Source organism: Phragmites australis, chromosome 13 (genome assembly GCF_958298935.1).
Source record: "Phragmites australis chromosome 13, lpPhrAust1.1, whole genome shotgun sequence".
Lineage (NCBI taxonomy): Eukaryota > Viridiplantae > Streptophyta > Magnoliopsida > Poales > Poaceae > Phragmites > Phragmites australis.
In genome coordinates, this window is record NC_084933.1 from 31464136 (window position 1) to 31525083 (window position 60948).

Here is a 60948-nt window from a genome sequence, read left to right on the forward strand (position 1 = left end):
TGTGAACACCGAACACTCCGGTGTACCTTCAAATCTATCACTGGACCTTCCGGTGAGTTATCTTAAGTCATCCGAGCCTTTAAAGCCTCTCTGTGTAAAAATTCTCTGGTGCAATAATCCGGTGTGCACAAACCAAGCACCAGACCATCCGGTAGGTTGATATTCAGTTGTCTTCTCTTCCATTCTTCTCTGCAAAAAATACTTCGATGTTACCCAGTGCTCATCACCGGACTATCTAGTGAGGTCCTCAGCTTTCCTCCCTTTGTCAGAAATACTACAATGAATTCATATCATTCACTGGACTATCCTTGCTCTTGCCTCCTCATCTTCGCCTTCATGTATGAGTATGGTGCCTGCTTGTTTGTGAGAGCAAGGTTTTTGGTGTCGGAAGAGGAAGATGCTTCCATCCTCATGTTCATGGTCATCTCATATATGGTGATCTTACCGAGCACTTGACTTAGAGTCATCTTCTTCATGTCGTTGTTATCGTAGATGATGGAGACTATCAACTTGTACTTTGGAAGAAGAGCTTAAAGTATTCTTCTCAACACTTGATCATTATCAATTGACGTCAAACCTAGCATGTTGATCTCATTGATAAGAATATTCAAATGTGAGTATATATCATTAGCATTTTTATGAGCAAATTATTTGATTTTATTAAGCTTAGTAACAAGCACATAATATTTCTCATTGAGCACATACTTTGTGCATTCATATATTTCAATGAGACTATTCTAAATATTATGTGAATTGGTGAGAGAATAAATACGATTAAATGTATCAACATTTAAAGATAATAAAATGATACTCTTCGCCAATGCATCTAATTACCTCTCTTTCTTGGTGATGCGAAGTCTCATCTCTTCCTCGATGACTCTCCAAATATCTAAACCTTTAGCTTTTAAATAATAAGTAATAAGAATTTTTCATCGGAGGAAATTAGTGTCATCGAAATGTAGAGTGCTATGGATATTCATCCCAACCTCGGACGTCACAACTCTAGGATGTTAAGCCAATCAAGAACATGAGGCTCTGATACCAATTGTGAGGAATAGTGACGTCCTAAGAGGGGGTGAATTAGGACACTTCGAAATCTAAATCAAATTGGCTCCAAAAACTTCACAATATAAATATATCTTAATTTCTATATAAATATACTCTAAATTTATCTAATGTGTCTACTCTACCGCTCAAGAGGATCGCAACCTACTCTAGCAAGGTAAATTGCAAGTATATAAATGCAAAAATGTAAATAAAGTAGAGAGACAAACTCGGTATAAGAGATTTTTATCTTATGGTATCGATAGCATGAATGCTACCCCTAGTTCACATTGGAGCTCCACCAAGGATATGCTCATGATCGACACCCGGTCACGACTCTTGAGCCGCCAAGGCAAGGCCTTAAACCGGATGAGCCACCAAGCCACCAAGATAAGATCTCATCAGTAGCCTCTCTTCCGATCACTTTCCGTCGTGATCACTTCGCAGCTTGAGCCACCAAGGCAAGAGTCTCCGCGTCCTCATACACGTGTCTTACCGCCGCTTCACACCAAGTCGGAGGGTCAACAAGCTTGAGCCATCAAGGCTATGATCACTCCTTGACCCTTCTTCAAGCTGCAACACCTAGCTACAACTCTCTCTAGACCTATAAGCACTAAACACTATCTAATCTTGTGCTTAATCGCCTTGTATGATCACTTTAAGCACTTTGGTGTCTTTAGTGTCTTCTCAGATGTATATGGACTTCTCTAGACTCCAATAACATGTCACACCTTCAAATGACTAAGAGGGATATTTATAGCTTTAAATCCACCAACTAGCCGTTTTCTCAACAACTCAGAAAAACTGTTAACACCAGATAATCTAATAAGAATAGAAGTACTAACACAGAATCATCTGGTGAGTACAACCTCAGAAAACTAGCTGTTAAAACTCCACTCAATGCCTCTATGAACACCGGACCCTCCGGTATACATTTAAATCTATCACCGGACCTTCCGGTGAGTTATCTTGAGACATCCGAACCTTTACAGTCTCTCTATGTAAAATATTCCGGTGCAATAATTCGGTATGCACAAACCAACCACTGGACCATCCGGTGGGTTGATATTCAGTCTTCTGCACTTGTGTTCTTCTCTGCAGAAAATACTCCGGTGTTACTCAGTGCAGATGACCGGACTATCCGGTGAGATCCTCAGCCTTCTCCGCGTTTGTCAGAAATACTCTGGTGAGTGAAAACTACTCTGCATCGGACCGTCCGGTAGAGCAAATCTTTATATGACTTTTTCAGTTCAATCAAATTTTATTCTGACTACGATGACTTCTTAATGTACTGTATTGTATCTATAAGACCTACTAACATATATTTTTATAAAAATATTAATCTTAATAACTATACTATCATTAATCACTAAAATTATAATCATAAACTAATAAAACTATTTTCGTCACACTAACCAAATATTGCTCGCTCAAGCCCCAGCAGGCCAGCATCGATCAGATCATCAGAAGAGTGCAGTGGCCCTTATCCGCACCACTCCCCTTGAAACTAAAAGCAAGAGATCCCCAAGTTGATCACTTTCCTCACAAACAGCATTTCGGTTTCCACACGAGACGTGACATCAACTCGGCAAATGTATACTGCTGTTGCTTGTATCAGATAGAAACATAAGCCTGTTGCTGGTTGATGTCAAATTCACACCGCTTTTCGCAGTAGCCGATGTCCTTTGTGAACTGAAACACCAATGGCAGCTAACAGTAGCATTTCATTATGATTCAGGTGGAATCTAATGTGCTTCCTAGTCATAGAGCAGGCTGAGCACTGAACAGCAACACTGATAATGTCGCGGGTGCAGTGGCTAATAGGATTCCACACTACACCTGTCCTGCGTTTTTGGTGTGATTCTCGGAGGAATCACGTGGTGATCTATGAAACAAATTTTATAGGATCGGATTTTACGAAAATCTTTTTCTGTGATAACATATGTCTCCTCTCTCTTTTTTAATTCAGTCATTAGATAAAAAATATACGGTTAGATCGTAGTCTTACGAAGATCTTTTATAGAAAATTACTATAGAATTTGCTACCGTAATCTATAGCAATGGCAAGGATCCAACAACAGGCAAATAAGACAGTCCCAAGAATTAATGCTGTTTTAAGAAACATTGATCTGCACCTCAGCTTAGAGCAGCAGCACATCATGCTGATTTCATGATACCGAATCTACCACATTGCCAACACAAAGATCAAACATGAGTCTCCTGAATGAATGCTGATTCATGATAAACGAAGGAGAAGGGAGTGGAAGACGCATTTGTGCAACAAACAATCTTCACAAGAAGCACTGTACACAAGCATGCGCGTCTTGGATCCAGGCATGGTACGTTTTCACCATACGCATGCAGGCAGCAGCGTCCAACAGAGAGGCCTGGGAGGGTCCGGGCTAGGGAAAGCGAACAACCACCATGGCAGGTCCCGTTTTCCGGCGTCACGGGTGCGCGAGAAAACCCAGAAAAAATCATGGAGACGAGGAATAGATGGAAGAAGGACATACAAAATTTTAGGCTTTGATGTGGTCTGTACAGGGAGAAACCATGGGGTGATCGGTAAATGCAACAACGACCACCCTCGTCACACAAGATAATCCCAATTCGCCTGTGAGACAGATGCGCAAAAATCGAACAAAAAATCATGGAAAAGGGGAATGGAGAGCGGCGCAATCGTGATAAATTTCAGAGTCTGGTGTGATCTATACAGGGAGAAATGAAGAAGACAAACTTCGGCATGGGGTGGTCGGCAGGATATCCCCATTTGCCGCCGCAAAAATCGAGCAAAAAGTCATGGAGAGAGGGGATAGATAGCCGCATCATCGTACCATATTTCAGAGTCTAATTTTCTCCCTAGGGGAGGACTAAAAAAGAGAATTTGGGCTTGAGAACTTGGGCGTGCAGACTGCAGATTCATAACACGCAGAGCTACACTGTGCGAAACATATGTATGGCGCCTCTTCGTGTAATGTGAAGGGGAAGTTTGGTGTGATCACTTTACTAGATGAAACCATTTATTTTATTTGCTTCTCGTCAGAAACAAATTAACTATCATCACCAGTTCACCACTACACCTTGTGTGCACCAATGGCATCCAATGGTAGCATTTGACGAACATCAGCTCAGTGCACATCGGTGATATCAAACGATCAATCAAACGTGAGCCATCAGAATGCTACTTCAGCCGGTTGCGTTTTGCAACAAAGTAAAGAGCAGACAGATGGGTTCCCAATCTGTCATGTGATTCAATGTCTTTGGGAGGCAGTAAACGGCATGCACCATGGAAATTATGAGTAGAAATGACTAGCCATGAATGGAAGTGCCACATTTCGATCGAGTTCGATCTGGTACTCTCAGGAATTCTTTCCCGTATGGCATATGTTGAGAAGTTCAGCACAGGACGACATATAGTTGAAGAGAAATTAAGGAGCGTGTGAGGCACCTCTGTACAACGATCTTCACAAGAAGCACAACATTATGCAGGAGCGTCTTGATTCATCAAATGCCGTTTTCGCCCAAGCATGCATGCATCCTAGCAACCACCGTCAAACTGAGGCCGGGGAGGTCGGCAAACTGAACAACGACCACGACAGGTCCTCGGATGCGCACACATCCCAGAAAAAATCATAAAGACGCGTAATGGATCATAGAAGCACCCTACAAAATTTCAGGCTCCAAAAAATATGGTGACACAAAAAATCGTGAAAACCTAGATCCACGATATATATTGAACAACTCCACCAGTTTTGATGATAGCAGCAGGACATAAATGTTGGATGAATATGATTTGATCTGTAGAGTGAAAAATGAAAAGGAGAAACTTTCGCCTTGGGTGGTCGGTAAATGAAATAACTACCAGATAATCCATAATTGCCGTTGCCACGGACGCCTAAAATTCGAGGTAAAAAACTCATGAACAAGGAGGATGGATGTACTCATCATCACACAATTTTCAAAACTCTAATGCGCGCAAATAAGGTCAGCTATGCGATAACAACATTCTGGTTCGTGTCATAACCAACAAACGAAATAACAATATTTCTCTCATGGATTTAAACAGGACAAATACCAAGTAAAATTTGCTAGGTTTCCTTGAGGCTTAAAAAATGTGCTCAGCTCCTACAGCAAGTCACAACAAATATGTGGACCTAAGCATTTTTCTTTGATGATTCCTTGTGCGGTTTCTTCTGAGGCTTAAGCTTGTTCGATTTAGAAGACATATCTTTGTCTTTCCTTCTTTGCTTTTCCTTCTTCACCTTGTACATTGTAATTGCCTGGTTATTGACAGCAGCTGTTAGCTCAAACAATCAAACAAGGAGCACTGCCAATTATGTTTGGCAAAACATAATTTGGTGTAAGACATTGAATCCCAGAGCTTGCCTTGCCGACATCAATCTGTTCCTCTGAGCTTTTGGCAAGTAGAGAGTTTAGGATTCTGTCATTTTGCTGTTTCTCCAGGTTGCCCATTCCTTTCCCTTCAACAACAGGAAGGAACTGCAGAAACGACACAATTCAGCTAGTGCACAATATCAGCCTACAAAGGAAGGGACACAAGGAAAGCAAAAGTGTTCAGAATTTCAGATATAAAAACCTTTCTATGTTTGCCAGGGTGCTTTGGAGGTTTCTCGCCAGGCAACTTTTCATCGAACTTCCCACCACTTGCTGTTGCTGATGATGCCATGCCCGCAACATCCTCAAGATCCTCTGTTCTAGACTTTTTTGGAAGATCAGCTTTAGTTCCTGTGATCGGCAAAGCTGTTGCAGCAAGCTGTATATGACTGCATACGAAAGAAATTGGAGAGCTGTTAGATGAGAAGCTTGACCTGATAATGTATGGTATTGAATAATTCTACAAGGTTCCTTACTGGTACAAGAAGGAATTCATAGGCTAGGTAGATAAAAACCATTAGTTACTAGTAAATGATCACAACCTTGGCAAAGCACCAACTTTTGCAGCTCTCTTTAAGTTCTCTAGTCTGTTCTTTTCTTGCTTTTCGACCCGCTGCTTCTTCTCATCCCTTCTTTGAGCAAAAGGATCAACACCAGGCTCTGTAACAAATGAATTGTCGATTAAGGGGTATCAGGTTGTCAAACCAAAGTATTTACCTTCTGAATAAGTAAGGTTGATAACAAAGATTTGTCAGATCCAGTCAGTCTTGAACAACAAAAGTAACTACTTATCCAAGATGAATGGGGGTAAAAACATTGCATATAAAAAATGGAGGACTAAGTAAGCGTACGTAAGCAGAAGCGAGTAGGTTGTTAAAAAATTACTGTGTAGAATATGATAACTGCAATAGGCTGCTGGACGGGGGGAAAGGCAATAGTCTTGTTGCACAGCAGGTTTTTTGGCAAAAGTTCAAGAAGACAAATTACTAACCATCTGTCGCTTTGGCTTCAATGATTGGAATGTCTTTGTCATCATTAACACGATCATAGCCATAAGTCCGCTTCCAGGATTGTGTTTGCTCATCCCATTCACGCTTGTTCTTCTTGCGCTTCGTAATCCCTGTAAGTAACATTCATTAATGGAACCAGAAGAGAGGAATGGACTTCCATCAAAAACTAGTTCAAAAGCCAACAATAATACATAGAAAGTGTTCACCTTTCATCTTTGCAAACTGCTCCCATTTAGTAGGCGGCTTCGGTTTTGGTAGCTGTTGAAAAGAGAAATAGGTTACAGAAGTGAAGCGCCTCAAAGATGCATTCATCAGTGCATATGTGGCAAATACATGCATACATCAACATAAGAACCTTATGTCATTCGTTCAGCTTGATTTCTACTCCCATTGATTAGTGCAATGCAGGAACCTATATAAACATGAACAAAAATAATACACCGGTAGCTAGAGTTACTTCCCATTTGGCTTAACTCTAGTTGCATGTTTGACAGAATTCCCAAAAGTTAGGCACGGAAATAAACATCAGTATGAGCAAATGCATCGAAACGCTTCCTGTAGTCACATCCCAATCTAATTTTTTAGCCACAGCAAGTAAGGAGTACAGGTAGAACACCCACGTATCACTGTCATTCGCACGCACAAAGCTAAGCCTACAGTTTTATACGATTGTAGGGCAGATCAACAGCAAAGGATGCTCCCGAGATCGCGAGGATGCAGAGAGTATATGAGGGGGAGGTTCTCTTATCACATGCTTCTCGCGGGGGAGGCGGGTGGTGGGCGGCGGGACGCGGACGATAGGGCCGTCACGGTCCTCGCTGGGCGGAAGCGCGAAGAGGACATCGGCCACAGCCTGCGCCAGCTCTGTCGCCTTCCGCAGGCACTCCTCCCTCAGCTCCTCCCTGCATCCATCTCCAAATTTGTCAGTAAACAGCACAGCGCAAGAGGGACCAGGTATGACTACTGCTCGTTCGTGCGAAAGGGGGACGAGCCTGGAGGAGGGCGCGGCGGCGATGTGATGCGACGGGTCGTACGCCATGACGTTTCCGAGGTCCACCTCGTAGTTAGAGGTGGCGGCGGCCATGGCTGCGCCGGTGGGTGCGTGGAGGCTCGCGGGTGGGGAAAGACGCGGTGCGGCAGCGGCGCGGCGCGGCGAGGTACTAGGGATGCTATGCTTACTTGGGGGGCGCCCGGCCCATTTAAGACTCCTGCTTCTCGCGGTCCTGAGCAGCCCACTTCGTGCTATTCCTAGACTTCTGAGCGGCCCATTTATGTAGTGTTCGGTTAGTGGGATGGATAGGACGGAGTGGATCATGAGCTGTTTGGATAAAGAGTAATAAAATAAAATAATTTTGAATTAGTAATTATTTTTTAAAGATTTTGAACGAAATCGTTAAAAAATAGTGAAACGCAGCCGTCTCACTTTGAACATGATATTGATGGTGGATCTGAGGTATTAAAATGAACTTTGTTTAATTCCATCCACTAAACAAATATCTATATATGAATGTAATAATCCAATTCTCAAATATACAAATAGAATCATCTTATTTTATCTCGCTCTCTAACCAAACACTACTTTAGTTTAAGAAGATTGCGCTACTTTTAGCAGAGCCAATATCAAAATCCGTGCTATCCTAGGTCATCCCCACCGATTTTTTTGGAAATTCGGAGTGGTGGATAGGCATGTCAGGTTGATTCATCAGTAAGTTCACTAGTATGCTCATGGAGCCCAGCAATTAGATGTGTAGTTTTGGCCATGCTAGATCTGCATTCAATTGATAGCTGTCCTTCTATGTATTACTCGTCTGAGAAAGTATTACAAGCGGTATGTAGTTACACCCAGATGACAGATGAGGTCACGATGAAAACACCTGTTATTAAGGACAACAAAAAGGACATCACTTATATGAAACAAAAATGTTGCTTTAGATGTTTCACAGGAGGTCATGCTACTGCATATTGCACTCCCGCTTTGTTTTGTGATGTATGTGAGAGTGTTGCTCATATAGGATGGCAATAGGTCAGATTGAGAGTAGATCGAGCAAAAACCCACTCACCACAAAACCCGGATTCCTAACCAAAACCTCGGACAACAGGTGGAATTCTGCACCCGCACTTGCCGGTTTCAGGCGCCCATTAGATCTAACGATGACTTCATGCGAGATCCATTGTCTGCTTCCAAAGCTCACATACGATGACTTATCCTCAAAATGGTTAACCTTTGATCCCGACGCAGCCTTCTAAAGCGCTATTACAACCTTCCCTCTTTTGCGTCATCCCCTCAATCATCATCTGAGCATGAATACTCTTCTTCACTATTAGATCGGGACTCAGACTCCAACTCGCCCTTGGCATCATTAGCATCATCACCATCATTGGCCCTGGCTAGAGACTTCTATGCATGCTCAATATGGCGTGGGATCATGTGCTCCTATCATTTCTCTTCAACGAGGTCGGACTTGATCCTCTTACGCTTGAGGCATGCCTTGACAGCCTGCTCGGAGTCACGGTCAATGTAGGTTATAATATCCTGAGTTAAGCATACTAATTAATAACAAATTTCGCTCTAGATTAAAAAAAATTGTGATTACTTAAACCAATTAAAATCAAGGGATTATACTTATAGGTTTATACACATATCTAAATGTGTTAAACTGTCTAGGTATTCCAGAATGCACTAGAGTTATTTCTAAAACAGTCCCCACATTAAATTAGTTCATATGCATTGGTTAATGGTTTTTATGGTTCTGTGTGTGGAGATTTGAAATTGGATGTCTCTCAATTCAAATCTATTCTTAGTTCCTATTCAGCTCAAATCCAAATTGCATTCAAATCTTTGGTTCAAATCATCTTCCAAGTCTCAAGATCCAAATCTAAATCACAATTCAAATCTTCCTATTTGAATTTATGCCAAGACCAAATTCAAATAAAAACTATCTTTTGAATCCATCCCAAGACCATTTCTCTTTTCCTTTTCTTTTTCCCTTTTCTTTCTCCACGGACCAGTTTTTTCTCTCCTTTCGCCCTTGTGCCGCCCACAGTAGCCGGCCCGACCTCTTTTCCCTTTTCTCCCGCTCGCGCAGGCTACCGCAACCTCACGCAGCCCAACTCCTACATCTCCGGCCTGCTCGCCCGCCCGCGCACGAGCTCGGCCGTCCGCGTGTCGCTCATCAGCCAGTCGCCCGCTCGCACCTCCGTCACCCTCTCCTCTAGCACTACGTCACTCACCACCGCGACTGCAGCCTCTCTCTCCCTCACCAGGAAATATCATCGTGACACCCTTCGCCCTCTCACTCTCTCTTCTCTCTTCTCTCTCTCTCTCTCTCTCTCTCTCTCTCTCTCTCTCTCTCTCTGCCCATACTCGCGCTGCCCATGCCGTTGCCGTCGTGCGACTTTTGCACCTACGCACGTGCGTTGATGGAGAAGTGCGCCCATGCCGTGGGGAAATATCGTCGGCCGCTGTCCTGTTCCTCAAGGCCAGCATGACGCACCCGCCGCCTTATTGCCACCATAGCCATTGCTTGCCACTACAGCTCGTCGCCACCGATCTTTCCACACTACAGCTTGCCGGACATTTCGGCATAACTCGGAGGTTCCGGACTCAGCCTGAAACTTCTGAGTTAATTAAAAAATAGCTAACTGAGAACCCTCGTCTAGAGTACAACCCAGAGGTTTCAGAACCCAGATGTTCCGACTTCAACTTGGATTCTCCGGCCTCTTGTTAGTTTTCTGACGTTTTTTAGATCACAGAGTTTGTTATTCTTTCGCATATTTTGCACTCTTAACATGTTGTTATGCATACATTGTCGGAGATGGGGAGGCGTGCCATGGTCGGAGAGGTGTGGGCATGTGGTCTCATGGAGCGGTGATGATGAGACAACACAATGGCTAAGGCAGTTATGGAGTTTGGGGAATGGATTGGGATGTGGGTGGGGGTGGCCGAATGCGGCTAGGGTGAGGGAGTAAAGGGTGGACATACTGGTGGAGGTGTGGAGCTAAGGTTTTAGTTGGGATGATTCGCAAGTGCACGGATTTTAAGACCTTAGCTGAATCTTAGTGTCCGATAGGCACTCACGGGTCAAATCTGAAATCCATCCCTAACCTGTGCCTTTTTGGCCCTCAACCCGGAAGACTCTTGAGAGGAAGTTTAAGTTTTCATAAATAGTGATTTTCTTGTATTATATTAGTGTGTAGCAAAGCCTTATACATGAATCGCCCATTTTATTGCAACGACCAAGTAAATCGATCTTGTTGTTGATTAAATTGGACTGATGCCGCTTTATCTTGTTGTGCTCATTAAGATCACTTTTGTGGGGGTGGGTGGTCAATAAAGAAGCTTTGCCGGAGACGAAGGTGGCAGCTAGTTGCATGCTGACATGCTGTGCCTAACTGCGTTGAACGCGTCGCAGTCGCCTCCACTCCATGTCATTGTGCAGTTTAGCTAGAAAGAAAACCCCACGAAACAGTACACTGTCGCTAAATCCTTGCTACGATCTGAAAAGGGGACGAAAGAAGGATCAAAGAGATCATGGCAGCGCGCCGGAGAACTGCATGCTCTATTCCGCAGCATCACCTGATACCGATCACTAGCTTATTCCAAACCTAGTAGGAGGGTATACCAATCTCACGGATTGATGCAAAGAGAAAAATGGATCGCTTCCATACACAAAGCAGGCTGAAAATTGCTCCTAACCCCCTGAACACAATCAAAATCCAGACGAGATGCTATTGCTTCTGAATTCTGATTGTCATTTTGTTTGAAAATGAATTAAGGTGTCTCAGTTAGGGGAACCTTCTCGGCATCTAACCGCACAAAAAAGGGAGCAGCACTCAACTGGTAATAGAGATAAGAGTACAGAGCCATTCACCATATGTGCCACGGTGTGTTACGAGATGAAACAGGCCTTCTTACGTGTCCTTGTATCCGGCCAAAATGGGCACTGAGCACAGAGAATGCCCTGTACCCGATGCCTGTGACCGTGAGCGCTCCCGGTTCCGGCTCATCTGACACCATCATCACTCCACGCGGTCAGGGCCGCGTCGTCGCCGGCGCCGGACACGCGTCCAGCCGTGCGCCCGTGACCCGGAGTAATCCATCTCCATCATGGCCTCTTTTTTTTTTCTTATTTTAAACCTCAACAATAGGTACAACTATATTTGAATGTACGTTCAAACACACACTCTAAACACTCGTTAGATCTATAGTTTATACTAATATACATCTACTGAAATGAATCACACATATCATCCTTTTATTGTGATTCGCAACCGCTGGAAACTGTCCGAAAATATATTTTGAGAGCAAGCACCGATTCACACCACGAAATGGAGCCTTCCGATGTGGAGGACTTATCAACCGAGCGCCCGTTATGCTTTATGAGTAAATAAATTATATAGAATCCGGATCTTTAAAAGATTCTATTTTAAGCGTGATATAGGTCTCTTTTCTTTATATACATGCTGCTCTTAATTGTTAGATTGCTGCTCTTAATAGTTAGATTAGAGACGTATGATACGATATAGATAAAGATCTATCAAATTTGTTTTGTGAAATTTGTTTTCGCACTTTGGGTCCAACCCAAGCAAGGCATCCCCATATGCGGTCGGCCCCACTCCCCTCCCAATTAAAACCAGAAGCTAGCAAACCCCTCGTCACCCAGCGAACACCACACTTCGACTCTAGCTCGCTGTCGAGCTACGACCACCATGGCTCCGCTGCTCCCCCTCCTCCTCCTCATCGCCCCTCTCCTCTCCACCGCCGCGCCGACCACCACGACGCTCCCCCTGTACCGCCACCTCCCGCTCGTCCCAGAGACCGCGCACCACCACCCGCTCTCCCGCCTGGCCGCCGCCTCGCTCGCCCGCGCGTCGCACCTCAGGCGCCCCCACCACGGGGGATCAGCTGGACGAGCAGGCTCCGTCCGCACCGCGACTGCGCTCTACCCGCACTCCTACGGCGGTTACGCCTTCACCGCCTCCTTCGGCACGCCTCCGCAGCCGCTCCCCGTCCTCCTTGACACCGGCAGCCACCTCACCTGGGTCCCCTGCACCTCCAACTACCAGTGCCGCAACTGCTCCTCCGCCACCGTCCCCACCTTCCACCCCAAGAACTCCTCCTCCTCCCGCCTCGTCGGCTGCCGCAACCCATCCTGCCTCTGGGTCCACTCCGCCGCGCACCTCTCCAAGTGCCGCGCCCCCTGCACCGGCGCCAACTGCACCACCAACGTCTGTCCGCCCTACGCCGTCGTCTACGGGTCGGGCTCCACCGCTGGGCTGCTCATCGCCGACACGCTGCGCGCGCCGGGCCGTGCCGTGAAAAACTTCGTCGTGGGCTGCAGCCTCGTGTCCGTGCACCAGCCGCCGTCCGGCCTCGCGGGGTTCGGGCGTGGCGCGCCGTCTGTGCCCGCGCAGCTGGGGCTCAACAAGTTCTCTTACTGCCTTCTGTCTCGCCGCTTCGACGACAACGCCGCCGTGAGCGGCCAGCTGGTTCTTGGCGACGCCGTGGGAAAAGGTGACGGGATGCAGTACGTCCCCTTGGTTAGGAGCGCGGCCGGTGACAAGCAGCCGTACGCCGTGTACTACTACCTGGCCCTGACCGGTGTCACGGTGGGCGGCAAGAGCGTGCAGCTGCCGGATAGGGCGTTCGCCGCGGGCGTCGGCGGAGGAGGAGGCGCCATCGTCGACTCCGGCACAACGTTCACGTACCTGGACCCGACGGTGTTCCAGCCGGTGGCGGCCGCAGTGATCGCGGCGGTGGGAGGGAGGTACAGCCGGTCCAAGGAGATGGAGGACGGCCTCGGCCTGCGCCCCTGCTTCGCGCTGCCGCAGGGAGCGAAGTCGATGGAGCTGCCGGAGCTATCGCTCCACTTCAAGGGCGGCGCCGAGATGCGCCTCCCGCTCGAGAACTACTTCGTGGTCGCCGGACGCGCTCCTAGCGCAGCCGCCACTCCAGCTGCTGCCGAGGCCATTTGCCTTGCCGTGGTCACCGATATCGCAAGCGAAGGCGCCGGAGCCCTTGACGGCGGTCCGGCCATCATTCTTGGGAGCTTCCAGCAGCAGAACTACTACGTCGAGTACGATCTAGAGAAGGAGAGGCTGGGGTTCCGGCGGCAGCCATGCGCGGCGTCCTCGTGAGCTCGTAATGGCGGGAGCTTCCTGCTTATTAGTTGCTCCCCACTCACGAATTAATTACTCCACGTACTAATCACAAAGCTGTTTGGTTGTGAGTGCTCGGATTTGCGGATTGTACTAATAAATTGTCGTGTGCGCTTGCTTATTACTCATGTCATTTGAAATGGATGCGTCGGTTGCTCCGCAAAAGACGGTTACGGTAAAAGAGTGAAGAAAAGACGAGCGAAAAGACGGTGCTTTCTTTTTCTTTCGGAATTGCTTTGGGAAAAGGGAAGCATGCGACGGCTTAGAATTGTAGCTGATTCGTGTGTAGTTTTTTTTCAAAATAAATAAATAAATCACGCGCATGTGATCTCGGCTTGTGATCTGGGTCATGGGATTTTGGGCTGATCAGTGGAATGTTTTATGGGACTCTTGTGGCGTAGCTTCATTTCTCTGGCTGTGCTACTTTGACTGAACCTAACAGCTTGTCTTCGCGAGATAGATTCCCATCGTGAAAGGGTTTTCGTTCCTTTTATCGTTTTAACGGTTTTTTTTCATGATTCATTTCACGACGGGATTCTCAAAGCCATTCGCTTCAGGACGGGATTCTTTCTCCGTTCCCTTCACGATTTCCCTCGAAGGGAAGCTGTTGGAGATGAGAGGAAATAAAGAGAATGTGAATAGGGAAGGGAACGAAATAAAAAGAATATGGTTGGAGGTAGTCTTACGCGGGTTTGGTTATTCGAATTTTTACTAGCTTGGTTCAGTGAATACCTCTAATTGAAGAGAAAAAAATATGTCTAGAGTATGTATTTATTATTTTAATCTAACTCAATTGATATAAATATACAGTGTTATTCTAGACTAAGAATGAAGCTTGATTCGTATATAGATATACTTATTTATTAGTGTCATAAATTTATTTTTATATAAATAATCAATTATTATCTTAATTCCCGTATCTATTTATATAATCTCAAATTTAATCAAACAAATAAAAATTTAACACAGCATATTCAAGAAATATAATAAACTAAATACCTTTCTCTTCATCATCGAATATAACTTTACTTTATTTACTTTACCATTATGCGATCCTACGTTCCTCAGGAAAGAACAAAAACATCATTAAAACTCCTACCTAATTTCACTGGTGCACTCTGTAGCGATGTAAAGAAGAAGCATGTGCCATTCCTCGATGTGTCGGCAGAGGAGAGGACTGGGCTGATCGAGTGCAATTCATTACCGGCTCTTGAGTCTGCACGTCTTTAAAGACAAAGTGACGGACGTGTCAGGATTAGATTGGAACTGGATAGGTTATTCCTAAACCAATATGCATAATAATTTACTTTGTTCTTTGGATTCGTAATTTGTCTGGTAAAATACTCTACTGCAAGAAGGTGACTGTAAAAAAGAAGAGAAATACTGCATGCTTGTGTACGAGAAAAAGTCCGGTTGCCTCCCTATTGTCTTGTTGCTGTTTTCGTCCCCTCGTTTGCTCCAACTGGACCAACACATTCTACTGTCATGGGCTCGCCTTTTTGTTTCTACCTCGTTTGTTCTAGCTAGTTTTGTATCCGGACACGAGACGCAGCGGGCCTAAATGATGGGCCTAATCGCACAAGAGGACTAGGGCTCCGCAATCTGAAAAGGAAGATTTTTTTTATTTTTTAACACAACTATTTATTAAAAATATATTCTAAATGAAAAGATTTACTAGAACAGATGTCTACTACACTTTAAAGGGTTGTAATTTTTTCAGAGAGTGATAAGCATGTTTACCGCCCTCTCATGGGACAGTGACCCTAAAGGTGGGGCCTAACCGCCCTATAAGTACTGTCGTTATCTCAGTGGGCGGTTAGCCCACCCTTCCCACCCCCTCTTGAAAAACTAATTTATTTATTTCTGGTTAGTATCTATAAAAGACTAAAATTCAGCTAAAAATGACTATTTTAATCTAGAAAAAAAGAAAGAGGCGTGGGAGAGGAGATCGTGGGAGGTAGCGTAGTGAAGTAATACTATTTTTATCTACGGATGTTTTGGATCTCATTTTTAGTTAATTTTTTCTAGACTTTTGTTTTTATTAATGATTAAAATATCACTAGATCTAGAGTTTAACGACATAACAATATTTACATTAAAATAAGTTTTTCTATCTTTTGTAGTATATTGTAAAGATCTATTTCAACATGATATGATAGCTATCAGATATATAGTTGTATTTAGAGTACTGTAGTTTCGATTATCTAGATTTTATAAAATAGTGATGTAGGTAATAATTATAGATAATTAAAGAAATTCTTAAGTATACGGGGTTTTAATTAGTTTAAATTGGTTAGTTTGCTTAGGAGCAATATTGATTGTAGTGAACTAAATATGTTGTTAGATGATTATTGGTTCCAGTAATTTTCTTAGAGTTTCGATAATCAGAAGTACATGGTTCTGGAATTAACATTGGATATATTTTTGGATTTTTCCAAGTCTGTTTGCTAAGCTATATTTTCAGATATATTATGATGAAGGTCAGATTGATTATTTTCAAATATATTTTCGGATGTTTTCAGGAGGATGAGCCTAGGTTAGACCCTACGTTTGACATCGTGAGTGACTTCTTCGGGGGCACAACACCGGACAATGGCAATGTCACGTGGTCCCAGTTGGCCAGTACTTCACTACCGACGCAGCAGACCCAGGATGAGGTTGTCACGTCCCAGATTCGTAATCGCATGACTAAGTCTAATTATGCGTCATTAGCGTCATGATCAGTTTTGAGGTAATTTATTTTGGAATGCCAGTGCAATTCCTTTAAAGTCAATCGGGTGAGAGAAATAATTTCGGGAGAGAAAAGAATAAAATTCGCAATTAAAATAGACCATTTTCTCTAACATGTGGGCCCCACATGTAACCCCACCACCCATCTCTCCCTCTCTATGGGCAGTAGTCCAACCACTCCCTCATCTCCCTCACTCTCCCCATGCTCTCACTCACTCCTGTGCTCCTCAACCGGCCAAGGCAAGGAGCTCTCCCTCTCACTCCCCTCTCAAGCTCCCTCTCCACTTCTCCCCCAAAATCCCACCTCAAGAGAAGGAATTGAGGTATGCATGCGGTACTCACGTGATCACGAGCTTATGAGCTATCCGTCCATCTAATCCATTTTCGTTTTCCTGAATGATTCAAGTCGATTTTGATATCTTTTGGTGTTTTTTGTTGAAGCACGAGGAGCACCGGCATTCTTTCTTTTTTTGAGCTTTTCCTATTTCAACCAATGGTCCCTAAGCTCGGCAAAATATGTTGGGTGAGTCTCCTAGACTCCCATAATATAGATACACGTTTTGGCTGGATGAATTCTGAGTTGGAAGCTTCGGTTGCAAAGTTCTTGAGCTTTAGGCTAAAATAAAGATTTTGGTGAGTTTGGAGTTAGGAATCGTGTTGCTAGGTTGATGAGTGAGTTGTAAACTCTATAAACTCTCGTAAACATGTTTTTCTTTGGTTTGGAGAAGCTCGCAAATCAAATCGGCCAAGATTTCCCTTTAAAGCAGCCTCTCTAGATAACCTGGATGATCCGAATTGACCCAGATACTCCAGATAAATCTGAAGAAATCCCATTGAATTGTCTTCGGGGACTATAGTGATTTATAGTGCAATTCGAGTCTAGAAACTTTTGTATAGTGTATATCCATATTTTGGTGGAATAGATTTAGCATGCGAGTTGAATCGGTCGGGAAAATAAATAAATAAATAAATATATATATATATATATAGGCAATTCGCAATTTCTGAAATGAGTCAGGTCGTAAGTTTACTGCCTATGGTAAAACTTGTGCGAACGTTAGAGCAAAACGTGATGCTTGAGACTCGGTTTCTAAGCACATTGTAATATTCAACCTCTTCTTCCGTCGATGAAAAACCAGATGCCGCCGGCCATTGCTGTGGTAAATACAATACATGATCATATCATCATGTCAAAAAGGGCCCGTTGTAATTCAAGGTCATCTAATCTATCTATTCCTTTCGGTTGGCAACCACCCCAGGTCCGAATAAGCCCTCCCATACCTCCATCATCAGATCTCCGTGTGGCCCATGGCGTTCTTGTCGTTGTATCCTAGTGGCGCACCAGGGGACAGACGGCATATTTTTCGCTGTCCACCATTGTCGTCGTCATGAACTGGGGCGACATTGTTGCCGCGATTGTGAACAGGCTCCTTGATATTTTCCGCAAACCACAAAGTTATATCTGGTCACCTGCACCAGAAAGTTGCTTGCCAAATCACTTTCAGTTGAAACCGATCGAATGGCAGCTTGGGTGGAGTATTTCTTTCCTCGGTTGCAGCCTTGCAGTTGAAGCAAGTCGAATTCAGAACGTGCTGACCTGGCCTGAATGCTTCAGTCAACGGAAGCGACAATTGTTTTATGTCCGTTTGGTTCCATGACAGAGAGGCAGATCACGAGAAACCAAAAGAAGCGCTGTCACCTGCTCATCGCCACTCTTGGATCTCATCGATTAACTGCAGCTTCGTCAAGGTCTGGGGCAATAATTCACATGATAAGGCAGACTGGGCTCTTAAAAGTTTGGTCTTTTTTTCGAGTAAAAAGGTTGCCAGCTTTTCGTGTGTAATCTACTCACTTGACCTGTGAATTTTCAGCACATCACGTTGCACCCGTGCCGAACAAAGCTCATCCAACAACACCTTTAAGGTCTCATATGACTAGACTACATTCGGTACGTTTGCAATTTGAATTGCAATAAGGAACAATCATCCTGATTCCGGCATCACAGGTTGCAGTAATGGCTAAAGCCGAACATAGTCTGAATATATCTCAACAGCAATAGGAAGATGATCATATATAACAAATCCAAAGGGCAGGTAATATGTGCACGCCTACCGGGATATATATAAAATCTAAAGCACCGCGATGTACAGCAACAACAAATCGAAATCGGAAGAAAAGAAAGAATCCATCTATAGCAGGTTAATGACAGGCTAATGGCACTAGCACCAACGCAACGAACCAATCCTCAGCGCACCAAGTGAAATCAGATCAGAACCAGACTTTGCAGTCGGTGGGCTGGAATGTGGCGCCGGTGTTGCTGCCTGGCGCCGGGATGGAGAGCGGGCAGGTGACCTTGGCCTTGGGTCCGGGGACCTTGAAGGTCCAGACCTTGACCCTGAGCTTGGCGTTGAGCTTGACGTCGACGTTGAACTTGCCGTCGGACTGCTCCTTCCTGAAGTTGGCCGCGGTGACGTCGCCCTGGAGCGGCTCCTGGCCGTGGAACTCGGGGGTGAGCTTGGTGGACGCCTCGGTGCCCTGGTAGAAGGAGTCGAGCTGCGTGTATCCGAATCGCTGGTCCTGGAAGAGCGCGAGGGACTCGACGCTGTCGTAGTAGAGCCCGACGCGCTTGTTGGGGTTGCGGACGGTCATGGCGACGGTGAGGTTGTAGGCGAGCGCGGAGTTGGGGGCGAGCGAGAACTGCGCGAGCGAGGCGGAGTCGACGGTGGCGGCGATCATGTGGGGGCGGAAGACGAAGTAGAGGATGAGGACGAGGACGCCGACGGTGACGAGGAGCGAGATGAGGATGCTGCAGAGGCAGCTGAAGAGGCCGCACGCCAGGCACTTGCACGGGCAACACAGGCACGACACGGCGCGGCTCCCGGAACCCATCTTCTTCGTCTCCTACTTGATTTCCGACGAGTGTTTGCTTCTTCTCCTTCGGGAACAGCCTACGAAATCGATGGAAGGGTGGATTGGAATTGGGTGCGGGGTGGTTGGTTATAAGTAGGGGAGGGGAGGGGAGGGGAGGAGACACGGCTGTGGGAGCGCGTGGAGGTGGAGGTGGAGGTGGAGGACGACGAGTCGACGAATACGCTTCCGTTGCCGCGTTTCCTTGTGTGTTTTATGGTGGTTTTGGGGCTGAAACGGCGGCAGGTTTGGTTGCCGAGTCGTGCGTGTTCTGCTCACTGCTCTGTTGGATGTGCAATTGGCGCGGACAGGTGGTGGGCGACGCAATATCCATCGGCCGGCCGTTGTGGCTTGGCGACTTGGCGGGCGGGCGGCGCCTCATTGCTTTGACCGTCCCAAGGACGGAAACGATGGCTTCTCCTCCCTCAAGCCCACGTCGCTGACATCACATTCACATGTACACGCGTTGTGTTCCTTTTGCGAAACTTCGTCTCAACTCTGCAGGTTCTTCAGCTGAACAAGCAATCGGAGTGAGTTTATTGCGCAAAGACGCGTGGTGACTGACCAGGTAAGGTTTGGAACAGATTTTTAAGTGGCATCCGTCACTGACAATAGAAGGTGGCACGGCATACAACATTTGGTTTCGACGGGCTGGTCCAATGTCGACCTGCATTCGTTCCATGGATGGGCGTGGGCCAAAATGTGACCATCAAATGGAACCTGCCTGCATGCCTTGCGCGGCCCTACATTACAGACGCACGGCACGTCCATGCCCTGCGCGCCACCACGGTTCAACGGTTGCAGCAGCGAGGAAGCGCAACCACGACGCGCATCACTGATGTGGTGGTACGTGCGGGTCGTTCGTTGATGTGCCGGCCGGCAGACTGCGACCTTGCTTTTGTGGGTTTCCTTCCTTATGCGAAGCCCAAAAGCAGTTTGTCCGGCCTAGATATCTACTCCCACGCAGGGCCCAAAACAAACTAGCCACAGAAACTTCTGACGATCCGTCCGGAAGCTCACGCACATGTTTGGCTCATCAACTTGCTTCAAATCCAACGAATCTTCTACCTTGTCTCCTCCTCTAACTGCACTTCCACTTGAATGAATCATAGTATCTTGTTCCATTGTGGACACGAGAGTTTATGTCACACTACACATTTATTCTCTCTCGTTCTTTTCTTCTCATTCTTCTTCTTTTTCCTTCGAAATACTGATGGACAAAGTTTTAAAAAAAACATCAGCACCACCACACGCACGAATTCACACAACGACTACTGAAAACCGAAGATATAGATATTAAAAATTGATAAAGTCATCACATATATCTTGCTGTCGATAGGCGAAAGAAAATTCCGTATTGGTTAGATACACAAGGACCACTGGTGGGTAGGAGGTAAAACCACCTCCACTAACCATCTAAGTCATGTATAGAACATGGATATCTGATCCTGTAGCCGAATGGCTTTTTTCACAACAATCGCTGATCAATCAATCACGCCCTTTCATTTCATGTGTTGGGATCCCCTAAAATTAGTATCGAATAACTTTTCTTGTCTACAAGTTAGCCCCCTTATCTTAGAATAGCAGCCAGCCGAGCCAACTCCCTTTTCCTTTCAGAAGGAAGCTCGGTTGTAAGTCGCTTTGGGAGGGCATCTCCCTTCTTCTACTGTTTAGCATCTCATCTCGTACCGAGGGATTCGGCTTTCTTCTGCCTAGATACTCCTTCCAACACTGCGCCCCAAGCCACATTTTTGTTACATCAGTATTCCCTGTGCAGATATGCTACTCTAGCTGCTAACTTCTCCTTCATGGATGCAGAGGCCGAGATATTTTTATTTGCTCGACAAAATAGAACTCACTTTATCTAAAAAAAGCTGAAAACTTCTCACAGAAACTGCTACATCGATCAGCCAATCTGACGAGCAGAGCAGCCAAATCAGTCCCAACCTTATCTCCATTATACTAGTGAGTATCATTTATCATGCACTGTTCCAGGTCTCTCTATCTCACATTATATCACACCTGCACAAAGCGGCGCGCAATTGAAAACTCTAGTGTGTTGAGTATGACGATAACCAAACCTGAAAGGCACTTTGCATGCACTACTACTTTGCAATGATCGGTGCTGCAGGCAGGGTGCAGCAAGAGCAGGGCAGCTGATAGCAACGAAAGGGACTTTTAACAGAAAGGCAGTGTCCAATACCCACTATCCGTTCTCTTCTACCTGTATACTGCTAGATAGATAGTCTATATTTGCGCGCGTCTTCTAAACGGTCGACGTGCCCATCGAGCTGCGCTATTTGGTTACTTGAAGAGTGAGTACACATATGTGCGAGAATTCCTCGCAAGATGACGAAGAGATAACATCGCGCGCGCGGCGGCGTCACCATCGATCACCATGTGCGGTGGCGTGCTCTGCTCGGGTGCCCATCCAAGCCAGCTTAGCTATTAGTCCATCCACTCTCGCTCGCTCGTGACTAACAACAACTCATCATTAAGAATATGAGTTTTCGTTACCAGTCTTGATCGTTTTCAAAGAAACACTTTGAGTGAAAGCTGAGATCCAAGAGAAAGGTCAAATATCTCAACCACATGCTAAGACTAGCGTCTCCTTCACGGGGAAATGGAAAAGCTAACCTTTTTTCTTTTTCTTTTTGAGGAATTGAAAAACTAACATGAACGAACCATGGGGAAAAGGTACAAGCAGTGAACATTAATGTATCAACCTTCTTGCCAAATGCAAATTAGTTTTCCTGGACAAAATCAAAAAATATGCTAGAGCAAGCACGAATATGAACAGTTGATGATCGATCTGGTAACGAAGTACCCCTTCGTTCAAATTTTTTTTAAGCTTAGTCTTCGAAGTTAGATTTTGATTAAAGTTTTCTCACAAAATATATCATTTATAGCTAAAAAACTATATAATATAAAATTATTTTAAATTACGAATCTAATTGTATATTTTTTACACACTAGATATTCTTATAATTAATTAAATGTTAGTTTATTTTTTCAAAAAGAAATACGTCTACTATTTTCGAAAAGTAGACCATATGTATGAGGCTTGTGAGGTTCTGCTAGGTCGCATGATCCAACCTTCACGTTTACTCCCCACCGATCGATCTTCTTTTCGTAAACATTTCCCTTCCACTCAAAGACTCCCACCAGCCCAACTCGATAAGTTTGTCACAGCCTAGCTACTCGACGAAGCTCCAATATCCATCCATTATATTTATGCATTAATTTGTTCAAAGGAACAACAGATCGATCAATTAACACGAAAAAAGAAGCAAGGAAAGAAGAACTAGACGTCGACAGAGCACGCGGCGGCCTGCTGGAAGCGGAAGTATCCGTTCCCGCCGCCGGTGTTGACGCCGTAGCTCCCCTTGCCTTCGTTGACGGTGAGCAGCGCGGGGCAGTTGACGCGGAGGTGGTAGTGGCCGGAGATCCACGTGCCGACCTTCCACCGGATCGACCCGTCGACGCGGATGTCGATGAGCACGTAGCCGGCGGTCTCGTCCTGGGCGAGCGCGACGGCGAGGACGGGCGGGAGCTGGACGCTGTCCATGGACTGCAGAAAGGGGGACCAGACGGACTGGTCCCTGTGGTCCTGGTACTCAACGGGCAGCCGCGTGGGGATGGTTATGGCTACGTCCTTGTACTGCGCGTACACGTCCACCTTGTCGTAGTAGACGCCGACGCGGTCATTGACGTTCTGGCCGGCGACGGTGGCCTGCATGGTGGTGAAGAGGTAGGTGGACGCCGGCGGCGTGACGTTGAGGCAGAGCACGGAGAGGTCCTGGAGGTAGAACTTGGGCTTGTGCGGGCGGAGCACGAGCCAGACGATGAGCACGACGAAGAGAACGAGCAGGACCAGCGCGGCGAGCGCGGCGCAGCACTTGCGGTAGAGGCGGTCGCGCTCGCACTCGCACCCCTTGTGCCCGCCGCAGTCCTTCACCGACATCTCCGCTGGTGCTCTCACTCTTTCTCAGTTCCAGCCCTGTGCCAAGTGATGGCTTGATTTGATCGAGTTGGCTGTGATAAGTTGTGCGAGAGAAAGAGCGAGGAGGAAAGGGAGGCGAGGTCGGGGCAGTATTTATGTTGGCGCGTCTATGTACTGCAGCAACGGCAACAGGGGATTGGCAGGGACTGAAGGGAGGGGATCAGCATTGGGGAGCGTGAGGACTGGCTGACTGACGGACAGGTTGAGTTGTTAGGTACTGCTGCTACCACCCAAGATCACCTGCTTCTTCCACCAACAAACAATGTGTGAATTGTGAAATACTACCATGTGTTGAGTTCTCTGTTGGATCCTGTTGATGTTACCTGCCACTGCTACATTGTTCCGTTCCTAGTGGTAACTAGGATTCGAAGATTTTTAGAATTGTAAGCACGAGAAGAAGGAGAAGTGGTTAATGATCATGGAGCCAGTGGGGGTGAGTACTACGTTCCAAAAGCAGCAATCATTGAAGGACTCCCTCAGACTTGAGATTTGGGAGCCTTTCTCCATTAAAATAAAACACAACTGAGAAAGAAAGGAAGAGGAGGAACGCTGCTCTGCCGCGACTTTCGTTTCGGGGTGGGGAGCGCATGCAGCGACGCGCCGAGCCCTCTCTTCTCTCTTTACTCTATCTCGTCGTACTTAGCATTCTCCAACCTCGCTTCTACACGTTAACAAGGGCACGAAAGCAAAGCGCAGTGATCAACAGAAACGGTGCCGTGTCAAACCAATCTGGTGACGAAGTCCGCACGCATGACGTACACATGCTGGCACCACTAATTTCTGCAAACCAAGTCGTATTCATGCCACTCGATCACTGTCATTTCAGGCTTGTAGCCTCGCGTAACAAGTCACCGGCAGGCGGCCACAAAACTGCGCAGGAGGATTACAACGGCGAGCCCTGCTCACGAATTATCACTGGCAGTAGGAGACTTCGGCGAGTGGAAAAGGTCGGTGGGGCGTCGACATCCATGGCATGCCAAAGGAAATTCAGCTAAAGCGCAAGAAACCGATACATAAACGGTCGCCATCACCTCCTTATTCCTTCCCAAGCCACCAGACTATATGTGCCGCTCCACCCCCAGCCACAAAAATGCACAAATAGTGCACACCGACTGCAATCCCAGACTCCTCGTCACCGGCCACTATCCCGTCTACTTGCCGCAGCAAGGCACATGCCTAGCTCATGATCAGGTCATTTGCATACTTGGCCTACACCTGTTGGCTACAGACGACGTGGCTAAACTAAACGTACATGGTACGACGTGAGAGCGACGAAAACTCCAATTTCAGCATATATGAAAGTTGGGAAATGAGCCTTTAAAAAAAGGTTGAGAAATGGGAGTATTAGGTGAGGTAGAAATCAAGACCATGTTTCTGATTCTATCATCCATGTGCCAACAACTAAACCAGCTAAAAAATGGAGGTGGATACAATCATCCAATGATACAAGACCGACCCAAGTAAACGATGACTGGAATGGAAGCTTCTCATCTGGCCGTCCAGTCTACACGTTGGTGTTTACTCGAGCTGGGGTCGTGTTGTGCCCAAACAACTAAGTTTGATTGGGCACTAGGAGCAGCATGGTTGCTGGCAGACGGAATCCAAAGGACAGCTCAGAGAGGGAAGCCATGTTAGGGACGTCTCCTAAGCCATGGGCTCCATAGCCCCTCAGCTCCCAGCTCACACGTAAAATCACCTAATACTACCTTATTTGATAGCGAATCGGCGGTACAAGGTTACATATATATCCACATACCAAATGAACAACCCAATGTTTTAGAACCATCAACCCAACGATGGGACACAATGTATACCTTGGAAATAGCGAGAGTACATGCCGTTGGAGGATGGAGACTCACCTAGTCACCTGCGCTCAAACTTGGGCAGCGACTCGTCAAAATATGTCTTATGGTTTGCATTTCTTTTAGCGATCAATGATGAATACTGAATAAGACTTTTGACCTTGCTGCCTTGTAGCAGCTGCTACCTTTCCCTACAGGAGTCAAACCTGCCGACCATGTCATCGTAAGAACCAATAGAATGAGATGGAGAAATGCTTTGCATCATCTAGCTACTTTCGCGATAGTTAAAAGTATTCTTTCAAACGACAGGCCAGACCATACAAGTTTCATGGACAAGCTAATCCTAACACGAACAAATTGACAAAAACACAATACTTGATAATTAGATCCTACATATCCTGGCCTTAGTCTAATACTACAATGTTCAGTGCAAGTCATACCAGCCCCAAGCCTATCATCGCTGAAGTATCCATAGCATGCAACAAAAAAGCTAACATGCTTAACTAAACAATGTTCTAATGGGATAAGCACGATATAAAGTTTTTTTTTCTCGACCACGAGGACAAACCCCCGGGCATTTTAAAATTTAAGGTAGGAGAGTACCGAACCCTGGCTGGCCAGAAAACTCGCTGAAACCAGTTTTTTAAAGAGATACCCACAAACCAATGCACCCCGGGTTCGAGCCCGGGTGGCCATCCTCTCTACTGGAGGCACTAGCGACAGTTTGCTTAAAACAGGGGGAGAGACGTCCACCCTAGCATTAATATGTAAAAGGTAAGAATCGAACCCTGGTTGGCTGGGTGACAACCATATCTACTAGCCATGATATAAAGTTACAGACAGAATGAAACAATCTTATTTATCAGTTGCCAGTTTGCCACCCATTTTATATTAGGCGATTAAAAAACTCGACCATGGGGAGAAGATGTCCCGTGGCTTTGTCTTAAGAGAGAGGAGTACCGAACTCTTTAAGGAGTTACTCACACCACCTGCGAGCACTGGGTTCAAGCCCGTGTGGGCAACGTCTTAACTGGAGGCTCTACCAACTGAGCTATTGCTCGGTTCACTTATATCTAGACGATAGCCATGCCACCACACTAAAATACACCCAATTAACTTCACAGGCCATCAAATATTCTCGTATCTGAGAGAAAGGGTTCTACCACGAGAAGATGGAAAAAGTAAATATGATAAAAGAGCAAGATATAACAGCTTATTAGGCTCTACAGCTATGCATTCAAATTTTGTAGAACAGCATGTGAAAGAAAATTAGATATGAAATGACTAAACGTATTCCATCTGTTAAGTGTAATATTGCATATAAAAGGCACTGGCCATGACAGCGATTTGACATAGTCCATTAACTGTGATATTGCAATGAAACGACTAACAACTAACAAGAAGTCATCCTTTTTCATCTAAAAGAAAGAAGTCATCGTTTTCTACCAGTCTCTGTCAGATATTAATTTTTTTAGAAGAACAAAGCATCAAACGTCACAAGACTCAAAAGTGCTACCTCTGCTGTCAAATTCTTGATCCAGTAATGAACAGCTGAATTAAAACTATATACGAGGCTCCCTACACTGGAGGATCGGAAGTTTTCTCGACCACTGGATCAAGCTTTGAATGGCTCAGATAGGTCGTTGATCAACTCAACAACACCCAGAGCGAGTCACAGTTAAACCTAAGCCACCCAACGCTCAATCAGACAAGTGCTAGAAAATGTCCCTAATTCCTAGGGTCCAACTAGTATGAGGTGTCCTATTAACTTTTCATCTTTAACTGACGGGACGCAAAAAACCGACAAACACAGCATGTGAAGAACAAATTAAAAACACAAACAGAATCCAATGATAAAAAAAATAGCCAAAAAACGTTGAATTAATCTTTTGGTATAGTAAAGCAGAAAAGCACATCAAAATCACAAAGTTACTGACAAGAGTTTGCAGGAAGATCAAAGCAAGTATACCTCAACGTGTTAAAGTGATATCTGAGATGCCAAAGCATATTTCGTACAAGAAAAGGAAGTATATCAGAAAGACCCTGCAGCAAACATCTTTACAAGTCTTCATATGGATTCTCATCCACAATGTTATCACTTACCATAAATTTTAAATTTTAATAAGTCAAATTTTCAGTCAGTGTTTGTACATTAATGGCCTTCACAGATAGTTTATGGAAAAGGGGAAGGATCATTTATCCAGAAACAGATAAAAAATCATTTCTTTTGTGGGCACATCTCAATGTATTGATAGAAAAGAAAAGCTAACAGCATGATTCTAAAAGGACGAAAAAGAAAGAACAAGAATAAAGTGGGCAGGTAGGGTACTGGTATATACTAGAATGTCGATGGGGAATTATTTTTCTTCTACACCCGGTCCTAGCTAATAAATTTCGACTAGTTAGCACCAAAGCTTAAAAAAACTCTGAAATGTTTATAAACATCTCATTACAGAAAAGGAAAAATGAAAGTATGCAGAATGGAAACTAGAGAAGAAAGATCAACATAAGTGGATTTTTTTCTTTTGAAACTGATGATTCAAGATATTATATATAATAATCATTCATGGAACTACTCCCAGTTTATGAGTCAACAACTACGCTCACATCCTCTTCCAGAATGTACTCACATTTGAGCTATGCAAAATGTGAAATATCCACAAGCTCAGTTCATCAACTTTTGTATAGACTAGTAGCGACAATTATTGATTGTACCCATACTCCTGCTATAGTACATCACTAATAAAGAGGGATATAGTAACCATTTGCATCATCAGTTATCCATACTCCATATCAATTGAAAGTGAGCAGCATATAATATACGAAGTTAGAACCCAAAAGATCTCTGCTGTACTTTGCACGGCATTAGTTTTAGGAGACCAAAAGTACAAGTCAGTCATTCCCACATATTTCATAAGGTTATTTTACTAAATACCAGATCCTGGTTTTGTGTGAACACGCTGTTTTGCCAATTCAGTCCATTACCAGGAATTTCCTTGTATGATTGAAATCAGAATTCTTACAATTCTGGATGATCTTTTAGTTTTTAGTGCAGATGACAGCAGGATGATACTCCCTCCGTTCTCTTTTATTTGTTATTCTAGACATCGACAGTCACAACTCTACTAAACATATTTGATCACTACTTTTCTAGCTATATGTTAACAAAAAATATAAGAAATACAATAATATCAAATATTGATTATGAAAAAACTATTAATACCATTTTCATGAGACAAATCTAACTACTTTTACGTGTATTAGTGGACAAGTTTTACAAGGTTGACTGCACAAATGCTAGGGCGAATCTAAAGCAGATAATGTAGCCAGCCACTGGGGTCTGGGGACAGCTTCGTAACTTTTTTTGAGTTTTTTTAAGGTTTGGGCTCAACCTCCACGCTTGGAGAACAATTTCATCAGTCCGATGCTAACATGCAGCTAGACAGAAACCTGACGTAAGGAAAACATCTGATGCGGTGATGTGTTGAACTCAATGTAAATTTTCGGAAAGGGAATTCTGTTAGCAGGTACTTCCGTACGTAATATCAACCTGAGCAATAAACTCGCACATTTTTACGAAGCTCGTAACAGAGTGAAATAGAAATTCTGGTCAGAAGATTCATAACAGTAGAAGCATCATTATCTCCTAACTATATAGTACATACATAATTTACAAAAGAGTTATTACCTCACAGTTAATTGGGATGCTTGGTGCAATCAGCCAATCAACATCCCTGTTCAATTAATAACTTCTTTGCAAATAGATTACCAAGTGCTTCCTCAAGTGCTTCTGGAGTGTACTTTATATATTTCGAAGAGCTATGGCTGTTCCCAACAAGAGGCCTAGATGATTAATAAAACAGTCAATGATGCCAGTAATTTGATTCAAAACTTAGAGAAAATTTATGTGATTTGACTTTTGCAATGAAACTGAATAATGTGTACAAGGAACCATGAAACTTCTGAAGTTATATGAAGAGGATGAACATAGTCCACAAATATTTTTCTTCAGTATACTACAAATTTTAGACAAATAATGCTTTTCCTCTTTTTTTTAAAAAAAAACTGCTGCGTCTGGCATTATCCAAGCCTAACTAGCATACCACTGGTTTGGTCTTTGGTAGACTGAGAAACTAACATATCAGCAGTGCTGATATCCTGATACACAACTTGATCGTGCACCAGACAAGTATATCCAAATTGGTAATGCTGTTTACTTGGTATAATAGAATCCATCAGTAAATACTGGCAACTCTGCTAAATAGTGATCAAGGAACTCATGCCATTCCCACACTAATGATTAACAAGGAGTAGTATCTTGAGAAATTTGATAGCATAATAACAGACAGCATCAAAAACAGCAGATAGAGGGAAATGAAAAGGTACCCGAATCGTTTCAGAAAATCTCTGTAAGCAGGTAACAGAATTTCGGCGATAGCAAGAATAAGGTTATCTCGCAACTCTCTGTCAGGAATAGCCCACTTTATCTGTGTCTGGCAAACCTCTTCAAATTGCATGTTGAAAGACCTGAATCTGATATAGTGTTGGAAAATAAACTCCATTATGAATAAACTGAAACAGCTAAACAGAGTACAAAGCACACGAAATCTCAGGAATTAAATTCTAACCTCTCCTTGATGACAGATTTGGAAGTTGTAATGCTGTTAGATCCGATAGATAGAAGACTGCCTTGATTACTCTCTCTAGTGGAACCTAATGATGAAGTTAGACCATGAGCTGAGAGAAAATCCAAAGCCTGCAGTTTTTTTCAAGCAAAGATTAAAGGGAAATAAGGTTATGCAATAAAGTCACAAGAGATGCAAACCTAAACGGTGTTGCAAAGGCTGAGATTTTAGTAACCTGACCTTTCCCCAAGAAACTCTTCTGTACTGAGTAGCATGTTGCTGCACAATCCTTCGGTGCCTTTGAATCCAATCATCACCAAATAAGTCCTTCACTTCAGAACTGAAATCAAGAAAATGATTATTCCATCCAGTTCATGAGATTCCAGCCACTTCCTTGATGTTATGTATAAACCACTATATACCTGCATATAGACCTGATAATATATTGGATGTTATTCATTAAAAATATGTGAGCCAGACAAGGATCCTTGTATTGTTTCGATTTGGCGTCAAGGTTGGTCTCCAGAGCATGTATAACATCCATGATTTGAGAGGCCAGATCAGAATTTGTTCCATCTCCAGTACCAGATTCTTCTAATATCTGCTTTAGTGATGACTGATAGCTGCATATATTGTAGTTTTTAGTTCAGATTGTTGCCAATGGTATTGGGTTGTATTGTATTGGAGGTCATATTGAATATATAATCCTGATGCAGCATACTTCACTTACTCAAAAAGAAACTTGGTATAATTAAGGACATAGCTGGTAAGAGGATGCACAGCTCCATCAGTAGTCGTGCTATTTGCTGAATCCTTCAAAATGTTTTCTTTGAAGTCGCTGAAAGTTCTTTTTGTAGTCTGTGCTAAGCATTTGGTCAAACTAAGTGCCAATTTCCGGTTTTCAGAGCATGCATGCCCCTCAAAAACCACCTCAACCTAACATAGCCAACATAAAAATAATAGTTAGTTCCTTGACATGAAAAGATACAGTCAGTTAGCATGCATGCAATATGTATTACACATAAATATTGGAATTGATGTGCAGTGCATGCAAACTGTCGGATGACAGCACTACTCTAAGTGCATTAAGTATTTAAAATTCTGCTATTGATTGACAGCACTGCGTGCAATAGATAAGAAGGGTACTTAGAGTTAGAGGCTACAAATCTGCACTAGAAAGTAGAAACTTAACCCCTGGTCGAAGTTCCAATGAAGCCTCATACATATCTAGCAGCATGAATAATTTATCTGGTGATGCTTGGGATTTAGCAACAGCCTCTCCAAAGCTGAGTATAGTTGACAGACTTTTTGCTGTTACTTCAGCAAAACAGTGATCCTTCAATGCATGATATCCTTCAAAGATTTGATCGCACAGTTCACGTTCAGCAGCAAAAAGCAACTTTACCTGTTCAACAAATAGTCAAATATGAAATATTACTGGCAAACATTTTTTACAGTACAAACATCATGTAAACAGGATTCACGTGCCTTACCCCAATTCGGTAGAATTGGATCCACTGAGCAATTTTGGCATCCAAGTTTTCAGCCTGCGTGTTCTGCATTTCTTCGGTTGTAACATATTCAACTCCCAAGTACTTAAGGTTCAGATCCAAAGTTGAGCCACGAACTTCTCTGGAGGAATGGAGGAAAATGTTGGAGCATGTCAAGCTGGAAACAGAGAAACCATCTATGACAAGTAGTTTGGAACTTCTAGAGGCTTTCACCTGTATATTTTCAGAAACTGCTGATGGCGACCAAGTTGAACTGATTTCTGAACCAACTTTGAGAGCAGAGGCACGTAACAGGGATCAATGAGTGTGGGAAGAGTGTATGCAGCATTCACATCTATCTGACCACCAGAAGAATCTTTGGATGATAGATTTTTGCTACCAGCAAAAATGTTCTCACTTGACAACCGTTGATCTAAATTTGGAAGAGAGTTGAAAAGATACTCGAGTTCCACAGGTTTGCTATAACCGATCATAGAAAATGGGGAATGAAACAATAAGCAAGGTTTTCCATGAGATTTTTATTAACATGAAAATATTATGGACCACAACAAATGGAAAACCGAACCTGCATTTGGATAAGAGCCTGTGGAACTCATTCTCCAACTCTACAGCAGCTTTACAAAGTAATTCATCAGCATGTTTGAGCACGTTGTCACTAGTTCTGTAGCTTCTTTTTGAATTAAAGAAGTACTCAACGCTTCTCAATTTATCCACCGCGTCAAGATAGGCAGTAAGACCCTTACTTGGTCCGTTCAATAGCACAAGGTCTGCCTGTAAACTTCAAGCTCAATGAAACGTTAGCATTAAAACATGGAAGACAACGATGCAACAATGCATGCATTCCAGTAGGAAGCCCGATTCTAGTCAGAGAGAATATCAGTTGTCCCATCGCAAACTTCCATAAATGACCTCCCATCCTTTTGGAAACCATCCCCCCACTGTTACACCTCCAACTACACCAAACGATCCTAGTAGGAGTTCAAAACATTTTTCGAAACAGGAGGTAAATCTGCGATTTCGTTACAGAAATCAGAAAACTAGTAAGTGCTAAAAAAAAAAAACTAAGCTACCGAATACCTAGATGAGACACGAGCTAAACAGTTTAGGTAACATCAGAGAGTATTAGAAGGACTGAAGGGCATTTAACAACTTATAACATTACATTTCTAGTACACCTGGCATTAGAACTCGAAAACGTTGGAAATTTTAAACATGAGCTGAAGCATTTCCAATGCAAGCCAGAACATTCTAACATCTCCATGTTGGTGCCACGATGAAGTCCGAATAGGATGTGCGGCTCAAAATAAAAGTAAAAATAAAAGCGAGTCGAAAGCACGGGCAAAATTGCTAAACATTACCCTAGGCGATCGCAAGCCTAAGCACACAGCATCGCAACAAGTTGCTACACAGGAATCAAAACACTAAACTGCAGGCATTAGAATCGCTCCCTGACCAAAACTCAAAAATAGTGGCAGCAATTGGAGCAGTAGGGGTAGGGGAGTGGTACAGTAAGTTCCTCGCCTCGGTGTGCCGGCTCCGTCGCTCTCGTGGGGGCGGGGGGGGGGGAGATTCGGCTAGGCCGCATTGCGAGTCCGCCGCGCCGGAGGCAGGCCGCCCGCTCGGGGCGGTGCCTCCGGTCCTCCGCCGGCGACCGCGAGGTGGGAACCGGCCGATCGGACACTGGCAAATAGGCCCAGCGCGGCGATGGCTCAAGGGCCTTGTAACAGTATGTATGGGGCTTGCTTATATAAGTAGCTGGGCCTCGTGAATGAGCGGCTGTATGGCCTTGTATCAATTTTGGTCAATCCTATGAAATTCCTCTGAACAGCACTAAAAAGAAAAAGGAAATTTGGGTTGAACTGGTAGGACCCCTTTTGACCTAGAATTTTTCATGAATTTTACAGTGTTTTTCCACTACGATCCTACGAGATTCCTCTGTTCCCGGCCTAGGCCTCAAAATATACAGGAAGATTATGCAACTGCTAGTACTGCTAACACACGGTGGTGAACGAGGCAAACGAACCTCTTGCACAAGGTCGAGCCGGCGAACCATCGGCTCGACTGCCTTGAGGCTCCTCCGGACGTTGTCGTGGACCCTGCAAGCGTCGTACGTCCTCGCCTGTACCCAACAATCCCGATAGATCGATCGATCGATCGGTCGATGGCATGCAACGCATCATCAGCTCATGCAACAAGCAAAGCCATCCGAGAGAGAGAGAGAGAAGCAAGCAACTTGTTGGTGATTGACGATCGAGACGAGCGATAGGAGAGGAACCTGAGCAGGTTGCATGGCGTCGTCAATGGCGGTCATGTGGCTGGTGATGGAAGCGAACGCCGCGACCGCGTCCCTGTGTATCGCCTCGCCCCTCTGCATCGACTCGCGCAGGAGGTTCGCCTTCTCACGTAGGACCTCCGCTGCTGCTCGCTCCATGTCTCCTTTTTCGTCTCTCGTGAGTCTTTTTTGCTTGTCAGCAGTAGAAGAAACAAGCTCTATAGAGAGAAGAACAAGAACTTATAGGCTGCAACTAGAGATAAGAAAGGAGATACGTATTTCAAATGACGAATAAAAGTTATATGCTGTTCCTCTCGCGAACGCGTTATCTCTGGTCAGGGACTGGCTAGGTTCAAATAAGATTACAATTGAGTCGCCTTCCCACCCCTGATGAAGGAGATCAACAGCAGCCGTGGACTCGATGAAGGAGATCAACAGCAGCCGTGGACTCGTTCCTCAGTCAATCCGACCGTCCAAAAAACCATTGATCTGTCCCCTAATCGCACAGTAATCTTCGCAGAAACTCGTAACGGTACATCCACTGCAAGGCCCACCCGGATGACACTTCCATGGCTCATCACGTCCCCTGATTATTTCCCATCTAAGCAAAACATGTCATAACAAAACAGCCAGGACGGCAGGACTTTCAGCACAATCAAATTGCCTACTCCGAGAAAACATGCCGAACTAAAACTCAATGATTCAATTCAATATACGCATAAACACTGCCGTTGGATGCTTGCACGCTGCTAACAACTTGAACATAGCGAAAACAAGCCTACTACCTACCAGATCAACAACAACAAAAAACATGACTGGCATATTTTTCTGTACAAATAATGCACCCAATCAAGGAATGGTGCACACGGCGGCTGTTATGACTCCCATGGACAGAGCAATGCTAACAGGGGCTCAAATTTACAGAAAACAGCGAGAGACCCCTATCAAGCGCGTTCTTGTTTCCCCTCAAACAAATTGCCAAGTAGCAGCTCGAGTTGCTCAGGTGTGTGCTTGACGTACTTTCCAGGCGCTTTGATATTCTCAATGAGGTGCCTACAGATCAGCAAGGTAGTTTATAAGCACCATGAACGTGAACTGAGACCAATACTCAAACAGGAAATTTAGAGAAAGGGTAGCTACTTCTTGGGTTCATACATTAAATTTCATTGTTTACGAGTAATAAGAAGTCAAAACATACCCAAACCGCTTTAGGAAAGATCTGTATGCAGGCAACAGAATTTCAGCAACTGCGAGTCGTAGTGACTCCCGCAACTCAGTATCTGGAACAGACCAGCCACATTGCTTTTGATAGATCTCTTCGAATAACATATTGAAAGACCTGAATCTGATAGCACCACGGGAAAGGAGAACAACAAAGAGGGGCAATGCTTCAGTAGAAGAAAGCAAGCTAAAATAGTCAGTGTATCTGACTGAGACTGACCTCTCCTTGATAGCTGATCTTGAAGCTCCACTGCTATTGCCACCATCACTTCCTACTTGACCACTACCTCCTGACGAAGTCAAACCTTGACCAGAGAGGCATTGCAACACCTGCAACATTGGATCAAATAAAAATAAGGTTATGCACATAGGAAAAGAATCTACTAGTTCCATTTTTTTAAGAACTTGACATCCCAAAATAATCCTATCCCCGTGTTTTGCTCTCTTTCTTTTTCCTTGTTGAGTAGCCTTGCTACTCACTTGTTACTTTGTTTATATTTATTAATATATACCACTGTAGGGGCTTCCCCTACTGTATTTCCCTAAAAAAACTATCCCTATACATAGGCTACTCGGGAACAAGTATTAGATACTACAGGAAAGCTTGTAATAATTAGGTCAATCTCATGTTATGCATCAAGAGTGGTAAGTTTAAGGCCACCGATGTCGCTGGAAGCCTACTTATGTACTCTGGACTTGGTAGCAACATGAATACTGGATGCTTGAATGTGTTTGGACTGGTACTCATAGTGATCTATTTATTGAGGTCAAATAAGCCTAGAAAACGAAAGGCATCAGTATGCATGAGAAATAAGCACACTGAGTTTTAATCAAAGATTCAGAGCAAGCAAACCTTTTGCCAAGCAATCCTTCTATACTGATTTGCATTTTGCTGAACGATCCTTCGATGCCTTTGAATCCAATCATCACCCAGCAAATCCTTCGCTTCCGATCTGGATGAAAGGAAAGACAGAATAAGATTGTACACACACCTATAGTAGCTTTCTTTCCTGCATTACTTCATAAGAACATACCTGCGGACAGATTTGACAATATAGTGAATATTGTTCATCAAAAATATGTGCATCAAAGCAGGATCCTTGTATTGCTTTGCCTTTGCATCCAAATTATTTTGTAAAGCTTGCATGATTTTCATGGTCACAGCTGCCAGCTCAGAACCTGTTCCATCTTCCCTTTTGAACTCCTGGAAAAGCTGTTTTAGAGTTGACTGGTAGCTGCACAGAGATTAGGAAGTGGTTGTCAATTCATTCCTTCTTTCTTTTCTTTTTTTTTTTTCTTTTTTTTTTTTTTTTTTTTTTTTTTTGAGTGGGGGGTAACAAACCGACAGCTACTTATGACTTTTGGCGTACCATTAGAAGTTTGAACATTCTGAAGGAGGCATTTAATATGTAAAACATTTATAACTTATGCCAAAAGGATCTTCTTTACAAGGATGGCACATAAGAAGTTCACCTACAACTACAGGGCTACAAATGAATGCCATCTTTTAGTTCTTGGTCATCAAAACAGTTCAATGGAAAATTAGAAATTCTGGCTCTTGGTGAATTAGAAGGTTATACAAAAGAACCAACCAAAACATGGCAAAAACAATTGCACAAGACATCTACAAAAGCTGGTGGATAATTCGAAAAAGAAGGGTGCGTGAAAATAGGGACAGTCACATACAACTATCCATTTACAAGAAATGCAATAAAATTGCATATGAATATGGTTAGGAACTTACTCGAATAAAAATTTAACGTAGTTGATCACATAGCTCGTTAAAGGATGCACTGTTCCATCAGTATGAATGTTCTTTGTTGCATCCTTTTCAACAGCTTCTTCAAAATCACTGAAAGTCTTCTGCGCCGTTTGCGCTAAGCATTTCGTCAAACTCGTAGCAGAGTCACACATTTGATAACATGATTCTCCAACAAAGATGGTGTCAATCTACAAAATCAATTCAACAATATGAATCTTTAAATTCTTAACAGACATATCTCAAATGGATTTACATTTTTTTTACATATCTAAAATAGATTCACATTTTTTTTACATATCTAAAATAGATTCACATTAACTTGACAGTCTACAAGTGTCTCCGCATTCCCTACAAGATTTGTCTAGTGAAAGTGCACTTTTGATTCCAAAGGGCACACTCAAAATTGATTTTCAGTAAAAGTTGGTCGTGGCCCAACACTTGACTAATGGAAAATATAGTACCGAACTCAAACTGTGACATACAACCACTCCTCTTACCGGAATAGATACAACAAGAAAGCCGTATTTTGGGAAAGCTATGCAGCGTCATTTAAATAAGCTGAAATGTCATCAGCCCAAGTGGACCAAGCTCTCAAGATAGGTAACATGATTTTTGACAACCAAAAGTTATGAGACAGCAGAAGGGTTTCAATGTTCAGGTCAACACAAACAGATGATGACTGTAAGTTCAGCATGCAAATTGTACCGGTATCATTGTGCACACAAAAGCAGTGGCTGGCCAAGTCACTATAGCTATGGTCAGAATCAGGGATTTACCTCTGTTTGAAGTTCACACATAATCTCGTACATGTCTAGCAGAACAAACAGTTTCTCTGGTGATCGTTTACTCATAGCAATTGCCTCTCCAAAACTGAGTAGTGTAGCCAAGCTGTTCTTTGTTATTGTAGCAAAGCACTTATCCCTCAATGATTGACTGCATTCAAAAACTTGGTCGCAGAGCTGACGCTCCCCAGCAAAAAGAAGTTTGACCTGTATCACGCAGAGGCAAATGTCACTGGAGCAGTGCCATACCATAACGGCAGATCTGAGGGGGGAAATACTTACAGCAATTCGCATGAAATGAATCCAATTCCCTATTTTAGACTCCAAAATTTCCCAAGGCATTTTCTGCACTTCATCTTTGCTCAGTTTTTCAACACCCAAGTTCTTCAAACTTGACTCTAAAGCTGAAGCACGAGCTTCGCTGCAAACACAGGAGAATATGCCTCAGCAAGTCACTCTATAAAGTAGAATTATAACTGCATAGGACACAATTAGCACACAGGCACATGCAAAAAAAGGAAAAGTTATTTTCTGCTTAAAAGGAAGCGCAGAGATTTTGGTGCAGCTCCTTGTACCTGTATATTTCTGAACATTGCTGTTGGCATCCAGCTTGAACCAACTGTTGTGCTAATTTAGCGAGTAATGGAACAAACTTTGGCTCAATAAGAGCGGGAGGACTGTATACAGCAGCCTCTGAGTTTTGCAGATTTTCAGACTGTGAACCAGCTGATGTGTTTTTTCCACCTTCGGGCTGAGATTCAGATGACGGTCGAAGCGTGCTTGGAAGACAATCGAATAGATGATCAGGCTCCATAGGTTTGCTGTACTCAGTTCAGAGGGAGCATAATGCAAGAGTTAGATGAGGTTAAGGTAAAAAAAAACAATTTAAATTGATAATAAGATGCAAACCTGCGCCGAGACAATTGATTCTGGAATTCACCCTCCATCTTTACAAGGGCCTTAGAAAGGAGGGCATTCACATGGCTGAGCACCCCATCACTACTGCGGTAACTCCTATTTGAGCTAAAGAAACGCTCAATACTTCTCAACCGATCAACTGCATCAAGAAAACCTTGCAGATTCTCATGCGGCCCCTTCTGTATTTCACGCTCTGCCTGCACGTATAACAAGTGAAGTCAGGCCTTGCTCCAAGAAAGCAATCAATCACTAAGAAATAGCCAGGGTTTTTTTCTAGAGACTTGCTCTCCAGGACTTCAAGCTCCATTAAAACGAAAATCAGATCCAATTATTATAGTTACCAAACCTAATACAATCAATCCTTAACACAAAATAAAAAAAAACCGATGAAAATCGTTACACATTTTCAAACTCATGTTCAGAGAGACAAATTACATTTTTGCAATGTCGTTATCCCCTTCACAATATGAGATTTAGTTGGTATTAATGTGCACTTCAAATAACCACACTTAAAAAACTGCCTTTCAAAAAGTTCATTTTAATGGTCCTTCTAAAGAAAAGTTTTTCGAATCTCAAAGCAGAATTAGTTAATAACTAGAGATAAATTAGGACATATAGTAATTAGTTTGGCTTCACACATGTACCCCTGGTTATGGGTAACTACTTATGCTTTAAGATTCATAATTTTTCGGTCTATTGAAAGCAAAACAATTAACTGACTGCTTCTCAAAGTTCGCTACTTGACTGATTTTCCACTAGCGCAGCATTATTAAAATCAAAACCATTTTTTCATCACCAACTATTCAAACATATGACAACAGCAAGACATCAACCTTGGGAACAGACAAAAAAAACTAAGGGGCAGCAGGAGCTCTGCCGAGTTTTTATTGAGAGAAGAGCAAATGATAGTCTTTACAACAACGGCAGCAGCCTCACCCTGACCACAGCTGGTTGGGGGCAAACAACCAGGTGCCTCTTGCGCCAGCAGCTAAGGCCGTTAAGAAAAAGGAAGCGGACAGATTATATTTAGGGATATCAAGTGAAATCAAGTGCCACTGATCTCCTTACTCATAGAAGAATAAGATCCAGCTTCAACTAAAACAGAACAATCTCCAACGCTAGTCACCCGAACAGGAGCCTCTAAAATGTATCTGGTTGATATATTTCGACCTCATCATGTGGACAAGATGGTATAAAACAAACAGGACACTCTGTGATTCCTTGCATGTGCATTGCAACTACAAGTGCCAGACCTGCATCCTTAGGAAACATAGAAGACCACCCTGAATAAGAGGGCGCGGGTTCTGAAGCAACCATGTGCTTGCACCCGGCTAAATTAAGTTACAACGCCAACTATGGGGATGCAAATAGTAGGAAAACGCGCAACAACCATGGAATTCAAGTTAGGAGCAAGCACCTCTCGAGTTCGATCGAACTGAGTGAGGATCACATCCGCGGAGCGCAGCGTCCGGTCGATGTTCTCGTGCGCCGTCCGCACGGCGTGCGTCCTCACCTGCAGCCAAACAGCGACGCCATCAGAACATCACTCCAGCAGGCACGCGCGAACCCTAAGAAGATGAGCGCGGGGTGAAGTGAGTCGAGGCGCACCTGGATGGGGCGCATGGCGGAATCGAGCGCGGAGAGGCGGCTGTCGAAGGAGCCGAGGATTGAAACAACGGCGTCCGTCACCTGCTGGTTCTTCTGCAGCGACTCCCGCAGCAGCGCGGCGCGCTGCGCCAGGCTCTCCATCTCCCCCACGCCCTAAACTCCGCCGCCGCCGCTACCTAACACTACGGCTGCTGGTCGCGTTCCTCCCCCTGGTCCAGATGCTCCAGGTAGGACGAGGTGGATCTGGGGAGGGGGAGCAGAGACAGGGTGGATGGAGGAGGAAGAGGACCCCACGGTCACGGTGGCTCCCGGAGGAAGCGAGTCGGCGAGGGAGAAGGTAGCAGCAGCTGATTGGTTATTGCGTGCGTTTGCCAAAAGAGAAGTGAGGAGAACGGAACGGAACGGAAGGGAAGCGGAGGAGGAAACTGTCGCGTGGCGTGGGTGGGACTGCGGCTGTCCTCCCGCTTGGACCGGCTGCAGTGCGAGACCGCGTGGTCTTTCTTTCAGTCTTCTGTTCATATTGGCAGAAAATATTTTTTACATGAATCAATTTTACTCCTACAGAAATTTTAAAAATATGTATGTTCCAGTAAGAGCCCAACGTTTTAGCTCAAACATTCTCACCAGATTTTGAGACCATACTGTCATATTACGCCACGTTTTACACTTGATTTTTAAAACACCAGATTTTAACTCAAACAGTCTCACCAAGCAATAGTGGTCTTAAACGACCGCATATGTGCCACATATGGCATTTAAGACACCAAAACAGATTAAATAAGACATTTAAATGAGAGTCATACAAGACCATGAGGGGGTAGAGCACACCTATAATTGATGATTTCTTCTATATGCCACTAGATCTTTTCATGCAAAATAGAAAAAATTCTCTATTTGGCATCCTTAATATTTAGCTCTTTCTATTTAGCCTCTCCGATGATTTTTTTTCCGGCTCATCCCTGACTGTCTTAATACATGAACATAACAATATTTCTAGATGGTCATGGGGTCTTAATCTCTCTTATGAAACCTTAACCAACTTTTAACTTCCGACTGTGTAACCAAGTATGCAATCTTACTATGTATCCATACCCAATTAACCAAATCTCATCTTTTGATTTGGTTAAGTGCCATCGCATTCCAGATGTTGGTAATATGCGCAGAATTCTAATTTTAGATTATATACAATGGCAAATTTCACAAACTATAACAGATGAACAAACTTCTAACCCTAGCAGCAAGCAACGGTATCAAAAATCCATCAGATTCATCAAGAACTCACAGTCGTGTTGATGAAAGGATGAAATTGACGATGTGTCGATTCGCTGCCGTGCAGATCGTAGATGGAGTAGTGCAGAGCGATCGCGCAGGTGCGCTGCCCAGAAACCTTATTGTCGTCCCTCATGCGGGCTTCACGACGGCAGAGGCTCTGAGATACCGCTCACCCTCCACCCTTGTGCAAGCCAAGGAGAAGGGCCGGCGAGATCCGGTAGCACAGCACAAAAAATAATGATCTGGATGGATGGAAAAGAAAATATGAAACAGAGAGTTATGTTCCTGAAAGCTTGGACGTCTTCAGGATTTATATGAAATTGGCTGCCCTTCTGGAACCGTTTCCTCTCATAAATTGCCCACTAATTGGCTGTCTCCATAACTGTTCAATTACTCTCAGGATTAAGACATTGATTGCAATTAAAACGGGCCGATTATGACATTGATCACAATTAAAAGGGAGAGCAGCAAAAAAAGCTTGCTATTTTGTGCTACCACGCCACGGTCATAAGTCACACGGATATTCATATTCACGCGAAAAATACACGAATACACACGCGCGTGTGAATATAGCAAAGTATATTATCTCTTTCTTATTTTCTTTATTTCAAAAAGGGGAGATAACTCTATTATTTAAGTTAGTCTACATTCCCTTGCTTTGGTAATATGAAACTAAACCTTCTTGCTTTACATTCTCATAAATAGGTTTTATATGGGCCACATTCCAACACCAGAAGCCAAAACTTTCACTCAAAACAAAAACCCAAAAACTTATCAAAGGACGGTAGCATTATTCATATTGACTAAATAGCGGCCAAGATGCTAAGTTTTCTGTGTGTGACATTACTCTTTCCCCTCTTGAGAAGAGGATTTTGGAGTCTAGTGGTTTTTACCTCGGAGGTGAAGGAAGAGGTTCACCAGCGTCGTAGCTCAGACTCTTAACTCCCTCACGAAAAAGAAGGAAGGGGTCGTCTACGCCTCTTCTTTGAGGCATCCGGCTATTGTCTTGCTTATGCGCCACTTCGATTATATGTGGTCGCCCTTATGTTGCTCTGAGTCTACAAGTTTGAGAGAAAATGAGGAGAGGGCAAGAATAGAGGGGCTTGTGATCAGTATCCATCGCACTATGCAATAAAAAAACATTTAATGGCCCTTGTCTAGTGCCAATTTAAAGTTAGATACGTACGTGGCAACCTAGGTGGTCCATTCAAAAAGCTTGTGAGACTGACAAGTGGGCCTAAAGCTGGTGAGAGGTGAAAGGGCGAGGTAAAGTGACCAGACTTGGCTTAAACCTGTTGTTTTGTGAGGGAAAAAAAAGCCTCAAGCAAGTACAAAACGACATTATAGACTAAAAAACCTGTTGTTTTACGCAATTCGCTCAAAAAATAAAAAAAGATTCTAGAGTCCTTCCCTCTCTTAGATCCGAGAGACCTTTGGAGATAATTCAACAAGCAATTAACAGCCTCAACTCCATCGTCATTATCTTCCGGAAGTTGTGCCATAGTATAAAAGAAGCTGGCTTCTTTTTTTTCTCCAGATTTTCTTAAGTAAATGGCAGAAGATGGGCTCAAACTTTATGGCACCTAAATAAACTACATAGTCCTAGTAATGCTCTTGCCGTTATTTCTGGCCAGTTGTTACCTCGGAATGACACATACATTTGTTCGCAATAGCAAACACAAACAAGATATTCGTGCCTTGATTTGTAATGTGTATTGATACCTATTTGCAAATGGAAACCGCATTTTCAGGGGTCGCTTGCGTTCCATAGAGGCAGTAGCTTTCCCTAATCTGAAAAAGGTTTTATTAAACTAAATTTGTAAGAAGTGATAAACAAGTGATATTTTTGTTTTGGAGGGCACGTGAAAGTTGGCCATGGGAGATGGATCGTTATTTTTAGCTTTGATATGGGTTGAAAGAAGCCCGGTTGCTTGGCAGCAGCAAAACAAATTAAATCAACTAGTAAAACCTTTCTATTTGTAATGTTTTATCTGAAGAGAAGGAAAAATCCAACTTGCATCCTCCCCTCTCTCTCTGTGGCGCCACGGAGTCTGATTTGTGACCAGGAAAAATAGAATATATGGGACCATTCAAGCTGAAACAGTTGGAGGAGTAGGTGGCGGAGATTCTGTTGATAATGGTGACGTGGTCTATGTCTGTGACAAGTACCCTTTCCCTTTCCTCGCTTAGTCTAATAATATGCTCCGTCCAAGCGTGGATTTGTTTGAGGCAGCGCACGGGATCTCTCGATGACGCGATCAAGGATATGCGTCGTCATCAAACCGAGGCGAGGGAGGAGGTACGTACGTGCAACGGTGGATAGTTATAGTTATCGTCACAATGGCTCATTCGAGGCAGGCACCAGGAGATCGAGCTGATTTGTGTACGTAACAGGGTATGGTCTGTACTACAACACATCATCCAGGGAAAGACGGACGGACCACCCACATAGTTTTCAGTGACCTGTCCATTTCGTCCCACTTTTCGCTGCAACCACAGGAGAGAAGAGACCATTACGCAGCGGATAAACACGCAACAAAATATCGAATGGAAGCGCGGGAGCCAATTTCACATACTAGTAAAATCTTCTGCATATACCACTTTGATATACCAGAAACAATCAATAGTCATCTCTCACTCTCTCTCTCTCCAAAAGAGAAACAAAGAAGGAAGGACTGGCCAGCCATGTTTGTTTGGAGGCCGAGCCGAACAGCTAGGCCTCGGATCGCAGACGTGTCCGGCTTCCTCTGGACTCGTTCGCACTGCACTGGCCGCATCTGATCTGACATGAGTCTCTTGAGTTCCTCTACGGGAGGACGCTGCAAGCTACTAAAAACCTCTCTCCATCTTCGTTGCACTGCACAAACCCCACACGCAACCTCGACGATCCTTATCCCCAATTCAAGTTTCGTCTCCTCTTTCTTTACAATTTGTAATAATCAGCTGCTAATAGACGGGCGTGCCGCGGAGCGCCGGCGGCGGAGAGGGAGACTTCTTGGCCGGGCGCTCGATCGGGCCGACGTGCGAGCGGAAGCCGACGGTCACCGCGTCGCGCACACACCAGTGGAAGGCCGGCTCGCGCATGGACGCGGCCGCCGCCTCGCACTCGGGGCAGGGGGATGTCGAGGGACGCGGGGACCAGAGCGGCGGGTCCTCCAGCTCCGGCGCGAGCGGGAAGTACGGATCCGGCGCCGCGGTGCTCATGAGGTACCAGTCGCGCTGGCGGTGCAGCTCCCGCAGCTGCGCCTCGTAGTCCCAGGCGCCGAACATGACCGGCGCGGGGGACGCGGCCAGGGAGGCCAGATCCGTGGGCGGGAGGCGCTTCAGGATGGTCTTCTCCGGCGGCGGCGCGGAGGCCGCGGCCTTCTTATCGCGTCGGGAGCGGCCGCCCCGGCGCTCGCGGCGGGATCGGCGGAGGGCCGCGAGGACGTAGCACCCGGAGCCCTCGCGCGCGACGGCGTCGGCGAGATCGGTGCCCTCCTCGAGGGGCACGCGGCGCGCGCGCCTCGGCCGCGCGAGCGAGGCCGAGATCTGGTGCGGTGCGACGCCGACGCGGTCGGCGACGACTGTCTGCAGCTTGCGGACGCCGAGAGAGGGCTGCACGGTGACCGTGCCCAGGTCCACGCTCTGGTCGCCGTCGACGAAGACCACCGGCAGCACGGCCGTGGGCGAGGTGGCCAGCTCCCCCATCTGTCTCGTCTTCAGTAGCCGATTCCTCTCGGACTTGTTCTCCGGGCGGACGCCACAAGCATCGAATGATCGAATCCCTCCCTACCTGGAGGGGCACTCTATTCTGCTGCGATTGGTTGGGGCTTGGGAATTTTTGAGAAGACACGATTGAAAGGGGAGGAGGGTTTTATAGAGGGCAATTAAAGGCGGTGTGGGGTGCTTCGCATCGGCATTGGAGGCCGGAGAAAGGGAACTGCCGGTCTGTGTCTTTCCTTGGCAGCCAAGGCAGGGGAGCTGCAGGGCGGGACCCCTTCCTCGCCTGCCCAGCGTGGGATCGGGACACGTCAGCGCCCGCGGGCAGGGAAAACGTGTGGCGCCGGGCGCGGCTCATTGACGGAAGCAGCAGCAGATTTTTCGTGTGACCCGTCCGCTCCCGCGTCGCGCTGGCTGGCGACACGTGGGCGCGCCAACAAGGGTCCCTGATCCGGAGTCGGCAGCAGCAGCAGCCGCCGCCGCCAACAAAATTCCTTGAAACTAATACAGTAATTGCCAATGGCCTTCCATTTCGTACGCTTAATCGCTGCAAATAAATAACCGTAGCTCCACGAGGTGTCTACAGTAGGCAGATTAAATACTCGCTTAAACAGCTCATCTCAAATTCTCAATGAAAAAAAAGAGCCTATCGCAGACCATTAATAACATTAATATGCTGCTGCCTCGCAAACGTACGGGCCTTAATGAAATTCATTACGGAAGACACATGCGTAGCCGAAGAAAGGCAGCGCTGAAAAGGATCTTCGGTGGGCTGGGCTAGCTTTCCAGACTGTTCAGCATTTTCTTTGACCGAGCCTTCTTTTTTCTCTCACATGCTGCAGCGTTGCGTTGCATGGAACTAACTCTATCAGAAACAAACCTGTCAACATTTTAGATTTCCCACGAATGCGTCGAGAAACTTTGTTAGCATGGTCCGAATGCTTCAAGGAGCTTTATTGGTTGGACGATTGATGGGTCTCTGTATGACAAGACAGTAGCCTATAAATTTTCTTCTTACAGGTAGCAGCCGCGGCTTGCTACTGGAGTGAAGTGTTGCTTGTAAATATTCCATCTGATCACATTCGGCCCACGGGCCAATGCGATCCTTCTCTTTCTCTCTCTCTCAAAGAGGAGGAGGAGAACCCACTGGTGAGACGGGCCCGCCTGTCAGCCACGGGCTGTGCAAATCCCGTCCCACTCCACTGGCCGCTCCTCCCTCCCCATCGAGGAGGATGTTCGCCGCAGGGTGCCTGCTTCTAAACCCCATCGGCATCCCCCCCGCCTCCTCCTCCGCGCTCCGGCTCTCCCGAATCACCAGGCTGCCACGCTCCACCACCTCGTGCTCCTGCTCGGCCTCAGCCTCGCCGCTCGTCGCCGTCGCCTCCATGGACGCGCCGCCGCAGGGCTACCGCACCAACGTCGGCATCTGCCTCGCCAACCCCTCCCTCACCAAGGTGCTCCTTCCCTTTCAGGGTTTGCGTTTTGGCCTCGTGGCTCACTGATTCTCCTCTCTGTCTCCAGATTTTCTCGGCTTCCAGGATCGACATCCCTAGCGCGTGGCAGATGCCTCAGGTGATTGGGTGGGCTGATCTGGTGCTGTCCAGTAGCCTGATTAGTTCTTGGCATAACCTAGGCGTACAATTCTGAAACACACTGCCCGCAAACTGATTTGTCCGCAGGGTGGTATAGATAAAGGGGAAGAACCAAGAGCAGCTGCTGTTAGGGAATTGAGGGAAGAAACTGGTGTTACATCCGCAGAGCTCGTGGCCGAGGTCAGCTGACCCTTTACCCGCACCTCTTATGTCTAACACCAATTCTCACGTTGCAATTTTGCCTAGTTTCAACTATCCTACTGAGGTGCATGTGTCTGTGTAGGCTCCTAACTGGTTAACATATGATTTCCCGCCGGACGTGAGAAAGAAGCTGAATGCTAGGTGGGGAACGGATTGGAAAGGCCAGGCTCAGAAATGGTAAGCTCGCTGAATTTCATCAGCCCAGAATGCTACGCGGTAACCACAGTTTATTTCGTCCCTTTGTCTGTTTCAAGTTTCAACCCACAAGATAACTACTTGCTACCAGACAACAAATGCGTACAAGATCCTGATAATACGTTGCTGTTTCTGAATAAGTCCAAGTGAAACTCTTCCCGGTGTCATATAGCACAGAAATTAGCAATTCACCACAGGGCTATAGAGGCTATCTAGCACCTAGTAATAGTATAAGTCTCTCTGCTTAAGATACAAATTGTTGTGTATTCTGTTTAGCTAATGTCACTTTTTTAAAAGGCGGCCCAGATTAGACCCTAGGCCCCCCATTTGGTTCCTAGTGCTTTTTAAAACGCTGGTTAATGTTTTTAGCTCAGTCCACGTGAGATATGCCACATTATGTGAAATACATTATGTGGTAGCATTATAATTACTGTGGAATATTGTGTGTACTGTAGTTGTATACATCATACTTGTTGCTACTCAGTTTCTGAGCACTCATCTGACATTCAAAAAGTCTACACTTAGCTCAATGTATTTATAAATACGTTTCAACTTGCATCTGTTAATGAATCATGTGCCTGAATGTACTTGTATCTGTTTCTGCACATTTTTCATGCACAGCGTTTTGTGGTCAGATACATGTGTCCCCAACTGTAGTGGCATTGACAAGTTATTCCGTGAGATACAGGGGCAAAAATTCAATTGAAAGCTTCTTATGGAGGAGGTGGGTAGCAGTGGCAGAGCTGGGGTGAAAATGTGTCCAGGCATTAAAGAATTAAGGATTATGTAGAGATGGGTGGCTATTCTAAGGTTGCATTAAAATTTTGAGTGATAAACAGCTCGACTAGATACAACCCACTCACACTCGTCCCAATGGTCATACTTGTGCTGAATCGAGACATTCCTGTTTCATCCCGTGGTAGGAGCCTTCCTAATGATTTCTTATCTGATATATGTCGTTTCCAATCAGGTCTGAATAATAGTTGTTTACACAATTTTGGTGTTTACTGGAAGTATGGAACCGGTAGTGGTTTACTGTTATACCGTGACACCCGTTTTCTCGTCAGCCTAGCCCATCTCCTCGCGCGCTGAAGCCCAGCTCGCTCCCCTTCCCTTCCTCTTGCTGATGTGTGGGCCCCACCTGTCATCCTCCTCCTCCTGTCGCGTGCGCAACCGTCAGCCGAAACCGTTGCCCCCACATCAGCCGCACCCCACGACCCCGAATCTGCAACCGCCGCCCTCCCTCATGCCTATAAAGCCACCCAACCCTGCCGCCCTCCCTCATGCCTATAAAGCCACCCAACCCTGCCGCCCTCTTTTTTTCCCTCAACCTCGCCGCCATCATCTCACCATCGCCAAGCTGCCATTGTTGCCGCCTGAAGCTCAACCGCTTGAAGACCGCCGCAGTCGAGCCCTCCCCGGTAGACCTGAGGTCACCCTCGACTTCGTAGGAGCACGAGAAGCCTTCTCCGCCGCTCCTCGACGTCGGTCCTCCGCTGCAAGCCATCTCCTGCCGAGCTCCAGTAAGTATTACCATCATCTCGTCGTCGCTGGACTTCCCCGTTGCACCCCGAGGCTCATTGATCGGCTCTTTGGCACTGCAGGACCCCTAGCAAGTCGCCCCGCCCCTCAAATTCCTCTTCCTATCGCCGTAGCCGAGTTCCCGTTGAGCTCCGACCTCCGTTGCCGCTTTTCTCCATCATTGACCACCGCCGAGCCATCTCCGGCCGCCGTGAAGCCCTATGTGAGAATCCCTGCCGTCATCTTTTTTTATTGCACCGTTTCTTGTCGCGTTTGGTAGGCCATAGCGCTAGATCGTGTATCGCCGGTGATGCTCCGGCCATGCTCGTAGCGGCGCCGTCGTTTTCCTGTCGCCGCCGACCGCCAAACCCTTCCCAATCGCCCTCGGTCGTTCGACCGTAGATGAACTGTCGAGATTAAAAGCCACGTACCCCTTCGCTTGGTTAGATCGTGACCGTCGGATTTGAGATCGGCGGTGTAGATTTAAATAGATGTATCCTAGTCAACCTGTGTAGCCTAGTCAGCATGCCGACGTCCTGGTGACGTCATTAATTAGGATTTTCAGTAAAAATAAATCTTTTTAATATTTGAAATTAGGTCTTATTACAATTTAACCCCTAGGCTTTTCTGTTTTCACAAAAAGAACCATATCAGTATTGTTATTTTACATGTAGCACCCTAAAGTTTTATAGATTTGCATATAGATCCCTAAACTTTTACAAATAAGTCACTGGAACTTCTCCTTTTTACCAAATAGTCCTTGCTCTTTTACAGAAAGACCCTTGTAATTAAACCTTTATAACTTTTTCGTTATAGCTCCGTTTTAGGTGATTCTTGTGCTCATGCGATTGTAGTAACGAGTACTTTCTGTTAGTAAGCTTTTTATAGTGCTTTGCTACTATTGGGTGTAATGTTCTTAGATATTTATACTTACTTGTTTCTGGTGTTCGCGAATGCAATAGGAGACGAGCAGATTGTGAACCTGCAGGACTAGACTTTTGAAGAGTTTGAGCAACCTAGTGTTGAAGGCAAGTGTCCTTGATCACATTGACCCTATTGTAGAAAAGTGTGTCTTTTACTTTTAGTTGTATGCTTTTCAATATGAATCTCATTGCTAGGGTTTACTAGATACTTCTATGATTATCCCTGTCGCTTGTGTTGTAGTTTGGGTGTAAAGGGTAGAGATGTTTAGTTATGCTGTTGAATCCGGTGGTTTAAATGTTAATATGTTAAATGGTCTATGCAACATGAACCGGTTTGGGTAATTTTTATAGCAACATGGATCATTGGAATCTAGGCAGGTTGGTTTGTTTGGTATGTCTGCTATGTGCGCATTGGGTAGCATGCGAGTACCTGCTTTAGATCCTAAGGACCGGCTTGTGAAGCTTGTAACCTGGCATAATAGCGCAACCACGAGGCTTATATGGGTACAACCTGACCAATTAATTAGATGTCTTCCTTATTTTGTACGCATCAGTTGGCTGTTGAGTGGCACAAGAGGGGACCTCTGCAGTGGATAAAATCCCTGTTAGCAGTGAAACCATAGTGGGTGCATACAGATTTGGAGGCACTTTGTAAAGGTCTTTTAGTGAGATCCTAGCTCTACACCCTAGAAGTGTGAAGCAATACGGGAATCACGACTCGTGGGTAAAGTGTGCAACATCTGCAGAGTGTAAAACTGATATATCAGCCGTGCTCACGGTCAAGAGAGGGATTGGACTTCTTCATGATTAGTAGGGGATCTGGGATGGTTGGTTTTTGGTAGTCGGGTGGTGGCAACCCGATAAGTTGGTAGCTGGGTATGGAATACCTGATGAGTTTGATAGTCGGATGAAATTCGATAAGCTGTTTCTCTTAATGTTGGTGTTATCATACATAGTAAATATGATTGTTAAGACTTTTTAAGTCCTAGTATAGGATGACATAGATGCAGTGAATCCGAGTCAAGCTTTTCTTGTCTTAAGCCCTCATGTCATGCTTTCTCATATTTGCGGAGTACTCTATGTACTCACGCTTGCTTCCTTTGAACCTCGTGTTGTTACTCAAAGGGTGAAGACTTCGAGAGTCTCCCAGACGATGGAGCTGAGTTCTAAGAGGAGGAAGACTTCAACCCGGTGACGATGTTCTAGGCTAGTGTTCCCCCGGACAACGCTTGTGGATTGATGGAAGACCCACTACCGTTGATTTATCTTAGTGTTTTCTATAAGACACATGTTTTTTTTATTGAACCTTATCATTATGTCATGACACTGTAATGATTTCACTTATGACGTTATCGCATGTATGTAAATTTGATCCTAGCATATATATAGAATGCACCTGGTTTATTCTTTTGAAACCGGGTGTGACGTATACTATTGGAAGCCAAAGCTATCTATTGCGAGCACCACTTTGTCGTTGTGTTGGACTGACTGTGTTTTTCATTTCTGTTTCTCGGAATGAGTGGCTGTAACCGTGTCTAAGTTGCTATTGTGTTATCCTCTGATACAGTGTCATGGTCTTGATAGCTTTGTAGTAGATACTAGCCCGATATCTTTGCCATTCACTAGGATCACTGGTGTAAATTTTACTGCTGATAGTAACTTGGTATGGCGTGCTTGTCTAAAGTTCTATATTGGGGCACATTGGATCTGATTTTAGATGGACTAAAATTACGCTTCGGCTGTGAATAGAGATACGTCACAAGGCTCTGCTTGTAGATCCCATTTTCACTATCTCCTCATATTTGTCATACCATCTTTGTAAGTGACCTGTGGACATGTGCAAACAAACAGGTTTTTGTTTAGATTTACTGGAAAGAATGATGAGATTAATCTTAATGGTGATGGATCTGAGAAGCCGGAGTTTGATGAATGGACATGGATGACACCTCAGCAAATTATTGAAAAGGTGGGCCATTTTCCAGCTCGATATCATTTGATCTCCGCCGCTTCTGGAGCTCTAATATCTTTTCATTTGAATAGGCAGTTGATTTCAAAAAACCTGTGTATGAGGAAGCACTGAAACACTTCGCCCCATATCTACAGTCAGATGCAACAGCTTCGTCATAGATCTGACCAATTTTCATGAATTATTTATATAGAGCTCCCGTGCTGTACCCAAACCTCAATAATTTCTCATGAAGTAATGGAGTTGTGTCAGTATTTTAGAATATATGGCATATTGTGGTCAATTATTCTCCTGTCATCGAATCCTCGTCTTTTAATTATATTAGCCTGCAATAAGCTGTGTAAACTGCTCTCATAATTATCTACTACTTTATCCGTACAGTTCCTCCCGTAATTAATTTGCTCTCATATGTTTGGCAATTCGGAATATGTATGTTGTCAATATCATTGTTCTCCACTCTCCAGACTTGTCAGTGCCATTAGGATAGTGTTCTACTACTGTATTTGCTATCGGAGACTATTCTTGAATGCAAACTGTCCTTTACAGTATATTTCTTGGAAAACGATGTGTGCCTTTGCCAACAGATATCAAGGCTTGAAGCCTGGCTTTGGCTTTGGAGACAAGAAATATGTGGTAGTTATTTCATCTACACCAACTCGAGCGGTGCCGTCTATACCACGACAACCGTTCGCAGGTTCACGGTCGTCTCACCTGCCGCTAACCCTTCCACGCCAGAGTACGTGATCAGGTTTAGATCGTTTAGTTTAGACTCTCGTGAGTTCACATCCCGAGAGTAAAGACTCTCGTGGTGTATGAAGAATGTCTGGAGCATGTGTTCTTCATGTATGGAGTTGTGCCTTTTCTCATCAACAAGTTGTTCTACAGCTAATTATCGAGAACAAAACAATATCAGATTGATGTGCGCAATTTCTTCTCCCTACCCGCACATTGGCCTCAGCGCGCGCTCTCTCTCTCTGGTTGTACATGTTAGGCTTAGATCAAGTTCCGGTCCTTAATCGACACGGGTGGGCCATTGACACCAAATTTTCCGTAACATGTTAGGCTCAGAGATAGCAATTTTGTTAGATATGGAGTAATTCACATTCGTCCTAATTCCTCGGTAGTTCTTGAACTAGCTTAAGTTCAGACTGAATTTTAAACTATGCAGTTTGTGAGAATTTTCGACCCGATTTCTCAGTTAATTCTCTTTTTCTTAAAAAATGGCAATACTCTTGCCGTACTTTTGAAAAAAAAAGTAATATCTTACATGTTCTCATTTGATTTATATCCACTGCAATGTTGAATACAGAACACATGCTTATATGCGTTTCTGGTTCACTGATTCGATGAGCAAAAGCCTCACCTCCTAGCCTCAGCCAGGTCAGCCAGGTGGATCACGGTGGTGCTATCAGACTCCATAATTATTGGTGTTGTTGTATGCTGTAATGTCAACTCAAGACTTTCCTTGCAATCAATTAATTCGGCTTCCAAAGCATATAAGCAGTGTACCAGTGGCCTACATGAGTTGACGACCACCCGATCATAGCTGTTCCGTAGCACCATACCGATCCCCGGCCCCCATCCTGTATGGCAAAAGATCCTTCAATAGCTGTTCCGTCGGTGTCCAATATTCAGTTGTGTCTGAGCGGGCGGCGCGAGATGCGGCCGATGCGTCACGGGCAGCCCGCAAGAGCATTGACGCCATTATTGCCATGGCAAAAGACGAGGATGGTTCGTCGGTGTCCAATTTCGCATTAGCAGATACTAGTAGAGAGATTAGATAGATCAAAAAGGGAGGGAGGAGGAGCAGTAAAAAACATGCAAGGAAGGGCATCGCACCTGAATGAACAACACGTACGCAGGTCGAGTCCACTTGGCCTCGCGGAAGGGCACCACCTCGCCGTCGATCACAACTGACCCGCAACCACCGCTGTCGCTCCTACTCTGCACTCTGCTTGCGCAACAAATTCCTCCGGCCGCGCGCCCTTGAGTTGGGCCGGTCTTATTGGATCTAAAAATCATGCTACCTTCAATCAGAATTGGCTCGGAAATTGTCATGGATCTAATACGGCCCACTTAGATATCTTGTCGACTTTTTTATTTTTATATTTCAAAAACTAAAATTGTAAAACTAGACGTCTATTTAAAAAAATTGCAGAAATAGGCTACTAGCAATGTGTCGTTCATCTAACTAGAGATAGGTTAAAAAAGCACTATATTCTATTGCTTTAAAATTCAAAACACTATCAAAATAGTTATAAAAAATTCTAAAAAATAGATGTTGTAGAGGATACTATGATCTAGGTCTAAAAAAATTAGACAAAATATAATATGTACAGTGAGAAATAAAAAAGAAAATTTTCATTGTACACAGTTTTTATAATGAAAATTTACTATTTTTCTTTTTTATTGTAAAAGTAATTGTTTGAGTTGATTTTTTTAAAAGATAGATTATAGCATTCTCTACAACATACTTTTTTTCAGAAATTTTTATGGCTATTTCAATAGTGTTTTGAATTTTGAGAATAATAAAACACAATATTTTTTATTTTTTAACCTATCGCATGTTGGAAGGACTACATCTTTATTTTTTAAAACATATCATCCGTAGGAAAGGTGACACCTTGCTGTCGCATTTCTAACGGGTGACAATAGCTTATTTTTTATTTTTTTCAAATGAGTACCTAATTTTGCAATTCTATAATTTTTGAAATATAAAAATAAAAAAGCTCTTATCTTGTCTATCCAATCTATCACTCAGAATCTATCACTATATGACAGCTTTCGGTCCAAACCAGTGGCATGTTCTAGTCAATTACGAGTGTGATAGATTGCCTGTATATATTGTATATACAGGTTGAACAGAGTTATATTTATTTAAAAAAATAATATTTAATTAGCTGTATTATCTGCTGCCCGCGCCCATGCCTTCAATCAATATTATTATTCGCCGTGCCCGCCGGGCACTTGCAGCTACCGTCACAACCTGGAGCGGAATGGAAGGGGCTAGCTCATCGATCCTGTGCTGTGCTGTCACATGGCGCTCATGTGTTCGCTTCACATGCAATGCCGAGCCTCATGCCTCAACTCCTGTTTCTTCTTCTTATTCTACCTGTCTCCTTTGTCCTAATCGCTCCTTTGATAAGTAATTAACTAAGGACACAAGCTGGGTGATGATATCATCGACTCAGATTCGTCTGTATGTGCTAGCTAGTGGCACAACACAACACTGCCTTGGACCAGACTCCAGAGTATTCGTCGTGAGACAAATTTATATGATATAAGAAGAAGATATGTATGTGGAAGCGTATGATCTCAATCATACTAGAGGTGTGGTGGAGTATATTGTTTTGTTCGTGGACCTTTTCCTGGTGATGCCGATGGGGGTACCTGACCACCCGTGATGCCGGCACATCCCTTCACGACCATGCCGTGGGGTGAGGTTCAGATACTTACACGTACGTACCGATAGGCTCATGCCCCTGCAACAGAATATGAGCATAAGACTGCTAGAGGAGTGAGCATACCATCATTGTCCTCTGTACATTGCTTCCCGTCCTCACTACACAGTGTGATAGCAGCTTCCTCTCCTCTCCTCTCCTCTCCATCCATGCCAAAAGTCTCTTGAATGCGTCTTTAGATTTATAGTCTAAGCAGATGGCGTCCATACCAAGTGGCATGGATGGTACAAGTACACCATTGAATCTCGTACACACAATTGCAATGTGCTGTTCATATCCGGTACAAGATGTAAAGATAGCTCAACAGAGACCGTACCCGTGGACGACTACAGTGGTTTAGTACCAGCAAGATCAACATTTTAAAAAAATTAATATTACTTTAATATAAATTGCAAAATTATTATTCACTTTCAGAAAAATAAAAAAAATAGACAGATCACTGCCTACCGACATGTTCTTTTATGCCCGATAGTCTCTCCACAACCTCTCGACAGGCCAATTGCCGATAGGAGATTGTCCGTAATTGATTTGCTGACATGGTACTATTTTTGCAATTTTTTGAAAATACATAATACTTTTGTATTTTTTATTAAATTAATAGTACTTTAAAAAACTCCAAGTAACAAGTTAATCTTATGCAAATGCAGTGACCTCCGCTCCAAACCAGCGTGCGTCGCTTTTCATCTACTCCATCGGCCAACAAGTTAATGCCAGCTGGTCCTTGCGACACATCATTAAGCAACAAATCCATTGATAGCGTGGATGAATACTCGAGAGTGACACTCATTGTTGCCAGTCACTCTCAGTCCACGAAAATCACTAGTAGAAATTAATAGAGGCAGAAGGCGAGTGAGTTACAGCTGAGCATCACTTGTACAGATTCTATTGCATATTGCAAACAAGATTCTGAAGATACTGCACCAGTAATCCTGCACTTGTAAACACCACTTGGCAGAGAGCCACGATCTGGCGCGGCAAGCCCACAGTTACCTCAACCAGTAGCAATCTTCAAGAATAATACATTTGTATGCCATGATTTCTTTCTTGAGCTTGTAGCATTGATAATTAATTATATAGGCATGATGCATCCAGTGCGGCGCTTTAGAAAGGCGCCAAAATGCAACCATGGACCGCTACTGATGGCTCCCTGAACAGTGTGAGGGCTCATGATATGGATCACTGATGTTGTCACCTTGCAGCACGAGACAACAGATCGATACCATTTGCCAAAAATTCCGGGTACAGGAAATTAAAGAAACATTACACATGTCTTGATGACTAGGAAAAGCCAGAGACTTCAGTCTCAAGATTGGAATAATAACAGAAAAGCAATCCTACCAAAAAGAAAGGAAAAAATATATCTATCTACACAAGCACAAGCAGAAGTACATGGATGGACGATGATGCACTCTTTACCTACAAGAACAATACTGTGCGAAAACAGACGGATGCCCAAGAGAGACATGTACTTATTCGTAGACAGGAAGGTGCTTCCTCCTCTTCACCGGCCGTCAGCCGAGGTGAACGACTCGGCAAACCCGGCCGGCCGAGCAGGGATGCTGCCCTTGCTGTCTTCAAGGCTCAGGATGCTTCCATCTGCGATGCTGCCCTCTGCGTCCTGCCAACTCTTCACCATCTGGAGAAGCGGCAGATGCAGGTCGATGCCCAGGTAGTCCTCAGCCTCGTCCTTTGCAGGCTTCCACTTCTCAGCCATAGGGACGAGCACGTTAACGGCATGCCCCATGTCTGGCCGCTGGGAGGGCTCCCGGGCAGTGCAGTGAACAGCAAGCTCTGCGATCACTGAGATGCTCTCCAAGGTCTCATCCGTGAGATCCAGAGCAGGATCAATTGCCGCCCTGAGCTTCTCCTGATCCTTCCGTATCTGACAGAACCAGGTTGCCAGATGACGGATTTCCTCGTCCACATGGCTGTCATCAATAGCGGTCATCCCAGTTATCAGCTCCATCAGCACTACCCCGAAGCTGAAGACATCTGATTTTGTTGAGATTTTCCCTGTCACTGTGATGATCACAACGGCAACTTAATTGTCAACCAGGAATCATAAAAACAGGCTGGCATAACCACGCAGCCAAAAGGAAGAAAAAAGAAGGGAAAATGCTAATAATATTTTCATCAAACAATGTATATATTTTAATACATCAACAGAGGTAGAAAACTCCACAATAATGAACAGAGTTACACTTATTATTGATTGCTCCATGTTCATAAAAAATAACAATCTCATGAACTAGATCAAGAACTACTATATAAACTTAATAGAAGATACCATAGTGACTGTAAATTAAAAGTCAGTTGTGAGTTGTCACAGGGGTTTTAGAAAGACTAGTTCATCAGAAGTTCCTAGATAATTATGACATCAATTAGGTCATATGGCAAGGCTTTCTGCTATTCAGCCATGGAAACAATGCAACCCGTAGAACAGGCAGACTACTCAAACCTAAAATTTGTGATATCTGATAATAATAATTAGCATTTCATGATCACAACCAAAGCATAAACAGCCAAGATTAACATGGTAACATTATAGTTGTACAAAGTAAATTTTACCTGCATACTCAGGAGCCAAGTATCCAAAAGTTCCAGCAAGTCTAGTTGCCACAGAGAAGTTGCCATCCGGCGCGTCTCTCATTAGCCCAAAATCTGACACCTTTGCCCGGAAGTCGTCGCCAAGGAGAATGTTTGCTGACTTGAGATCCCTGTGAATGAAGCGGTGATGACCCAGGTTGTGCAGATATTCCATTCCACGAGCAACATCCAGCGCTATATTGAGCCTCTTCTTCCATGACAGAGGCTCCAGCTCAAATTGCTTCCACTGGAACAGATGCTTGCTCAAAGCCCCATTCGGCATGTATTCATAGACCAGCAGCCTCTCATTCCCTTCAACTGAGTACCCCATTATTGACACCAAATTACGGTGCCGGACCTTGGTTAGAACAGCAATCTCAGCTCGGAACTCGTCCAAAGCCTTGTTGTTGACAGCCACAGCCTCCATCCTCTTCACTGCAATCATGGTGCCGTCATGCAGTTCCCCTTTGTAAACAACACCAAAGCCCCCACGTCCAAGCACATTCTCCTGGGCAAAGTTCTTGGTCGCACCACGGAGGACTCGCACGGCAATCAGGAAACTTCCTGCTTCAATCGTGTGAACATCACCAGCCAAACTGCTGCCCCCGCTATGTGTCTTGCCTTGAGATGTGCTACTGTTGGTGTCATTGGTCGCCACAACAATCTTGGCCAAGCTATTTGGATCAGAATTATCACGGGGATGGACGACAACAGACGCTGCCTGTGGCGACATCGATGCTCTTTTCTTGCAGAAGAACACGGCGGCCACCGATATCAGAGCCACCACACTCACTGCAACCGGGATTGTAGTGGCCAACAACACGACTGAGTTCTTCTTCCCATTCCCTGGACTGTCATCGTGGGCCGGTGAGCCTGGCGCACTATGCGTCGTTGGCGACCGAGGGGCATTGTATGGTGGCGGCGCTGTGGCATCGAAGTTGAGATTTCCAGTCACGTTCACCTTCACGCTCGGGCTGAAGGTGGGCAGAGGCCCAGACAAGTCATTCATGGACAAGTCTAGCTTCTGGAGCGACTCGAGCTTCGTCAGGCTATCCGGCACCCGGCCGGTAAGATGGTTCCCGCCGAGCCTGACGTCTGAGAGCGTGGTCACATTACCGAGACTCTTGCTGATTGTGCCATTGAGGCCATACCCCGGCAAATTGAGCACCGTGACTTTCCCTTGGACGCAGGTAACGCCCAGCCAACTCGCGCAGGGGTCATTCCCAGACCAAGAATCGACCAGCCTCGTGGGGTACTGCACCTCAGCGAGGAATTGGAGCAACGCCATCACCTCCGGCGCGCACGTGTCCCCGGGTTTGGCCGCGCAGAACTCGTTCGCGGAGAAGGTGAAGTTGTTGACCGCCTTGAGCGCCGGGACGGGGCCCAAGAGATTGTTGTTGTCGAGCACCACCTTGCGGAGCTGGGGCAGGGTGGAGAGGCTCGGCGGCACGAGGCCGACGAGCTGGTTGTTGTTGAGCAGGAGGCTGTACAGGTCCTTGCAGGCGCCAATGCCGTCAGGGATGGGGCCGGAGAACTCGTTGCCGTGCAGCCAGAGCTCCTGGAGGTTGTTCATGGTGGCGATGACATCGAGCGTACCGGAGAGCTTCCTTTCCCCGAGCTGGTTGTTGAGCCACAGCCTCTGGATGCCGGAGCCGTTGAAGGTGGCGGGGATGGGGCCGGTGAGGTTGTTGTAGGAGAGCGTGAGGTTCTGGAGGCTGTTCATGGCGCCTAGGAAATCCGGTATGGCGCCGGCGAGGCTGCAGTTGTCGAGCGAGAGGATCTGCAGCTGCTGCGCGGAGGAGGCGAGGTCGTCGGGCAGCGTCCAGCCCCCGGAGGAGGCGTTGATGAGCGGGTTGTTGCCGAGGGAGATGTCCAGGAGGCCGGTGAGGCCGGCGAAGAAGTCGGCGGGGATGGAGTCGAAGGCGTTGTCGTTGAGGAAGACGTGCTCGAGGCTGGCCATGCCGCGGAAGGAGGGGAGCGGGCCGGAGAGGCGGTTGCCCTGGAGGCTGAGGCCGTTCAGCGCGGCGAGGGAGGAGATGGAGGCGGGCAGGCGGCCGGCGAGCCCGACGTTCTTGAGGTCGAGGTTGTCGACGCGGCCGGCGTGGTCGCAGGAGACGTGCGGCCAGGCGGGGGGCCCGCAGGCGTCGCCGCCATCGGGCCAGCCGAGCAGGTCGGCGTTGGTCAGCGACTTGCGGATGTCCTGGAGCACGGCCAGGTCGGCCGGGTGCGTCGCCGCGCCCGCTCCGGCGACGAGCACAGCCGCGAGGAGGAGGAGGAGGAGGAGGGCAGAGTCCATCTAGATGGCGGGGTGGCGCGGGACGGGGAGAGCATTGAAGAGGAGGAAGCGAAGTTGTGTTCGCCGGACTCTGCTTTTCTTGGGGTTTCCTTGTTGGTTTCGGCGCTTCCCTCAATCCCTCGAGGGAAGGGAAGGGAAGGGAATGGAAGGAAGGGGTGGTGGCGTTGCGAACTTGTTGGGATGGAGGGGAACAACAAGCGCTCGGCGTCGGCGCTCCGCTGGGGAATGGAATGGAATTCTTTCTTGTTCCTCTCTCCAATAAACCTTTTCGTATGTGATTGTCGTCGTCTTTTCCTTCCCAGGTCTAGTTTCAGGAGCATGCAGATGGTTTACGAGTAATTCAATCTCGTGCGGAACCAAACGAGCAAAAGCATGCATGCATCTATCTGTATCCCCGAGGTGACCTCTGACTCATTACTGCAATTGTAACGCAGTACCGTATCAAATATTTATTCACGGCAGCAGAGCAGATCCTTCATTAAGACATTCCTTGTTTTTACCTTTCAGATGAAGATCTTTCTTGTTATGCCGGAAACCAACTGAAGAAAAAAAAATGAAGCTATTCAGGAAGCTACTACACCATTAGCCACATGGAAACACTCGTGCGTCTCTCTCTATTGACTAGCGATAATGCACTCCTTCTACACACTGAAATCAATAATATTATAATAAAAATTAAAAAAGTTCACGGTAAAAAATAATTGAAAAATAAAAAAATTAAAGATGTACCCTAATAAATAAATAATAATAATAGTGTATTAATATTAATACATCTATTAATTGAAGGTTTTTAAACTGATTGAAAGTTTTCAAACGATTAAGAGGGATGAGACGAAATACCAATTTTGATTGTGAACCGTTTGACTACGTAAGATATACGGGATATAATTCGTATCTACCATAACTCGTCTATTTTATAGAAGTATAGTATATATTTGTTTCGATAACAAGATTTGCATCCGAATGGCTACGATTTAATTAAAAAATATAAATCATCCAGCGGACCAATAATCCAAACATCCTTTGTAGATTTCATCATCAATTAATACTCAACTAATTCTTTGGTGGCAATAATGGCTACAGGATACCCACACTCAGGTCGACGCTGGACACTCTAAAATGGTGACCATTTGCCAAAACACATTTGCCTTCGTAATAGCGTCAACATGGCACAAAATGTGAATTATGCCCTCCGTGCTAAGTAAGGATGCAACGATCGCTTTAGTTTAACCTGCCCGGCTCTTTCATGCAATTTCCTCCTCTTCTTTTACTTATTCATTCATTGTCCTCCATGCATTGTGCGTGATGACAAGCTTTGCAAAGAAAGCACCCTTCCTCTCTCCCACCTCTCGCGGCTGCAATTGCTCGCTGGCTTAACTGACGTACATGCCATTCTTGAGTCTATCTTGACCCTACCACTTTGTAGTTTGCTGGACTATTTCTTCACTATATTCCTAGCTTGTCTCTGCATCCTCTTGGATTGGT

At 45.0% G+C, this 60948-nt stretch overlaps 9 protein-coding genes across 15 annotated transcripts; 2 read left to right on the forward strand and 7 right to left on the reverse strand.

Moving 5' to 3' along the window:
• Positions 1–5034: 5034 nt before the first annotated feature.
• LOC133889713 (ribosome biogenesis regulatory protein homolog) lies at positions 5035–7601 on the reverse strand. Its single transcript, XM_062330171.1, has 8 exons — positions 7442–7601; positions 7201–7351; positions 6656–6707; positions 6431–6559; positions 5982–6099; positions 5642–5828; positions 5431–5544; positions 5035–5324 (listed from the first exon to the last, which is right to left on the reverse strand). The coding sequence occupies exons 1-8, from the start codon at positions 7531–7533 to the stop codon at positions 5199–5201; spliced, it is 969 nt and encodes a 322-aa protein (XP_062186155.1). The 5' UTR covers positions 7534–7601; the 3' UTR covers positions 5035–5198.
• A 4496-nt stretch (positions 7602–12097) lies between these two features.
• Positions 12098–13751, forward strand: LOC133889655 (probable aspartyl protease At4g16563). Its single transcript, XM_062330104.1, has one exon. It carries the CDS (start codon positions 12159–12161, stop codon positions 13584–13586), a length of 1428 nt encoding a protein of 475 aa, XP_062186088.1. The 5' UTR covers positions 12098–12158; the 3' UTR covers positions 13587–13751.
• Positions 13752–18356: 4605 nt separating this feature from the next.
• LOC133888307 (NDR1/HIN1-like protein 2) lies at positions 18357–19419 on the reverse strand. The gene has a single exon (XM_062328493.1). It carries the CDS (start codon positions 19224–19226, stop codon positions 18606–18608), a length of 621 nt encoding a protein of 206 aa, XP_062184477.1. The 5' UTR covers positions 19227–19419; the 3' UTR covers positions 18357–18605.
• Positions 19420–22451: 3032 nt separating this feature from the next.
• LOC133888869 (NDR1/HIN1-like protein 12) lies at positions 22452–23348 on the reverse strand. Its single transcript, XM_062329245.1, has one exon. The coding sequence runs from the start codon at positions 23206–23208 to the stop codon at positions 22549–22551; it is 660 nt and encodes a 219-aa protein (XP_062185229.1). The 5' UTR covers positions 23209–23348; the 3' UTR covers positions 22452–22548.
• Positions 23349–23786: 438 nt separating this feature from the next.
• On the reverse strand, positions 23787–33969 carry LOC133888867 (exocyst complex component EXO70A1-like). 2 transcript variants are annotated; one of them, XM_062329241.1, is made up of 13 exons: positions 33461–33969; positions 33209–33304; positions 31751–31956; positions 31399–31644; positions 31168–31306; positions 30867–31079; positions 30405–30610; positions 30097–30297; positions 29915–30014; positions 29678–29805; positions 29436–29582; positions 28738–28892; positions 23787–25255 (listed from the first exon to the last, which is right to left on the reverse strand). In XM_062329241.1, the coding sequence occupies exons 1-12, from the start codon at positions 33614–33616 to the stop codon at positions 28775–28777; spliced, it is 1956 nt and encodes a 651-aa protein (XP_062185225.1). In that variant the 5' UTR covers positions 33617–33969; the 3' UTR covers positions 23787–25255; positions 28738–28774. The 2 variants fall into 2 exon arrangements, with proteins under 2 accessions (XP_062185225.1, XP_062185226.1); XM_062329242.1 differs by having other exon boundaries at positions 29678–29762; positions 29875–30014.
• Positions 33970–34117: 148 nt separating this feature from the next.
• On the reverse strand, positions 34118–40211 carry LOC133888868 (exocyst complex component EXO70A1-like). Of its 2 annotated transcripts, XM_062329243.1 has the most exons (12): positions 39749–40206; positions 39558–39653; positions 38132–38337; positions 37798–38043; positions 37505–37643; positions 37217–37429; positions 36423–36628; positions 35713–35913; positions 35532–35631; positions 34899–35008; positions 34656–34802; positions 34118–34510 (listed from the first exon to the last, which is right to left on the reverse strand). In XM_062329243.1, exons 1-12 carry the CDS (start codon positions 39887–39889, stop codon positions 34402–34404), a joined length of 1914 nt encoding a protein of 637 aa, XP_062185227.1. In that variant the 5' UTR covers positions 39890–40206; the 3' UTR covers positions 34118–34401. The 2 variants fall into 2 exon arrangements, with proteins under 2 accessions (XP_062185227.1, XP_062185228.1); XM_062329244.1 differs by lacking the exons at positions 34118–34510; positions 34656–34802; positions 34899–35008 and adding an exon at positions 35077–35455 and having other exon boundaries at positions 39749–40211.
• A 3382-nt stretch (positions 40212–43593) lies between these two features.
• Positions 43594–44863, reverse strand: LOC133888873 (uncharacterized). Its single transcript, XM_062329253.1, has one exon. It carries the CDS (start codon positions 44708–44710, stop codon positions 43967–43969), a length of 744 nt encoding a protein of 247 aa, XP_062185237.1. The 5' UTR covers positions 44711–44863; the 3' UTR covers positions 43594–43966.
• A 474-nt stretch (positions 44864–45337) lies between these two features.
• On the forward strand, positions 45338–51500 carry LOC133888872 (nudix hydrolase 26, chloroplastic-like). Of its 5 annotated transcripts, none has more exons than XM_062329247.1 (6): positions 45338–46176; positions 46244–46315; positions 46402–46494; positions 46598–46692; positions 51006–51120; positions 51195–51500. In XM_062329247.1, the coding sequence occupies exons 1-6, from the start codon at positions 45820–45822 to the stop codon at positions 51279–51281; spliced, it is 819 nt and encodes a 272-aa protein (XP_062185231.1). In that variant the 5' UTR covers positions 45338–45819; the 3' UTR covers positions 51282–51500. The 5 variants fall into 5 exon arrangements, with proteins under 5 accessions (XP_062185231.1, XP_062185233.1, XP_062185232.1 ...); XM_062329249.1 differs by having other exon boundaries at positions 51199–51500; XM_062329248.1 differs by having other exon boundaries at positions 46244–46294.
• Positions 51501–55803: 4303 nt separating this feature from the next.
• LOC133888653 (receptor protein kinase TMK1-like) lies at positions 55804–59777 on the reverse strand. The gene is made up of 2 exons (XM_062328977.1): positions 57150–59777; positions 55804–56600 (listed from the first exon to the last, which is right to left on the reverse strand). Exons 1-2 carry the CDS (start codon positions 59461–59463, stop codon positions 56083–56085), a joined length of 2832 nt encoding a protein of 943 aa, XP_062184961.1. The 5' UTR covers positions 59464–59777; the 3' UTR covers positions 55804–56082.
• Positions 59778–60948: the final 1171 nt, after the last annotated feature.

Excerpts from the sequence above, each read along its gene's own strand:
- LOC133889713 (XM_062330171.1), bottom strand. The coding sequence starts at position 7,533 with ATGGCCGCCGCCACCTCTAACTACGAGGTGGACCTCGGAAACGTCATG. Across the intron at positions 7,352-7,441 it reads GCCGCCGCGCCCTCCTCCAG|GGAGGAGCTGAGGGAGGAGT; the intron begins GCTCGTCCCCCT and ends AGATGGATGCAG. Across the intron at positions 6,100-6,430 it reads TGAAGCCAAAGCGACAGATG|AGCCTGGTGTTGATCCTTTT; the intron begins GTTAGTAATTTG and ends CATTTGTTACAG.
- LOC133889655 (XM_062330104.1), top strand. The coding sequence starts at position 12,159 with ATGGCTCCGCTGCTCCCCCTCCTCCTCCTCATCGCCCCTCTCCTCTCC.
- LOC133888307 (XM_062328493.1), bottom strand. The coding sequence starts at position 19,226 with ATGGGTTCCGGGAGCCGCGCCGTGTCGTGCCTGTGTTGCCCGTGCAAG.
- LOC133888869 (XM_062329245.1), bottom strand. The coding sequence starts at position 23,208 with ATGTCGGTGAAGGACTGCGGCGGGCACAAGGGGTGCGAGTGCGAGCGC.
- LOC133888867 (XM_062329241.1), bottom strand. The coding sequence starts at position 33,616 with ATGGAGCGAGCAGCAGCGGAGGTCCTACGTGAGAAGGCGAACCTCCTG. Across the intron at positions 30,611-30,866 it reads CATTGGAACTTCGACCAGGG|GTTGAGGTGGTTTTTGAGGG; the intron begins GTTAAGTTTCTA and ends TGGCTATGTTAG. Across the intron at positions 30,298-30,404 it reads TATACCAAGTTTCTTTTTGA|CTATCAGTCATCACTAAAGC; the intron begins GTAAGTGAAGTA and ends CAATATATGCAG.
- LOC133888868 (XM_062329243.1), bottom strand. The coding sequence starts at position 39,889 with ATGGAGAGCCTGGCGCAGCGCGCCGCGCTGCTGCGGGAGTCGCTGCAG. Across the intron at positions 39,654-39,748 it reads CCGCCATGCGCCCCATCCAG|GTGAGGACGCACGCCGTGCG; the intron begins GTGCGCCTCGAC and ends GTTTGGCTGCAG. Across the intron at positions 35,632-35,712 it reads ATTGTCAAATCTGTCCGCAG|ATCGGAAGCGAAGGATTTGC; the intron begins GTATGTTCTTAT and ends CCTTTCATCCAG.
- LOC133888873 (XM_062329253.1), bottom strand. The coding sequence starts at position 44,710 with ATGGGGGAGCTGGCCACCTCGCCCACGGCCGTGCTGCCGGTGGTCTTC.
- LOC133888872 (XM_062329247.1), top strand. The coding sequence starts at position 45,820 with ATGCGATCCTTCTCTTTCTCTCTCTCTCAAAGAGGAGGAGGAGAACCC. Across the intron at positions 46,177-46,243 it reads CCAACCCCTCCCTCACCAAG|ATTTTCTCGGCTTCCAGGAT; the intron begins GTGCTCCTTCCC and ends CTCTGTCTCCAG. Across the intron at positions 46,316-46,401 it reads TGATTGGGTGGGCTGATCTG|GGTGGTATAGATAAAGGGGA; the intron begins GTGCTGTCCAGT and ends ATTTGTCCGCAG.
- LOC133888653 (XM_062328977.1), bottom strand. The coding sequence starts at position 59,463 with ATGGACTCTGCCCTCCTCCTCCTCCTCCTCCTCGCGGCTGTGCTCGTC. Across the intron at positions 56,601-57,149 it reads CTTGGCTCCTGAGTATGCAG|TGACAGGGAAAATCTCAACA; the intron begins GTAAAATTTACT and ends TGATCATCACAG.